We start from the raw sequence: 60,948 nt of genomic DNA on the forward strand, positions 1-60,948 counted from the left end.
AGCGATATGGAAACCTCAGGCATTACCCAAACAAAAGTCCAATCGAATCGTCGAATGTTATAGTTAATATTATGATGCATCGTATTAATCTAATTATGGTATTTGGTGGATGTGTCAGATTGACAAAGCGTTTGAAATGTAGATCAACATGTCACGGTGACAGTTGGTATCGTACATGTGTTGGGACAACAAAACAACTGCAAATGATTGAAACCCTCGGTGAGTTGATAAGCTCCTTGGTGCCTTTTGTTCCAATGTCGATGACCGAAGCCCTTCAGTTGGAAGAAGAAAGCCTAGAGGTTCATGGCAATAGCATATTCTTCTGCACGTCACCTGTTGACTTAATCAGTGATACCAGTCATTTGAACAACAAATGCAGGAAGCACATCTCGATTTCCACAACCACACATGTATTATGTATCATAGAGCCATTTCTAGCGAGTCTCTGGTCCCTCGACATCACAGTCGAAAGTACATAAAAGCATAGGGCCATAGTATCACACATCAAACATGCAATTTAGTAACTGATGATAGAACCATACGGCACCTATATACGAGGAATTCAGTTGTGAGTGGATGCTTGAAGCAGTCCATCACGGATCTGGTCTGCAACATCACGGACAGAGCCAGGCCCATGAGGTATGAAAACAGCCGAAGATTTGGACTGTGCACCGATCTCCTTCATGGTGTCGAAGTATTGTGTGATTAGGACCATGTCCATCACATCCTTTGCTGTGGTGCCTGGTACGTTGACCGAGAAGCCGAGCACACTGTCCCTCAGGCCGTCTACGATGGCTTGGCGTTGACGGGCAATACCTAGACCTGACAGATACTTGGCTTCTGCCTCGCCCTCTGCTCGCTTGATTTGGATGATCTTCTCAGCCTCAGCCTTCTCACTCGCTGCCACCCTTAACCTTGCAGCTGAAAAGAGAACACAAACTTGGTTTAGAATCACAAATCGAACATATGCATCTAAGCTTACTATGATCGCTCCTAAGAAACTGTGATCATCAAAAAGTAACGAGTGCACATTAGTCCTAGAGCTCCGTAGCACCATGAACAAAGGCAGTTATTTTGTGCTGACTGTAACCAGATGTAAAGAAGACTGCAACCTTATTAGTCATCGTTGCTGCATTTGTAATGTGATGATTCTCTTTTGCTTCCATATTTCACAAATACTTAACGATAACTGACCTGCATTGATTTCATTCATTGCTCGTTTGACATGTACGTCTGGTTCAATATCAACAATGAGTGTCTGCACGATTTCATAACCATAAGCTGACATAGCCTTCTCAAGTTCGTTTTCCACTGCCTTTGCAATGTCATTCTTCTGCTCAAAAGCATCATCCAGGTTCAGTTTTGGGACGCTCGCTCTGATTACTGAGAACATGGAAAAGATATTTTTGGTAAAATTGGGAGCCATAATTCTGAAGAGAAAAAAGAAATGAAGTACCATGTGTCAATGAAGATGACTAGTCCATGCAGTTGTTTAAATATTCACCTTTTAGCAAACAATACCAGCAAAATGTAGTTTAAATATTCATTATTTTAGTCACTAATACCAGCGAAAACAGGTATGCGGGAGTCACTGCATTGATAGGATCAATATGTTTGCAGCTTTTAAGAACATTTAGGAGGCTTGTTGCTAATGGTTGATTGTCACTCAAAATATTCAAGCCCACTAAAGTTCATTCTGCACTCTACCATTCTCACAAAATCATACTTGATATACAAATAAAAAGGAAAATGGTGTAACTTTTGCATTTTTTGAGACATCTACAGAAACAGAGCACTGCAACTACTAGTAGTTACCAAAACCTCCAATAACTGTTCTAATATAGATGACAAGTGGCAGTAGACCTAGCTTTGCTTTGGTCATTGCTTGTGAGTTTGTCAGCCCATTATATAGGAAATAATAAGCTACAGTTAAGCAGATAAACCTTCCTCGTCCCTCACTCTTCTCATATCCTATATGATTTTCTTCATTCACCATGCTTATTTTTTATTCCAAAAACTCGGAAGTAGATATCCTATATGATTTTCTTCACTCACAGTAATTTCTGTTTTGAAACATGGAAAATAGATATGATGTCAAAAGGGCACTGAAGGAAAATGATTCCATGCTTCAATCCATACTCGCATGTGACCAATCTTGTGCATTCATATCACTATGAGAAATTTATTTGTATGACTGACTTATGTATGAGCATTTGAAAGACCCGTTGCTAAAATAATATAGCTACACAAAAGGATGTCACAATGCTTCAAAAGATAACAGATCAATCAACATTTGGTTATTATCAATTTGTTATGCTTTGCATGTGAGAAACAAATACTTAGCATTGATTTCTTTATACCGTCAAACACATAGGCTTGTATTTGAGATCTTGTGTTGCTCAGCTTGTAAAATGCATCACTTGCTTTCTCAGCCAGAGCATGGTACTGTACAGATGCGACAACATTCACAAAAACATTATCCTGCATGTAGCAAACAAATGATGTTCATTTTCTGCATGGTTGCAGCAATAAAAGTGGCATAGTATTGAAGAGATTATTTCTAAAAACAATCATAAAAGTGCTGCTCCAACATACTCCATATCTAATTGTAAAGAACATAGAGATCAATGTTAAGCTCAGAAGGCACCCAATGCATTGAATATAGTGCAAAAGTTAAATAGAAAGATAAACAACTAAAGGTGGAAAAGGAAAGCAAAAGACTGTCATGATTATTGCAAATAAGTAAGTTACAGACCCACAAAACAATAAGGGGTGCAATGATGTGCAATTCATGTCAACAAAATAGTGGCTATAATCCAGAATTTCACTGTGAGCGAATTTGAGAGGAGTCTTAGTCTGGAAAAGCATTAGTTACTTTAACATCTAGACATGATCGGAGGAAAACCTTCATAAAATGTCTGACTGAAAAGGTGCACTGAGAAAAGGAAAGTTGCTACACTCACATACGAGTCATTGCAAAGGACCAAGAAGCCACATGCATGTATCTAAAATAACACACATAAACTACTTAATAAATTATATGGTAGCATGTATCTAGGTTGCAAATATTAAACCAAGTGTCACCAATAGTATGCATAGAATCCATGGAATCAAGGTTCATCGTACCACAATGTACTGCACGGTATGGGTGGAACATACCAGGCCGACAAAAGACCAATACATGCGGTACATCGATACACCCTCATATGTCATATGCCAGTACACTCGGTACGGCACAGTACATATTGTACCGACAGCTGATCGATACACCGGTACGGACCGGTAAGACAAACCATGCATGGAATAACCTATGCTCTCAAACTTTTCTATAACGATTTTGTTTTGTGGCCTTTCTTGAACAACAAGAATTATAAAGGCTAACAATAAATAATACATGCCTAGATGGCTGATTCGATGGGGATATACATTTCTTATCAAGCATGAAATTTTAGAAGACATTAGGGGACAACAAGCTTCACGAGAGACTTCACATGACATCAATATGCTAGACTAGCATTAATACAAGACAAATGATGGTAAATGATTTGTTTTAAATGACATGAACAACGATTGCACTTAAAACATAAAAATAGTAAGGAAAAAACCTTTGTTTTTGTTTCACATTTAACATCCAGCTGTTGCAACCTTAGTGAGAGCCGCCCAGAAACTTTTTTCCCAAGGAACCAAGGCATACAATGGCATCCTGGCAGAAGAACATCCTCAAACTTTCCGAATGATTCCTTAATTGCGACAGAAGATTGATCTACTTTCACACAACAAAGTGCTTGACCCATCGTTTATCGCCTAATATCCCAAATGATGTATTAGTTCAATCATGCAACATGAAATGTCAAAATACCTAATTCTTGTTGCTCATTAGCACCAAAAAAGATTCACAATTTCAATTAGCATAAAGGAGTAGATTCAACCTTCCTTACAGCAGAAAAAGGAGTATTAAAAACCAAATACTATTTTATGGTAATTTAGAAAGAAAGATACCTAATTCTTGTTGCTCATTAGCACCAAAAAAGATTCACAATTTCAATTAGCATAAAGGAGTAGATTCAACCTTCCTTACAGCAGAAAAAGGAATATTAAAAACAAATACTATTTTATGGTAATTTAGAAATAAAGATACAAAAACAAATACAGGACTGTACATACTGTCATGCATGGTAATTTAGAGAAATAGAGAAGACAATTTCAGCAAAAGTATACAGTGAGTAATATGGAGATCAATTATAGACTTAAGAGTTTGATAAAATAGCTTATATAGTATCAGGCTTCACCTTAGAGAAAAAACATATCCAAGAGCTTCCACAAGTAGTTGAGATGAAATAAGAATGCGTGAATTTATATATCACCATGGAGAACCAAAAAATATTTGAGGTTCTGAAATTGTATCTCAGGACACAGTAACATTTTGAGACAAACCATGACTGTATGACAAGCATAAATTTCATCTGCAATCATAATAGAAACTACATACAATTTGATTTGCGATCATAATAGGAGCTATTTCCTGTGCGAAAAATAAGTTTAGTTTTTCATCATACAAGGAATCAGGCAAAATGTTTCCCTAAAGGATTATGACCTTGTTCTCATCGAACACAATGATTGTATAAGTTGTTACAAATTTCTACTTGAAAGACTCCACAGCCAACATTCTGGCAAACAATTTATGAAATGAAAACCATAAATCATAAGGAGATCTTTTTTTTTCTTCGCCAAAATCAAAATCTATTTGGTACCCTGTGAGGACACCTGTGAAGGACAAAATAAAACCTGGAAATACGAGATAAATATGACACAAGATCAAATCGACATGCCAGAAGATGATGAGAGGTATGCTATCTATCTCCCAACACACATAATAAGATATCTAAAGAAGCAGACAATGGCAATTATTGCCAAGTGGATGCCGCTGTTGGCAACATTATCCTTCACAGTTTCGCTCACAAGGTGGAGCCACACAGTGACTGCATTCGCTTATGATAGAGACCAACTTTTCCTCAATGTCAATATTAGCCACAACAAATATCTCCTATGAGAGAGCATTCAAAATCGTGGCTTTAGACGAAAGGGAGATGCAGAGATAACGAACAGAGAACAATCAAAGTGGTCCCCGTTGCATTCAACTCATCGTACGGAAGCAGATTCATACAATTTAGTATATGTTGCTGTTTTGTCCAGATTTAGTTGGAAAGCTTCTGTATGAGCACTGTACAAACAAGGATGAGAAGGCCATAGCGTGGGTTCTGCTTCTCCAAATAATTATGATACTGATAATTGAAAAAGAAACAGTGTGATTTACTGCCTAAGCGAACAATAAATTCGATACTGGCCTTTGTGTTATTTTTTCGTGGAACTTGACAGAATTATGTAACAATTAACAAAGAGGATGATGGGTTGAGTGGCATTCGAACAAAGCTAAGAAGAAAGAGACAGGCATTAAAAACAGTAGCACAGATTCGAAGAGGAGGCAACCTTCATGACACTCTTCTTTCCACCACATTATCCACTAGAAAAGGGCAACAGAAACCTTTTCTAATTCAAAGTACTTTCACTTGCTTGACACGAAGCGTCGAATCACGAGAGCAAGGACGTGTCGGTGACTAACACTACCGCACCAATAAGCAACAGAGCGAGGAGGACATGGAAACCCTAAGAAACCACACAAGGAAAGAAAGGAGTAAAAGAAAGCCCAGAGCGACGGGGAGAATCGTCGTCGTCCGAGCACCGGATGGAACCCAAAACGAAGATCGCACGGAAAGGGCAGCAGAAAACTACGCGAAAATCGAAAAAGCATGCCAGCGGGCAGAAGCCTTTCTTTTACACACCTCCCTGTGCTTATGTCGAGAGAAGACGGAGCGTCGCCGCCGTGCGTCCGCGACTCCGTAAGAGACACAGTCAGCCCTCGAGAGACCTTCGCGAGGTTCCGTCTACGCCGAGGGGGTTTCGCAGGTACACTATAAAAGCCGCGGTGCGACGGTGACGGGAAACCGGAAGATCCTGGATCATCTGCTTAGATCAAACAGGAAATACCAAGGAAGTGGGCTCAGCGCCCACCAGTTTGTTGTGGCCGTTTTCTTTTGATCTTTTTGAGACCTGACGTGTCTCGGGGTTCACCGTGTCCGCTGTTTCAGCTGGAAGGCGGAGGCAACCGGGGCTCAATCGGGCAACGTTGGACGTCAGTGACGCGGAACATACTATGTACATCGTTTGTGGTTGTCAAAAACAAGGGGAGCATCGACGGATTCCAAGGGCGGTCTTCGTATGCTGCGGTGCGGGGCCTTCTCAGGCAAAGCGGAAAAACAAACTTCACATAAACTCCTCCGTCAGTCCTCGGTTTCATATCATGGTTTACTGTATCGTCAACCAGTGGATCGGAAATACACGTTCAAGTATAGCTTCCTTTAATTTCCATGCATAGGTTCGTCAAACTTCTGTTTTCTCTTCTTTTGTGGTGAGAGTTTTTCTCCTAGTGACACTCCGATCAATGATAAGTCTTTTTGCCAAATGCAAAAAAAAAAAAAAAAAAAAAAGTACCTACTATCGAAGAAACACAAACATATAATTTTATATTGAAAACAAGATAATAAAAGAATTATTCATCATTATCTTATATAGATACATTGTTACTAACGAATGTTAGCTTCCCGACGAGTGCGAACACATTAACTTTGTGTTGAGAAAAAAAGTCATTAATGTCTTGATCAATCCGACGTGGTGGAACTAATGTGTAGGGTTATTCGAGATATCTCCAATGTGAAAACATATAGCTCTCGATGTATCACTTACATAAAGATAAAGATCGAAAGAGATTTCTCGACCTAATCTCTTTGATGTCCAAATTAATAATCCGAGTTATATGAGTGTGGACGTGAATTGTCAAAAAATGTAACAACTTGTCATTGTGTTGAAAATAAGCTTTTATACTTGGTCGTAAAAAAGTAAAATATTTCATGAAATATTCTTAGAGGGATAGTCTCTAAATGCCTCGAACAATCTCACCATGATCTCTTATCCACGTTGACGACAAGGGGGGTAGCCCATAACCACCTGCCTTGGACCCTTGCCCACGTGGGTAGACGGGTGGAGATGACCTTCGTCTTCTTCTTTTACCCCGAATACTACATGACGATCACATATTGAATGAAGATTGACTAACGGAGTACTCTCTATCATTTGTCCCCTCCCAAGATATACTTTGGGACTCTTGCGATAGGGGTTCGAAGTGCGATGTCTAGTTTATCTAGCACGTGGTGCTTCAAGTTTCCTGACCTCCATGCCTCGGGCAAAGACGAGGATCAGGTTTCCTGACATCATTGCCTCAAGTGAAAGCAAAGGTTAGGTTTCCTGATCTCCCCATCTTTAATGAAGGCGAAACAAAATCTCCCTATCTTTAGTGAAGGCAGGGGTTGTGCTTCCTAACCTCCCCGCCTTAGTGAAGGCGAGATTCTCATCTATTTTCTTATTACGTAAAGGCCTCGTTTCTACTCAAGGTGCTCATATTTTTATTTATTTATCGATGAGCCTTTAGGACGATGGACTACATTGGGCAATGATCTACCCAGATCGAGTAAAAGAGGGGGTTGATACTCTACCTCTCTACTTTGAGCATTCTTTCTCTTATGTCTTCCGTCGTGACAAACTTACTCTTATGCAAGTCAACTTTTCCCAACTCATGCACATTGTGTACATTTTGTCTTATACCCCCTATTGTAATGACTTTATTCTTATATAGGTTGGATTTTTTCGGCTCATGCGTCTCAGACACATTTGATCTTGTGCCTCTCATCATGGCAAATTTCTTAATACACGAGTCGTGTTTTTGCAACTCATGCGCCTCAAGCACATTTCATCTTATACCTTCAACTATAGCAAATTTCTTATTACGTAGATTAGGTTTTCTTGACTCACACACTTTTAGCACTTTTTGTCTCATACCTTCCATTGTAGCGAATTTCTTATTATGCAGGTCGGGTTTTCCCGACTCACATGGCTCAGGCATATTTCATATTATGCCTCCTATCATAGTAGGTTTCTTATTATGTAGGTCGGGTTCTCTCGACTCATGTGCCTTTGAGACATTTTATCTTATATCTCCTATATGTGGTGGGTTTCTTTCATATGTTTCGAGGTGGTCTTCACACACCGATCACTTCTGCACTTTTTGAGGTGGTCTTCATATATTGGTCACTTTTACGCTTTCCGATGTGGCCTTCATATATTTATCACTTTTGCACTTTCCAATATGCCTCTTTGTCTTTGACTAATAGCATCACTATTACGTCATGGCCCTTTTTGACCGGTGCAAGATGTTAACTCCATCATTCATCAATACTCCTTCATGATGGATAATCTCCATAAAGATATAGAGGGGCTGAAGAAGAAAAGAAGAGACCTAGTGCTTATTGTTAAGGCAAAGGCTCAAGGAGTTGAGCTAGCAAGGCAATTAGAAGAGGTTGAGAGTCACCTCATCTAAGTCTAATAAGGGCCTACAACTCTAATTTCATTGAGTAAGTTGTGAGGTTTTGAGATGAGTTGATCCTTATCTTATGAGGTGCTAGTCTTTACTGTATTATTAAGCTTGCCTACTCGACTTAGTCCCTATGTCTTGTCATAGCTGTATTGTCGGGCTTGTCCACTCGACCAATCTCTGCCTCAATAAGTTAAGGTCTCATTTTGGATGTAAGGCCCTACTGAGTTGGTGTAGCCTTTTCAAGTAATGAAACTTTCTTTCCTCAAGTTGCAATACTTGTACTTTGAATATATACTTTTTTTTATAACTAGCGTGAAGACATTGTAAACCAAGGCTTAATACTTGAGGTATAGTCACCCCGATCTAACTTCGAGGGATGTCTTAGGGTTAAAACTCATTTAAGTTCATAATATATTATGTCCTTGGAGATATCACCCTTTCTATTGTCCTAAGATGATAAGTTTCATCTTGAATGATCTCGATGACTCAATATGGCTCTTCTTAGTTTGGCGTTAACCTATCCCAAGATTTAGTTAGGTTGCTGACTTCAACTTTCCAAAGCACTCTGTCTTGTCTAAGGGTGCTTCAATCAACAATTTTACTGACTTAGGATGTGGGATAGACTTAGTGAAGTCTTAGTGGTTCATAGGTGGTACATTAGGTTAGGCCCTCTTTGATAGGGAAACCACCATCAGGTAGCACTAATGCGATTCTCTTGAGTTACTTCTCAACTCTCTAATATCGGTCCCATCGAAAACTTCATCACTATATGGTAGGTAACCATCGCTTTAGTCTATTCAGTGTAGGTCGGCATATGATCGCATTGTATGCTAAGGGGATATCCACTACCATAAATTTAGTCAGCATTATTTTAGAGCTAGCCTCATCTCCGAATATAATGTGCAAGTTCACAGTCCCAAGATGCGAGATGGAATTGCTAGTGAACCCCATCAGCGAAGAATTTATAGGGTTGACAGCTCGAGTTTTTGTATAGCATCAAAGTAGAGGATATCAATAGAGCTACTTATATCAATTATGACACTCTTCACCAAGCATTAGTCATCTATATATAAACTATCAAGTCATTATCATGATTTGGTTGAGGTACTCCGTCTCTTTCTCCTTAAAGGTTATCTCCAAATCATCCTCTATCCTTGGGAGCTTTTCAATGATAGCTCTGGCATAAGCCTTATGACTTGAAGAGTTATCTCCCCCAGAGATGAGTCTACTAATGATAACGTTAATTTGCCCCTCCATTGGCCCTTGAGGTTAGGATGAGGGTTCTCAGTGCTTTTAAATGAATTGCTCGAGGTGTCCCTAATGTATGAGTTCTTCAATCTGCTCTTTCAAGTTGCATAATCCTTTGTGTCATAATCATAATCCTAGTTAAACCAATAGTATTTAGAATTATCTCTTTTTGCGAATGGGATTTTCAATGGTGAGGGTCTTTTAAGAGCCCCTTCTCTTTTACCTGTAGAAAATTTTCAATTCTAGTCATACCTAGGAGTCTTAGCCTGGACTTTGGGCGAGGTAACTCAAGATGTTTATTTCTCTTTTGCTATTGTGACCTTATGTAGGGGTTGATTATGGCTATTCCTGTTATAACCTCTTGCATTACTCCCCATGTTTGCCAGAGACATTGCCTCGATGGTGATGTGTTAATTGACCTTTTAAAGTGCTTCTAGCATAATTACTAGTGATCTCTTTATGAACAGCTAGAATTGGTTAGAGGGCTTTAGCCCCATCATAAAGTTTGTATTATTGATGATAGATGGGCATCTAGCACACCTTGGGACTCACTCGTGAATTGAGTGATGAAGTTTACGAGAATTTCTTCTTCCTCCTACCTAAGTCCAAGGAGCTTTGTTGTTAATGGCCATGGGCATACGTTTCTGAGGAAGTAAAGTTTGAACTCCTTTACGAGTTAGGTAAAAGAATTGATGAAAAATAATCTTAGGCGGGTATACTATTCTCGTGCTGGGACTCTTAATATGGTTGGAAAGGTGTGGCACATTAAGATATCTAAAGTATCATACAACAACACTAGGGCACAAAAGCTACAGTATGCTCTATCGAGTTAGCATTATCATCAAATATATCCAAGGATTGGAGGCGGAAGTTTGCTAGAATCAGTTCCTCTTGGATTTCTAGATGAATGGTTAACGACCTAAGGTAGGGTCGACCAGCTCTTCCCCTTTTGATTATTAGACCTCGCATTGCATCTCCTCTAAATGTCGGTCCGTAGTTGGATCCATAAGAAATCCTTCATCGACTCTGCTAACTAGGCCTCAGATTCAAGTAGAGAAAAGTGGTAGTGCAGTCCATTGAATTTGATGTTTAGGAACCAAAGTGCCCCCTCAATTGATGGTTTGAGGGGTCTCGGGCGCTCTTAGGATGTTAGCACCACGTTGGGTCGGGAAATGTTGGCGAGTGTTAGTGCTAGTTGCGGTGGGGCTAATGATAGCAGTTGAGCTAATGACACAATATGCTAGGTTAACTAGGGCAAAAGTAGAGTGATGACCTATATTATGTTTGTTAGCGTCTACACTTGCTAAGTGAAATTTAAAAACATATTGGTGGGAATGAGCAGGTGACTCGAGATCATCCCTAGGGATAAGAGACCCAAGTCATTGAATAGACACTGGTATCACATCGACATATGCGATAAGATGGATATACTTATATAAAGAAAGGGTGGTTGTTACCCCCCCTTAGGTGAAAGTACTATGGGTCGAGAGTAAGGGTTCTTCGCTTAAACATTTATCGAGAATGTCGGTGGGTGGTCGTTCTAGTGACATCGAGCCCTCCTTGTAACATAAAAAATATTAAGGAAAGAAGTCATTGACATCTTGGTAAGCTCGACGTAGTCTAGATCCTATGCGTAGGTTTGTCTTATATGCCTTTGAGATAAAAACGTTAAGCTCTCAAGGTGCCGAGGTTGAGAGAGGTCTCCCGACTCGATCCCTCAAACATACAAGTTAGTCGTCCGAAGTATATGAGTGTACACATAAGTGGTAAAAAAAGATACTCTCGTATTATTGTGTTGAATATGATCTTTTATATTTAGTTGTAAAGAGATAAGATATTTCATGAAATATTCTATGGAGATCAGCCTCTAATCACCTCCAACGGTTATACCTTAGTTTCTTATTCACATGAGCGATAATGGGAGACCACCTATAACCTCTTGTCTTAGACTCGTGTCATGTGGGTAGACAGGTGGACTGGCCTTTGTCTTCCCCTTCCACCTTAACACACCATATATTGGTCATATATCGAATAAAAATTGACTGGTGATGTACTCTTTATCAACTTAGGTTCTTTTTTTTTCTTTTACTCATAAGAAAAAATAGTTTTTATTAACAAAAATAGTGCAACTCCCAAGTCAAGTTTATTTTTATTTTTATTTATTAATTACTTAAGAAAACATGAGTATATGGTTTCTTTCTCTATTTTCTTTTTCTTTTTGCACAGTTGTAAACAGGGGTCAGCCAATACTTATACGCGTCTGAACGGAAGTCCGGGTAGAGCCGAACTTGTTTTTTTGGATCAAGACTCGGTGTCGGCGAAGAAATCTTTCGCCCATCCATCTTTGTTGACACTTGCGGCTAAAACATCCGGAAAAGAATCAAGGTGTGCTTGGGTATAATTCTCCGGTCACGAGAGAAACAACCCATGCATGCAGTCCAAGTCGAAGCGAATCTCACGGCAATAGGAGACGAGAGCTGGGAGAAGACTCGGCCGCAGGAGGAATGGCGACACCGGAAATTAATTGGCTCTGCCGGACTTTGCAGACCATCGGCCCTCCGGTTAGGAGGGATCGGGAAGTGAGTAGGGATTAACTGTTCGGTCTCGATCATAATCCAGGATCCAGGTCACCCTGTGGCTCCCACCCGTCTGATGTCAAGGCGACAGAGTGGGGAGTCCTGCTCGCTGGCTGACAGAAGACGGGGAACCCCCTGCCCCGAAGTTTAGTGGACGCGTGGAGTCTTCGCACTGAACGTGGCGAGGATATGGCTCCGGAGGAGCTCGCAAATTGCGACAGTCTCAAACGACTTCATCCCCGCTTCAGAAATTGCGTCCGGAACGAAATGAGCACATCGATCGAGGAGTGCCTTTCTTCCTTGAGATCTATCTGCGACGAGTGAGTTGCGATTGGCTATTGGTATGGTCCTTGTTATAGTTTCCCCTCTTTCACCAACAAATCGAGTCCTGATTATGATTGTGATAACAGTGCTTTTGTTCTCATTATGATTCCGATCAGGTTTGGTGAGAGATGGGTGTGTAGTTTTACTGCTGAAGAGGTCATTCCCGAACGAAGCTCGTCACAATTTGTATATTGCCTTCGTGGTATGATGCGTGTCACATGTTTGCTTTTATGCTTGCCGTACGCTTGTTAATTGGACTACCCAAATGCTTCATGGGATCACGAAATAAAGCTAGAATTTTTGCTTATATTAGGTGGATGGTGTCCTTTCTTGTTGCGTTCTTACTTTCTCAACTATCGACAAGTGTTGGTAACGGAGAGTCGGGATTCGCCATTGTGCATTTTTCAGTTCCTCTGTAATTTCATCTGGTGTATTTATTGATGTTCCTTCTTATGCCCAATTGATGGTACATGGTTCTGGCTAATCTTGGCAAGCACGATTTAGTCTGAAACATATATCTCCTTGATTTAATAGACAATCATTCATCATCAGGTTGACGCATGAAGAAATGATTAGTGAATTTACCCTTTGTTTATTTCTAAAGTAAAGCAAGACTTGAAATCATGTTCCAATAAGAAAGCTGAATACTCCTGGTATTTATCTCAAAATCATGACCTGTTCAGGTTTTCAGGACATGTCTTGATACAACTGTAAGGTTGCTCATTAACAATTAGCGATCTGGGTCCATGATTCAAGTCATAGAAATAGCATCTCTAAACATAGAATATAGCTTGTATACATTGACCCAGACCTTACCTTGGGGTTTCTGAGTCACGGTTCACGAAAGCAGTTATTGAGGAAGAGGATAGCGTGAGATACAGAAAGGTGCATTTTGGTTTCAATATGCCCTTTATCCTATTAACCATATTCAAATTGGTATTTCCCCTAGTAATGTGTTATGGTCAGTCACTATCTGAACTAACTCTCTTCTAGAGAAATAAGAGGAGGTACTGAAATAAATTAGACATTAATCTATGTTGAGGATTTTTTCTAAACATGATTAGTAGATGACAATCCACATTTTCTGGACTCATGCTTAGGATCTAGATGACTGGGCTGTTGACTTGCCTGTGGTGGCAGAGAACATTTATGTTGGAAACCCTTGAGGTTGCTTCTATGCAGAGGAGTTATGTTGCTAATTGTTTTTAAAGGTTAACATAATTGTGATGTTCCACATGTTGCGTCATGCTATTGTGTGCTGGATTACTTATTGTTACATAATTCTTTTTGTAAAAACTTTTGTCATTTATAAAATTGTTCTAGTTAGATTTGAGAGACACTGTAATTTCACTATGGATCACCTTTACTTGTCTTGAATAGGTTCATGGATAACTAATATATGTTGTTATGCAGTTGTATAGCTTTTCTGCATTGGAATTCTGAGTCAGTTCATGATATATATTATTATTCTTGGGAATGGCTCCTACTGAAAAGAGTTCCAGGCTTCCAAATTGTGATGCTTATTTTGAGGCAATCCAGTCGAAGAAAAAATTGCCATATGCTTTGCAGGAATGTCTGACTTCTGCATTTGCACAGATTCCAGTTTCATCATTCCCAGAAGTACCAGGAGGAAAAGGTAACTGCGATTGTGCATTGTTAGTTATGATATTGTCATATTTAACATGGGGATTCATGCTCTTCTTTCTGTTCTCTATTTCTTTCTTGAAATTGTTTTCTGGTTTATTTCCCTTATGCAAGATTGGATCTCATGTGATTTATTTAATATTTTTTACTTTTTAAATGCATGCCTGTCTGAGGTGTTTTGCATTCGTTACATTATTGAGTCCTTTGTCACATCTGGACTTCAGATTTTACACTTCTGGTGCAGTAATTGAGATACCAGGAGACATGCCAATTGTTGATGCAGTTCGAATTCTGTCAGAGCATAATATAATGACTGCTCCTGTAACACATTCAAATGGAGAGAATAGCATAGATTGGAGGGAGAGATATCTTGGAATTATTGATTATGCTGCAATCATTCTCTGGGTTCTAGAGAATGCAGAGCTTGCAGCTATCGCTCTATCAGCAAGTTCAGCAACAACTGCAGGGGTGGGAGCAGGAGCAGTTGGAGCTCTTGGAGCAGCAGTCCTGGGTGCAACTGGACCAGCTGCAGTTGCTGGGTTGACCATTGGTGCTGTTGGTGCAGCTATAGCCGGTGGAGTAGCTACAGAAAAAGGAATGGGGAAGGATGCTTCTTCAGCTGTTGATAATCTGGGAGAGGATTTCTACAAGACCCTTCTTGAAGAGGAACCTTTTAAATCAACAACAGTAAGCATTATATATATTTTTTTATTGCTTTAGTAGTCTAAAAAAGGAGTCCAAAATTTTTTTGTAGCTGTTTACTTCCCCTTTTTTTTTCTCTGCAATTTTTTTCTCATGGTTTCCCTATCATTTTGCTCAAAAGAAGAAGAACTATTTCTATTGTGTGTTTGGCAATTAGCTATTGTGAAGGTTTGGTTGGACCATGTGTTGTTGTCATTAACCTGTTGATGTTTTCAGATTGACTTGTCTTAATCTATTATGGTTCCAGGTTAAATCAATCATGGAATCATATCGCTGGGCACCATTTCTCCCTGTTGGGCTAGACAGTTCCATGCTCACCGTTTTGCTGTTGCTATCAAAATACAGACTAAGAAGTGTCCCAGTTGTTGAATCTGGCAAGCCACATGTAACAAATTTTATTACCCAGACAGCAGTTGTACAAGGTCTCCAGCAATGCGCAGGGAGGGACTGGTTTGACTGCATTGCTGCGTACCCTCTTTCAGACCTTGGACTTCCTTTTATGTCATCTGAAGAGGTTACTCCTGCAGCTCTTGTGAATTAGTGCTCTCATGCATAAAGTTTTAATTAGTGATTCTAGTAATGTTAAATCATTCTCAATTTTGCCTCTTTTTAATTGTTTAAGAAGATTATTGTACACAATTTTGGTTCCTATTCTAGGTATTTGATAGGTTTGTCTGCTAGATATGGACTTTTGTGTTGCTGACTCATTTATATTCTTTTTTATCTTTATTTTTTTCTTATTTTAAGGATGATAAAATATCTCTGGATGTGCTGAGCCATCACCAATGTACACTGGAAAAGTAATACTCTGTGTCGGAATTCTGTTTACATAAACATTATAACCCTCAAGCTTAACAAGATTTCTTATTTTATGCAATGTGGAATGGAGATTCAGTCTTTATCCACATGCTGATTCTCTATATATTGGATTCTCGTGCTATACCCATGTAACTGTCCATTCTCCTGCTGTGTCTCTAACATATGTCTTTAAACTAATTTCCCTCTAGTCTTATTAGTGGTATTTTTTTTCTTTGAATTTATTCTTTGAATTCTTTCCGTCAGCTAATAGGTATTTCTACTTCTTATCGTAAAGAAAGAATTGTTTGCTGTTGTCAAATTTTTTACTTTGCAGGGTCTAGTATAGCACAAGCTACAATGCATCAAGTGTTATATGGTTGTATGTGGAAGTAGAATATATTTTTGACATTTTGCATTCTATTTTAACAGTTCTGTTTAATAAGCATATAATTTTGATGTATATTCAGGTTGCATGACTTTGTATTGGATTCCTGATTATCTATTGCAAGCAACATTATATATAGAAAATGTTCATATGAAGTTATCCCAAAAGGTGCAAAATTCAACCTTATGAAAGAAATAAAGAAAACCTTGTGGTTTCAGTAACTTATCTCCTGATTGTAAATACAAATGAACCTTTATTATATACATATCTGAGATACTGTTGTGGTATTCTCTTATGAAAGATGAAATACTAAATTTCTGGATCACCTGTTCATGAAAGAAAAAATTTTAATAACATGGCAACTTGTTTATTCTTATCAAGCAGTTGCTAAGGCTACAAGAAAGGTAGTGTGCTGACTGACGTAATTTAGAACATTGATCTTTGACAATCTTGCAAAGGTCGGTGATTAATTTGTTTTTTGCTTTGGATTGTATGTTTAATAATACCCTGTGAATTGTTTCAATAGAGTACAAAAATGGAAGCTAACTTGACTACCATTTGAACATGAATGTGGCTGTTGATAGAGTTGAATGGCAAGAAAGCAATAAGTATAGCTAGCAACAAAGAGTAACCAGAAGTTCTTTAGCTTTCAATGTTTAATCTCAGTTCTCAGTTTAGTTAATGTCATCAGCTAAGGAGTTCTGGATGTAGCACAGGCTTTAGTTGACTTAGTTTTCTGTTGTTAAAAAATGTATTTGAGACCCATTAGATAGATGTGCTATTAGAGGCAAGATTAATTCTATCAATTTTTAATTTTATTAAAACCATGACATAGCCTCCTTCTCCAGCCTCTTCTTTTTCCCCCACATTGTTAGAAATAAAACCACAAGAGAAGTTTCTTAGTTGACAAGATGAGACAAGAAAAAAAAAGATCCATCAAACTTCAATAGATATAAATAAATTTGTTGGATATTGTGTATAAAATTTGCCTCCATAGACATCTCAAACTGCATGATCAAGCACTACACTAGTTGGAAACATGTGGACCATGAGAGACCATGCTGTGGTGAAGCCCCCTCAAGTGCAGGTCATGTGTTGCAGCCACGAGTGGTGACTAACAAGGGCTACTAGCAGCCTAGTACACGACACATATCATACCAACCTGAGACCAGCCTGGACACCTTACTTGGAAAAGTTGAATGGTGATTTGTATAACTTTTTATGCAGTATTGTAAAAATTTTAGGTCTTGTAGAGAGAGACAGACATTATCATCGACTCTGATCTTTATTTGAAGCAACAAAAAGAATCTCTGAACTATTCTCGTTTTCCTGTTTTTATGATGAACTTTGAACTGATGTCTTTCAGGTGATCAGTATTAAAAGTGACGACTTGATCCTAGAAGCCTTCAAGTGTATGAAAGACAACCGTATAGGTGGGCTTCCTGTTGTTGAGGGCCCCAACCATAAAATCGTTGGTAGTGTGAGCATTCGAGATATCAGGTTTTTGCTGCTAAAGCCTGGCCTGTTTTCCAATTTCAGGTATTAAATGCTGAAAGTGGTTTACTCTTAAAATTTTAGTTGTCATAACCTTGTTGCAGATTTATTTGCAAGGATTCTCTTTGTTGATTATCTTCCAATAACGACTAAATAATTGCATTTGTGGTTTCATACCATACCTAAGTCCATATTGAAGGAAGTTATATTGGATGAATCCTTCCATGCTTGATGCATGTTTGCACTAAATCAAGGGAAATGCCCTTAGATGTAGATGGGTTATTGGCAAAAAGATGCATACATTAAAGGTTCCTTGGCATCGGTTCTATGTCCGGTCATGCTTGACAAGGTCACCTGTCCAACATGGCTGAATACCGTACTTATTTTCCATCCAACTTATTTCTGCTTTTCCCTTTCGTTGACAGTAGTTCAGTTATCTGTTTCAGGCAGTTGACTGTCATGGATTTCCTGAGGACTTTAGATTTGGTCAGTCAAGATTCCAGGAATCATGCGGTGGCACCAGTAACTTGTGCACCTGATGCATGCCTCGGGAGCATCATAGATAGTCTGGCTTCCAAATCTGTTCACCGGATTTATGTAGTTGAAGGTGATGAAAAAGAAGTCGTCGGGGTTATCACACTGAGGGATGTCATCTCTTGTTTCATCTACGAGCCACCTTATCATTTTGACACATATTTTGGATGTGCCGTGAAGGAGTTGCAGAGCCGGTGAAAACATCTGCAGGAAGTAGTTAGATTACGGCTGGGAAGATCAATGTCAGAGAATTAGATGCCCATGCGCTCTTACTTTCTGATTCTATTGCCAATGGATATGTTATTGTTAATGTTGTCCTTGGGGTGGTTTTTTAGACATGTTCTATCTTAGCTTTTAGTGAAGCTGCAACATCAGCATGAACCGCATGTAATTGTTGGGGGTGGTTCTGAAATGTTAGTTTCATGTCAGCTTTTTGAAGATTCGACGTTCGAACTGCTCATGCTGGTGCCTATGGTCTTCAAACCGTGAACCGGTTCTTGTGATTCTTATTCAAATTTGGGTTGTAGTTGGGGACCTTGGCAGCGTGTCGCTTGAAGTGCTTTTCGAGGACGAGAAGCCTGAGGGTGAGTTCCAACCGCTCGTGCTTTATGCTTTTGTGTTTCTTTTCTCTTCGATCACCCATCTGTTCCGAGGCCAATCAGCTGACGTTGGAGAGTCTTTGTCCATTAGATGGTTTCTCTTGTTTTCTTCTAAATGTACTGTTATGTTTGAGGTTGAACTACTGGAGGTTGCAACCATGCTTGAGGTTGAACAACTGGAGAGAGGATAATACCGCCGAGACCTATTTTCACAATATCATATTAGAATTCGAAAGCCGATCGTTGTCGACGTCCTTTATGGTTAATTCGGGGGCAAAGCAAAATTTAAGAGTCGCGTGCATCTTGGGCAACGGCCCCTGACCTGGAGCTGTCCCCGTCACCGGCGCGAGTCAAACGACGGATCGGGAGGGGAAGATGGGTTGGCTGACTCGTGGGGACTATTAATAATATCAACATCATCCCAACCGTCCGAAAACCGACCCGAGCCACTCCATTATACGAACATTAAAAAATAAAAATAAAAAACACTCCGAATCGATCATCTGCCGTCGCGTTCATCGTGCACGGTCCTGATCGCCGCAACGTTGGCAACGTGAACGTTAGAGTGGCTTCCCGTAACGTATTTATTATGTTATGAAATAATAAAAAAAAACAAGAAAAGCCTTAGCTGTCTCGTATGCTACTTTGGGTCGGCGCAGCGTGGTCTCACGTTCGCCCACGCAACGCTTGAGAAATAGTTGTACAATGGCGGACCTCACCGCCCCCCTCCTCTTTATATTCGACCTTATTGATTTGGTAATGTGATCGAACCCTATTTCATTTCGGGCAACCATAATAGCCGTAGCAATCGCAGAGGCGCTTCTCCTTTTTTCTGTTCCGTTCGTTCGTGTTGGGCGGCTCGCTTTTGGGCCGGTTTACTCTTCCGCCATGGCCACCCGGAGGCGAACCTTGCTCAAGGTCATCGTCCTCGGCGACAGCGGGTAAAGGGTTCCTTCGCCTTCTTCCCTTCATCCTGATGTCCCTTCTTTTGTCCTTCGGGTTTTGCCTTGCTTTGGATCCCTTGGTCTTCTAGGGTTCGCCGTCGTTGCGCCTCGGATCTTACGTCGGATCATTTGGTTTTCTATTTGTGGTTCTCTAACTCTTTATTTCTTTTGTTTTGATCTGAAGCGTGGGCAAGACGTCGTTGATGAATCAGTATCCTTGATAGCTCCTTGCGCCTTGTCTGTCCTTCTAGACCAGAAGGTAGTTGCTAATTTGATGCGATTGCATGCGCAATGTGAATTCGCCTAAGACTTTTAAGAGTTTGAAATTCTGACAACTTTTTTAACCTATATCTCTAATGGATAAGATGTATCTTTGCGTTTTTATCTTTTTTTTTTAATTTTTGATATTGGCTATTTTTTTTCCCTCTCCAGTCGAGGCTCTGTTATTGTTCTTTTCTTTCGTAATTTCGTGATCTTTCTGAATCTTAGTTTTGTGGTGACAATTTATGGGCATCGGACATTCTTTACCCTGTTGTACTCAGCAGATGTTGGTTATACTGCAATCGTTTGCTTTAGGCATCTATACTTTTTCAATCAGCTGTATGGGAACAATGTTGTCTCTTAAACCTCACCATTAGATATGTACACAAGAAGTTCACCCAGCAGTACAAAGCTACCATTGGTGCTGATTTTGTTACCAAGGAAATTCTGGTAGATGACAGGCTTGTCACGTTGCAGGTGAGCTCCCTCTTGAATCACCCACTATTTTCTTCTTGTTCTTTTTCATTCACCCTTAATATTATTTTTCTATGGTTTTCTTCTTGAAATTTGCTCAAAAGTAAGCTATTTCCTTTTGTAGATTTGGGATACTGCAGGTCAGGAAAGGTTTCAAAGTCTTGGAGTTGCCTTCTACAGAGGGGCCGACTGCTGCGTCTTGGTCTATGATGTCAATGTTCGCAGATCATTTGACACTCTTGATAACTGGCATGATGAGTTTCTTAACCAGGTATCATGTGACAATGCTCTCGGAAGGACTACCTTGAATCCTCTCTGTGATCATTGAATAATCCTTTTTGCATTCCTAGTAACTCAAAACTCCCAAACTGTACTCTTTTGGCTGCTTTTTGTGAAGTTCAAGAAATTTTGAATTAAATTCAGTATAATTAGACACTCTTGAGGCATGCTATTTCTTGGTGGAGTCATCATTAGTTGAAGGGAACTGATTTCAACACGTGGATTTGCATAGTCGTCAATATTGTGGCCATGGCCTCAATATTCATCAATTTGAAGAAGTTACATCATCTCAAACATAGTTTGTATTGTTAGCTTATTTTGATATCATGATTCAATCTGTTATGGAATCAATCCAAGATTTATGTGATTAGTCTCATTTTCTGGGCCTTTGGTTTAGAAATCAGTCAAAATTGGCTAAACGATGAAACTCAACCAGAATTGCTGGCCAATTCTGGCAAATTTGATAGACTCAAAAAAGGAAAGGGGGAAGGAGGAGAAGAATAAATAAGAAACACATGTGACCATGAAATATAATAGGCGATGTCATTTGTATTTTATTTTCTATCTTACAGACACCATTATATTTTTTATCTGCCATTATTGTTGCAATTTGCTATCCATGTAAAAACTGAGAGTAAAAGAAATGTGGAGTTGAGAATGTTTTTCTTAATTTCATAAGGAAATAGAGATGCTTTTATAGAGAAGGGGGATGCCATGATATTTAAACCTAATCCCAAATCTTGTGTGTGGTATTTTCAAATTAAGTTTTTTTCTTTATCGCCTATTTTTAATCTGCATTATTATAAAAGCATTAGGCTCACATTAGAACAAATTATTTTCTTCAAAATTGCAAGAGGATGCGTTGAGTATTTTTTGTAAAGTATACACCATTGCTATTCACTGCGATAATACATTTATATGTTCAATATAATCTTTTAGTAAGCATGGTTATATTTATGAATTCTTCAACATTTTTTTCAGAATTTTTATCATAATATGTTGATTTCATTTTTTTTCTTTAGAAAAGATGTATAATTTATGAAATATAAAGGTAAATGAGATATTTTAGCATATGACAATTTTATGTTTTTCCTATTTTTCAGTTTTTATTTTTCTTATTTTAAGTTATTTTTCTTGTTCAATCTTAATCTCCCTGATCATCCCAACCTAGTTCTACTGATCCCAGTCGTGATTTTTATGACTGTTAGTGATTTTGGTAACTATGATCTCAAGTATATACTACTTGGTTGATTCATGTATAACCAAAAAAATGGACATAAACAAATCTGGAAAGCCTTGTCTGTTAATAAAGAATAAAAAGCCTAATTCAACCATTTCCTCCTTCCTCTTCTCCTTCTTTGTCTTTGTAACACTGGTACGGACCAGTATATGGTGTGTCGATACACCGTTACCGCCAGGCTTTGATATGGGTCCGATACGCTATACGGCAGTGGTTGGCAGAATGCCACTGTGAACATAAGTTGACGATAAATAATGTTGTCAGATGAAAATGGTTTACAGTCTAAAGTATCATCTCTCTGTTGCCTCTACATATTGCTATATTTTTAAAGATAGGGAAGCTATGTGTGATATGTTAGGATATGATTCTAACAATGTTGGTGCATTTATGTGCGACTTAATTGTTTGTTTTGTGGTAAAAATAAAAAAAAAAGATAAATTCTGATGAAGTTTAGGATCTTATTTCTCAGACCTCATAAAAAAATTGTGCTTCGTGCTTGCTTTAGTGTTTTTTTCTTCTAAGAAAATTTGATATCTTCAGTGTTCTGTTGAAGTCTCAGCCTCAAGGAATGAAATTATGCAAGGAGGGGAAAAATGCAAACTTGGTTTCTGAATCTCCACCTTGAAATGTGGATAATGCTACTTTCATTAGCTTATTTTCCTTCAGCTATTTTATTATTGTTTGAGAGCACAATGGGAGGTTGTACAAGATTAATTAAGACTGTGAAGCACATCCTCATCTGGAAAAGGATTAGTGTTACACCTTGATCTCCAAATTTCATGATGTTTTAATGTAATAGGTTAACCATTTGGTATATTCTGAAAAAGAAAAACAATGTGAAGCAGAGTCAGCTCCAAATTAGAGTCCAATGAAGTAAAAGATACATGGAGTAACCTTTCTGTTGTAAAAGAGTTGCTTGGAGTAGTGTTTGTGTCAATCAGGTCTATGACTTTACCTTTTCTTTTACATGTTTTCACCCCTTTTAGCAAGGATTTCAAAACTTGAACCAATACCAGACATCATGATCTATTAGATCAATATGGTACCTATATGTGGGTTGATATACGGATCTTTACCAGTTCATATCATTTGATACATTCATTAAATAATAAAAATGAATGGTTCTATACTGGTATTAAACGATAAGTTTTGACATCTGACCTTCATTGGATCAGTAAATACTGGTCCATACCGACCAGTACAATCAAGATTTGGACCTTACTTTTAAATATAAAATTACTTGAAATTTGGGTCTTCTCGTATTTGGAACCCCGGGGACTATAAAGTTTGAGTTTGTTCATCTGTTAAAGGCCTTATAAGAAACAAAAAATTCACACTTCCATTAGGCTTCCCCCCCTATCAAGTGAGCAAGTGGTGCTTATCAAGTGCATGGTCACCAAAAATATCAATATTGAAAAAGTTGAATCCTTATTAATTGGATATTTATCTTAGTCATGTTCTAGATTGTTTTGTACCTTCTTATATCACAACATGATGTAATTATAAATGGCCAGAGCGATCTCTTTTTTAATCTTTAGCTTGAGCACTCATATTATTTACTTTCGATAGTTGTGTTTCTTTGTTGTGTAGAAGTTTTCATTCTTCCTAACAGTTATGTCAGTTTTGTAGTTTGTATTCTTAATGTTGGTTCAGACGCGCTCTTATTTGTATCTGTACCATATAATTTCTGCAGGCTAGCCCATCTGATCCAACAACATTTCCATTCATTTTACTCGGAAACAAAATTGATGTGGATGGTGGAAACAGTAGAGTGGTATGGTGGAGGATACTATATTGACTTCGTCATGGATATTTTCTTTATCTTTTCCTTATTTCTTCCTACCCTTTTGTTTTCATTCAATATCATGCAGGTTTCAGAGAAAAAAGCCAAAGAATGGTGTGCTTCCAGAGGCAATATGCCTTACTTCGAAACCTCTGCAAAAGAGGATTACAATGTTGATGCTGCTTTTCTTCAGGTGGCTCAACTTGCTCTGCAGCATGATCGTGATCAGGACATGTAAGTATACTGGGCTAATCTGAAATTTACATAGTTCTTTCTCATCACTATGCTTGTTGTTCTTGTAGGTTGCCTTGTTTGACTTACTGCCAGTTGGTGTATTTTTTTTTAATACTTCTGTAACCTTTTCATGTTCATAAAGTATGCAATCAGTTTCCCATGTTGCAAAGTACAAACATAATGGATATGCAATAGGATTGTACATACTGCCAAAGATGCATATGAGTGTTGGATTTTTTCTCTGATAATAGAGGACAAGAAATATAGGAACAGAATAATAATAATGAAAATATAATATAAAAAAGATAACTATCAGAATCTCTTTCGCTTAAGGAGCAAACTTCCATTTGAAGGTCTCGGACCTTTGCATGTCTTGCACTTGGACAATGAAATTATTCCATCAGAAAAACAATTGTGGCTTCACACCGGTCACACACAATATGGGAATAGCATGTAATTTATTGATTCATATTCTCATCATGCATTACAATGTTCTAGTACTTTTTATAAGCTCAAATACAAGAGAAAAGGAAAAAAAATAAAAAATTATAATTACATCATATAAAATTTATGATCTCTTCTTTCTTCTAAAGAAAATAATATTATTGACTTGATTTGAATAATAATCTTCTTATAATTGATACCTTTTGATGTTATTATTGATTGATAGACTTCGTAGAGATGAACCTTAAGATTTTCAATCAAGATTGTAATCTTCAACAAAGATCGAATTTGATTTCTTCTTTTTTCTATATGTATTTATTTTTTCTTCTGTTTGGGTAGATATTGTCATGTGGCAATTTATGACATTTACAAAATACCTCTAAACTAATTAAATTTATTCCAGAAGAGATAAACTAAATTGATTCAGCATCATATACTCTCGCTGCCTAGGGGCTTGTCCCAACTTTGTATAATTGTTGCTGCGTAGGGGCTTGTCCCGACTTTGTATAAGTCAAGTATGAATCAACTTTGATGATAGAATATCTTGACCAAATGAAAAGTCTTGTACTAAATTTGATGTAGGATGAGTAATAGTTGATTTTTTATAATAGAGGACTAAAAAGATAGGATGTGAATGATAATAATGACAAGATAATAAAAAAATAATTACCAGGCTTGCTTGGGCTCAAGGAGTTCACTTCCAAGATGAATGAAGGTCTCGTGCCTCCATACGTATCACACCGTGTGGATAATGAAATCATTCTATCGGAAAAACACTTGGAGCCTTACAGGCTCACACCACTCACAGACAATGTGGAAAAAGAGTTCAATTTATTGATTCATATTCTCATCATGCATTTTAATGTTCTGGCCCTTATTATATGCTTAAGCATAAGAGAGAAAAAGGAAAATATTAAAATAAAAATAATTATAATTATTTCAAATCAAATATTTGATTTATTCTTTTCCTCGAAGAAGATAATATTCTTGACTTTATGAATGACAATTAATAGTTATTAATAGTTATCACATGGGGCTATGTTATTCTTCAATATGTTCAAAGTGTGTAATGTGAAAAATTATCGAAGGCAGTGTTTAATTTAAGATGAACTGGTAATTTAAGATGGGCCTTCATGCCAGTTTTGTCATTGTTTTTTGAGAAGTTTGTCTGGCTTGCAAAGATTGATACATCAACATACTAGCATCATTGTTATTTGAGAAGTTCTCAGGGGCCTGCAAAGATTGATACTTCAATGTGCTATCATCATTGTATTTTGAGAAGTTTCTCCGGCTTGCATAGATTACTTCAGCTTCTAAGCTAGATTGGCTGTCAACAAACCTAAGTATCTATGAACTACAAATGAAACTTTTCAACGCTAGGGAAATTAGAAGATTGTGTTGTTTGATACATGATGATGTAGGAAGAAAAATAGGCATCAAACAATAATTATACAGATGATTTCTGTGTTCCTGTTGTGATTTTGAAGTAGCAAATTCATAATAACTTTCTCGCCAGAGGATTATACAAGGAAATGCAAATATTGTCCTTTCATTCTTAGCTGGCGTTCAACTAGGATTCAGATTAGGACTTGAAAGAGGAAGCATCTGGTAACACAGGTGCAGGTTCTATTAGCTCCATTACTTGAAAACAAGTCTAGTGTTTGTTTCAGAAGATTGTCAGTCTGATAATTCTTCAAACGGCTCTATTAGTTTTACTTTTTTCTTCCGAAAATTATCATCTTCTAGCTTGATCATTTTCTGAGGCTCCTTGTTTTGTATTTAGAGAGAAGTATCTTTGGTTAGAAAAATGAAGCTTGAAGGTGTTATTGTTTCCAAAGGATGATATCCTACGGAATGTTGCCATGCTTTTGATTCTTTGTAGTCTCATTTTTTTAACCTGATTCTTGGGTTCCAGAGTACTGTTTCACACATCTTACTTTTTTGTCTGCAGATATTTCCAGGCCATCCCAGAACCTGCTTCACAAACAGAGCAAAGAGGTGGGTGTGCTTGTTAGGGTGAGCTGTGGCAGATTCACCTCTACCGTCTTGATCTGTTGATTGATTGATGTTTTGCATGTTTTGTTTATGATTTTGGCCATTTTTATTGGCTGATGTACCCCATCACATGTACACTATATTCTATACTTAGTTTGTGATGCATGTTTCTCTAGTTTTTGGTGTCCTCGCAAGTTCTGTTGTCAAACATATCTTTAAAAAAAACAAAGAGGTGAGAATAAGCCACATTTTAGGGTCACACCCATGCTTGGAGCAGTGTATCATATGACAAAGGCAGGATTATCTACTGGTCTGGTGCAGAATGGCCCCAGCTACTTTGTTTTTCGTTTCTGCTGGTCTAGTTTCTTTAATTCATCATCAGATACGCAATGGCTATAATAATGATTATGCGATTGAGTAGTACTCTTTTTTTTTTTTTTTCACATCTTCGATTTTGAATATCTGATGCTTTGGTTCAGTCAGGCACATTGAGTTAGCTACTTGGTTTTGGTGGTCGTCATTTAGTGGCCATCATTTGAATAGCTACGTGTTTATTCAATTGTGTTGGGTATAGTTTTTGATTGTTTGATGTGTGGATGTGTCTTGTTGAGCCAACTTGGTTTGGATCTGACTTTGTTGCAAGATTGGTATCAGGGCATCGAGTTGATTCAGTTGGATGCGCTGTTAGGTTGGGGGTTATGCTCTCGATCGTTAAGTTAGATATGTCAGGTTGTGTAACATTGATTTAGAAGGAATTGGAGACTGCCCCCTTCTTGAGGTCCTTTATAAATTTTCTTGTAATTGTTAGCAATTAATGGGTAGTTATTCCACAGGAACATGAGGGTGTCGAGCTTCTTATGATCTATTTTTCATTTTATATTTCATCGCATTTATCTAATCCAGCCTTATCATAGAATTGAGATGCTTCGCCATTCGATTTGGCTGTGACATGGATTAGGATGCTCTATGGATGTCGATTCGACTGTATTGAAGATTCGAACAGCCTCATGACCTACTTGATTCGACTGTATTGCCGCCTCTGATATAGATTAAGTTTCTGTGTCTTGATCAAGCGGGTAAGCTTTGATTGAAGCATTAAATGTTTTATAGGAACTTTCATGGTCATTTCGGTAATGAGTTCGTTGTCGGAGACCCCTATGAAGCTTTTGACTTGCCTGGTATTGAAGCCAGGCACAAGTCTTAATCGTCCGTTATTCTCCTCTGCTCATCCAAAATGGCCTTGTGAAATAGGAGCCATGCATCGATCGGATGTGTGCCGGGAGAACATGGCAGTAGCAAACTCAAATGTTGCGCCTCGTATATATCACAGGACAGTGAGTAGAGAGAAGAATTACGATCGCAAGAGAATGATGATGGTTTCTTGCTGAAAGAAGACTGGTACATGTGTTTTATTAGTGAAGAAGATTCGGATGTGGTTGTTGCTCGAGGCCGGAAGTGTGTTCTCAGCGTCGATCGGAAGGATGATGCCATATGGTTGGATGCACTGCACTGGAAAAATGTCAGGCGTGACGGCGTAGCCTCCCGCAGATCGATCAGATGTACGTACGTGTGAGCGGACCCAGACGACGAGATCTCCACACCGACACCTATTCAGGGAGCGTGGGTTCAGTCTTCTTACGTGACCGGCCGTACGTACGTGGAGCACGACAACTTGGCAGGCATATCCATGTCGCGCGCGCGGATCGGCGTGCCACTCTCGAAATCCACCCCCCACCTGACCGACGAATCACACACCTTGCAGGGCTTCGATGGAGCGCCACAAGAGTCGTCATCCTGGCTCTGGTGGACGAAGAAAGCGTAGTAGCTGCCGGAGATGGTGAGCCCGGACATGCACCACACTAGGATGGCGACCGGGAAGGGCATGATGGCGGCGACGCGATAGGAGAACATGGCGACGAGAGTGGTGGAGAGGGTCCACACGGCCAACTTAAGCGCTCCCCTCCTCTTAAGGGAGTCCGGGTGGGGGCTGTCGAAGAGGCGGAGGCAGAGGAAGAGGGCCAACAGAACGAGATAGGAGGCGAGAATGAAAGCTGCGTTCCAAGGGTCGTCCCTGGAGCGATAGAGGGCTGTGAGGGAATTGATGGAGAGGAAGGCCAACCCAAAGGCTTGCATCCACGAGCAGTTGGTGAGAGCATCGGCCTCACCGGAGGAGCCCACCACGGTGGATACATATCCATGACAGCCATCGGGAGCCAATTGCCTCCGGACCTTTCCTCTCTCCATCACAAGCCAAGTGCAAAGGCTTTATCAGGGAAGGTTCTGCTGTTCATCGCTTCCCACGTCGTCCTCCCTGTTATATAAAAGCGCCACGCCGTTGATACTGACCTTACAACGCCAATCAATTTTTTTTCTTTTTCTATTCACCTTTTCAAATTAATTTTAATTATCTTTTCTAAAAAAAACTCTAATGTGTTCGTATCACGTTGATATGTATGTGTAGAGTCATTCGAAAAAAGATAATGATTTCTCTAAACTCGTTACCTACGCAAATACCAAGACAGTAATTTTAGAGATAAAAAAACATATTTTTAAACTAACCTCGATAAGAAGAAATATTTCATAAAGATTATAGGGATGTTGTTCGTAACTGACTCAAGCTATCCCTAACTTTCAAGAATATTTCTACAAATATCTTACACAATTCATAATCGACCCGAGCTACTCCTATACTCTTAGAAATATTTTCACGAATATTTTACAGTAAAAACAACTCGATAACTAATCCGAACTGTTTGGAGAGTGTTAGGTTATTTGAGCATTTTTCCTCTCATGAACCTTATAGCATTAACGTGGTAGGTAGTGATCGATTGATTATTTATTTTGTATCGATCTTGAATATATTATAAGATGTTGTTGAAGATATCCTCCTGTACAATAATAATAATAATAATAATAATAATAATAACAACAACGCACTCTCATATCATAAAGCATTCGTTTGTGTTGAACCTGTCAAAAGTCAAATGTCTGCTCAAATCGGTGTTTGTGACTCGATCCTATTCATCATTCATCAGCTTTGGATCAATTCCAATAGTACATTCTAACCTTTTGTAACACGTGATGCGAGGGAAAATAAAATATTGTTCTTATTTAGAGGCACGTCATTGGGTGGATAAGCATTACATTATCGATTGATATCATGATGACGACTCCTTTTATATGCATCATAAATAAATCTTTTTTTTTTGTAATGGATAAATTTTAAAAAATTACATGAAAACTATTAAATTACACCTCATAGCTTCTAAGAACAAATAATAATAATTAAAACATAAAACGAAAAAAAAAAAGTCAAGGTGTGAATGGGTCTATGGAAATCAAAGAATGAAAAAATCTCATCGTGCTAGTTGGATAGATTTTACCATCCCAACTAACTCATCTACCGTATTAACAATAGGTATAATATGATAGAAGATAAATATTGAAAATCCTTTATTCTGTTGAGAAAAATCTTCCATCATAATATGTATAAATAGGAGAGGGACATGTTAATATATTCAAACTAAAACTTATTCAATAAAGCTTCTCCAATAATTGTTCTTATCTTCTATTCTTTCGATCATAAAGACTCGAAAAGTATCATACATTCGACATATGATATTTAATTAAAACTCAATAAATAGTTCAATTATTATTAATACATCATAAAGATATTATGACTCTCCAAGAGTAGAATTCTCATATTTTTTATTTTATTACTTAGCCACCGTAGTTGACACTTTAATTTATGAGTAATTAAGGTTATTTTCATTTTGATTTTATGTCTAATCGAAGTGATTTATATAAATTAATTTTGATTGAAAAGGAGCTTACCATTGAAGGAGTGAGATGTAGAATAGTGGCCAACTAAAGTATATGGTTTTCAAATGTGATAGCATTTGGAAACAATCTAAATCAGTCATATTTTATCATATCAAGTTGAATTGACCACGATTATATGGTTTTCAAATACGATAGCATTGGAAATCAATCTCAAGTCATATTTATGGCATCAAGTTGAGTTGTCCGTGATATGTATATATATATATATATATAAACAACCTGTTCTTCTCATTGCATAGTTCCCTCTGTGGTTGCGTCGGTAGATAGAAACATTGGAGCAAAATACAACGACGACATCGTCGTCAATATCATCATCATAACAAGCATAACTATTTCAGAACGACCGAGTGAGTCGTGCAAATCGAAGTCTATTTGCTGTCGGCATAAGTTCGAGAAACGTGGCCAGCACAGCATCATCCCGGGGAAGCTTCCTGGAAATTTCCTCGGATGGCATTTAGTCGCCGGAGTCGATGGTGTCTGACGGACAACCGAGAGTGGGCTCCAAGTCAGGACGGAGGATGTGGAGTTGGAAGGAAACTACCCTCTTTTTGTTTTGTTGACTTTTAGGTCCTTAATTTGGTATGAACTCATCGTCACAAAGTTGGTTTCCGTCAAAAAAAAAAAGCTCCAGTGACTATGGCATGGATGATGGAAATCTAACGCGTTTGTTTGATACTTTGCTCACTTTGCCAATCTGTTCTTCTAAAAGAGAAGCGAGATGGGGAACAGCTGCTTCAACACGGTGGATTGGAGTTCTCATTCTTTCAATCGAAGCTTCTTGGTAAATTGTTGTAATGGGAACATTACTCTTCTGAAACGTAGTCGAAAAATGTCTGTCTATGACATATGCATCATCATATTACGATGAACATGCGATGAAATCATGTTTCATCCCCTCCCCTCAAGAATGTGGAGTCATGTTTCGTCCACCACATGACAATCCCATTGTTAATGCGCCACTAGAGCCCAGACTTTATAAGACTCAAGTTCCTATGTTCTAAGATCCACGGTTTCGATTCCGTCAACTTGTGCTAATAGCGAAAAATGTCGGTGGTTAACTTAAAATGTCTGACCAACTTGTGCTAGGAGCCATCTGATTTGTTTGATATGCCTTCGGGTGTCTCATGCAAGGTCAACTTGCACCAAGATCAATGTTGATTACGGGGTCTAGAATCATGGTAATTTTATTGACTCGACACGTCAGCCACTAGTATCTCTATGGGGGTGGTCAAGTTTGGTCCGTCAAAAGGATTATTGGCCTTCAATACTTAGCCCAATAAGAATGTATTAGGCAACCCTCGATATTTAGCTCGATGAAGGTGTATCAGATTATCTTTGATACTCAGCCCAAGAAGAATGTATCATATTATTTTCGATGTTTGATCTTAGAAGGGTGCAACAAACATAGATCGATGCGTAACCCAATGAAAGCATATAAGATGGTCTTTGATGTTTAGCCCAATAAGAATGCATCGAACAACCTTTGATATTTAGTCCAAAAAGAATAAATTAAGTACCCTTCCATGCTTAGCCCAAAAAGGGAATAATGGAAGACTTTAGATGGATAGCTCGAGAAGGATGCATCGAGCAATCTTCGATGCTTAATTCGAAAATGATATACTAAGTAGCCTTGGATGTTTAGCCTATGAAGGGCACATCGAGCGATCTTCGATTCTTAGCCCAATAACGATGTATCGGTTAATCTTCATCTAAGCAGTTGACTTGACTATGAGATATGACTCGACAACAATCATGAGATATGTTTAGCCCATGAGATATGACTCGATGTGCTAGTCAACCTTTAAGGCATGAGTCAACATTCTAGATGAGATAAGAGCTTTTGGGTAGAAAGTCTCTTGAGTGAGAAGTCTACCAGAGAGAAGATAGAAAAGGTAAAAATATTTCTAATAGGCGAAGGGTTATTCATAGCTATAAAGGACTTCTCCGAGGTAAGGGAGGCTTAGTGCACTTTGAGCCCTCAAGTTCTTAGCCCTCCAAGTTTGTCCTTTAAGTCTTTCCTCCTTTAACACCTTGATATTATGAAATACTATCTCTTTCCCTAGCATAGATTAAGAGATGGTCGCCTTATCCAACAAATGGTTGAGCATGACAAGGTCCTCTCCTTGAATAGCCTAAGGTCAAAAGGAGTCTAGTTGCCTTCTTCTTCCAAGGGGATGGCAAGGGTGGATCTAAAGATTTTCAAAGAGCTTCAGACCATAAAGAGTTTTTATGATTGAGATTCTATCTTGACTCCTAAGTTTTTAGAGTGCTAATGTGTTAGGTACTCCATTCTAGCCGAGTGCTATATAGAGGTACCTTGGCTTGAGATCCACTTTTATAAGTCGATGTATAGATATCTTTGCCTATATATCGATGCATTGGAGGCTAGGCTTCATTCCCCCTTCCATTCACTCATCCTGGTGTGTTCACCAAAGGATAATATCACTCTCTCATATAATATCTAACTCATGGCACTATTTGATTACCTTTATTAGGATTGTCAGCATGCGACCATTATCCCAACCATGAACTTGTTACACACATATTTTTAGGTCTATAAGAGGGTCAAAGGGTACTGTCTTGCTAGTTCATTTATGATCTTAGCAAGTATAAATTACCTCTTTTCTTTGTATTGAGGATGTCGAATGCCCAACTCGACAAAAGGGGACACATTGCTAGTGAACCACAAGGCATCTAATATTGCATGTGAGTATGGGCATGTTGTAACTCGATATATGTATGGGTTATTTATCTCTCTTCTTTTCAAGCAGGTGTATAGATATCTCAGTGAAAAATATGGTGTTAATAAGTTTGCTAAGTAATGGTTCAGTTAATCTTATATCAATCTTCTGATTATGTCATCACTTTGTGACATATCACCATTATATCATGGGGCTAATAAATTAAGTTTGTGACTCAAGAAACTTCATCTTGCATAGCTCCAAGATGAGATGGAAGAGTTGAAGAAATAGTGAGTTGATTCGTAGGTCATCACCAACTTAGAGGTGAAATTAGCCAAGTCCAAAGCTAGAGTGGTGAATCAAAAAATAAAGTTAGCCAAGTTCTAACAACATATGAAGAACCTTATGTGAAATGACTCCAACCAAATTGACCACTTGAAGATGATTTGGGAGCATAACCATGAGATAGAAGATGAGCTTCTAAAGCATTATAATGAAATCAAAGCCTTGAACACTCAAATCACTAAGTTGATAGAGAGTTTAGAGGTCGAGGTAATGCTAGTTTTGAAACAAGCAATAAGATGATCCTAGCATACAAGGAGTCCCTAGAATTCAAGAAGGGGACCCTCAGATTGAGGGATGTCTTATTCAAATATAAAAATCTCTTAGCTTTTACTTGATTAAGGCAAGATGCCCCAAGCATGCAGAGGGTGCCACTATTCCAATGGATATGAAGATAGACTTCAATGATGATCAGGCCTCTCTATTAGATGTTGGTGCGTTTATTATTGTCAACCTATCTTTTATTGTTTAAGCCTCTATGTCTTGTTTTGTTCTTTTATTTTTGTCTATGATTCGATTCTATTAGAGTTCAAATTTTATAAAGACATGAATTGTATAATGTAAAAACTTATAATAACAATAAAGGAGCTTTTTTATTATATCATTATTTATTCAAAATATATATCATAGAATTTTTTGAGGTTAGCACCTTGAGGACTAGGCCAATGCCTCAACTACTCGAGGTCACTTGATTGGACACGAAGTGGCTTAACATCATAATACACCCTATCAGCCATTGGACTTCCTTCACCAACTTTGGGGCTACATCTCTTGTATAGCCTTTACCTTATTAGGATTTATATATATTTCTCTCTAATACACAATAAAGCTAAAGAACTTTTACTAAGTTGATTGTGAAGATGCAATTAGTCGGGTTGAGTCACATCTTGAACTTCTTCAGTATTTCAAATATTTCAATCAAATAAGTAATGTGTGTCAACTAATTTGCTCTTCATTATCAAGTTATGGATGTATGCTTCGACATTAGGGCTGATCTGAGACTTGAACATTCAGTTTACCATTTTTTGATACATGACTCCTGTATTTTTAAGTCTAAATGACATGACTCGATAGCAGTATATGCCTCAATCAGTGATAAATGAAGTACATTTTTAATCATCAAGGTCATTTAAATCTAATTGTACCCTAAGAAGATGTCTATAAACATTAATAACTCATAACCCAAATGGCATCAATCAATTGATCTATATGAGGTAGGTGATAAGAGTCCTTCATATATGCTTTATTCATATTAGTATAATCAATGTACATTCTCCAATTTTCATTAGCTTTCTTGATTACGTGAGCTAATGCATATATTGAACTCTAGAAACAAACCTAGATTCTAACAGTATATCAGTAGTTGATCCATGGTGAATTTTCATAGTCTTTGCTTCATTAGATGAGTATCAACCGAGATATTCAAGTAATATTATGTGACACAAATCGATTCCCAATATGTTAATTAAGGACCACACTATGACTTCAGCATTAGCCTTCATGAAGTCAATGAGTTCCACCCTCTTGGTACCTAGGATTGCCACTCTGGGCTTGATGGTATGATTTGGGTGAGCATTGTCCAAAGGAACTTTAATGAGTGGCTCAGTTGCTTTAAGATGTGAAGAGGGCTTTGATGGATCGGAAGGGTCCATCAACAACGCTAGAGTCTTCTTTGGGAGAGAAATTATTATCAAATGCCACTAGTGTGACTCTTTTAGGTTATCCTTCAATACTTTAACTCTAGGCCTCGTTGGAAACTTCATGAGTATTTGGTAAGTCAATACTATTGTTCGAAGTTGATTTAGCAGAAGTCTGAAGGTAATGGTGTTGTAGGCCAATTGGATATTGATGGCCATAAATTTCATCATCATTATTTTTGAATGGGGAACTAACCCAAATGTTACATAGAGGCAAATAATGTGGATGTGGGAGATTGAGTTGCCCATGAATTTCGTTAAGTATTAAGGACATCAAGGTAAAATCATTAGTAGTAGGCCCATCTTTTGGATGGTATCATAATAAAGTATGTCAGCAAAACTACTTATGCTAATTATGACCTTTTTGACTAATATATTCATTATTAGGTTAGAGATAATAGGAGTGTCATCGTGCTTGGGGTTGAGATACTCTATCTTTTCTTCCTTGAAAGTGATTTTCAGATTGCCCTTGAGTTATCTATGCTTCACGATTGCATACACTTTGTGAGCTGAGGTGTTATGACCTCCTAATACCATTCCCTCAATGATGGCTTCCTCTCAATAGAACTCTTCATGCATGGGGATGGTTCTTATGCTTATGCATAAAATGAACATTCAAGGTATCCTCAACAAATATGTTTTTTGATATGCTCCTTCGAGTTGAGTCAATCCTCAATTCAACCCTTATCCTTTTCATCCTTCATTTCACCTTTTTTCTAAGATGAGGACTTCCACAATGATATACTAGTTTGCTTGTTATAGTAACTTGGGAAAGAAGGCCAAATGGTTTCTACTAACAACTAAAAGAATTGAGACAATCTTAATCGAAACATGAAAGTTTTGATGAGGACTGAGAGATCTGTGTCGATAAGCCCTCTAGTTTCACTAGCGAACTTTGAGATGAAGTTTGCTAGTGTTTCTTCCCTTACCGAATCTCTATAAGGGCCGTTGTGGTGCACTTGGGCTTACAATAAAGTGTTATTCAAACTTGTTTATAAGCTAGGAAAAAGGTATAATTAAAAACTTTATAGATAAGAATATTTTTTGGTAATGATGAAGAGTATCGTTAGGAAGGAGTGGCACATTATAGCATCCAATGCACTGTAGATGGTCATTTGAGGCCACATGCTTAGTTTGGTTGGTGTTGTCATAAATGAGTCCAACGTTAAGGGGCGAAAACTCAGGGGAATTGATTTTTTTTTTATTTTAGATAAAGGGTAATCTCAATACGCCCTTTGCATACTCCTCTTAGTACTAAGGTCAAACTCCTTACGTATATCTTCCAAGCACTTGCCCATCTTTTGAATTTACGCTCTTATAGCATGATTGTCAAAGTTTATTGATTGGGCTTCCGAATAGAGCATGTCGATTTGGAATTGAGGGGTCCATTCACTTTGGCAATGGAGGACCGTGGGGCACCCTTTGTTAAGGGAGGGCACCCTTTGTTAAGGGTGCTATCGAACGTGAACATCCAATATTGGGATTGTTATAGTTGGTTGAGTGACATTCACCGGTGTTACGGCCAATAACTATTATTGTTGTCATAGAGTTCGTGTAGTTGAGAGCTGAGCTAACTATAGGATGAAGAGAATAATAAATTATATCATTCTCATTAGAGCTTTCACATATTGTGTTAGGTCGAGGAAGACTTTAACCATGTGGATTAGTGCATTTGAAGACAAAAAAACTAGGGTCATTGAACAATCTCGGATGCTAGAGCAAAGCAGATCCAAAAGTGTGACTATTATTATTGTCATAGAGTTTGTGTAGTCGAGAGTTGATCTAGCTATGGGATAAGAGAATAACAAATTATATCATTCTCATTAAGGCTTTCACATGTTGTGTTAGGTTTAGGAAGACTTTGACCATGTGTATTAGTGCATTTAAAGATAAAAAAAACTAGGGTCATGACTATTATTGTTGTCATAGAGTTTGTGTCGTCGTGAACTAATCTAGCTATGCGATAACAGAATAACAAATTATAACATTCCCATTAGGGTTTTCATATGTTGTGTTAGGTCAAGGAAGACTTCGACAAACAATCTCTCTCTGTATCTCTCCACCTTCATTCATGCATCCTCCTGTTTTTTTTCCCTCTCCTGATGCAAGGAACACAACCTTGTTCATTCCCCATCATGTGGCATGATGCATCGTCTCGTTCCGCACCTCCACTACCACCACCACTTCCTATAATAGGAACACAGAAACGAGACCATTTATTCAATAAAAGAAAAACTAACATGACTTACTTCTACATAAATTATATTCGTTTTTTCAAATACTATAATGACTATCCTATGAAATTTCGTTTTCTATACACATAAGATGGGAGATAAGGTCAGGATATAAAATGAATATCGTTTGTCAGACAAAATAGAAAACAAAAACAAAAACCCTATCATCCCTCTTATTGTTTTTATAGCAGTATTGTCCTTAAATATGATGAGATAGGAGAGGATAAAAGATCAATCAACTGGATAACTTGTAGTTGGACAGCTGAAGGCAGCCATCCGTACGAAACAAACAAGAAAATCTTGCTGCTTATTGCTGCTTCGGCATTGTCTTTCAGATACAACAGCACTGCACGCTGAAGGTTCCTTTCGAAGTCCTCAAGAAGTGGGCAGCATCAACAGTGTAACTCGGCACTCCAAACAAACAATTGGAACCGTGATGCTCTCCCCAACTACCAAAACTCATTTCGAGGACACATCTACATAACAAATGGTAAGGTGAATAAACATTGTTCTGAGTCAATCAAGGGTTATCAAGTCTACAAAAAGTAATCAGGAGTTTTGCGAGTCATATCGGGCTCAATTTGTCGTGGTGCTGGATCAAACTGAAGAAAGTTCTGATCCATGTTCTCCCCGATCTCTAATATTGCTGCCATGTTACCGCACCGGTAACAGTAGTTTGGTGCGCTAAACACTGTGACAACATTCTTGTCCTGCAGTCATGCCAACATATGAAAAATGTTTAAATCAAGTTGGTGATTTCTCACATGAAGAAACAAAATTTGGAGGAATACCATGAATCCCTGGAAGAAATTCACACACACTATATTATGATATACTGTAGACAATCTTTACAAAATATGATTATGAGCTGACTCGAGCAACCCACAAGTTATGGTAATGATCAACAGATTGAAGATGCCTATTCTAAAATCCTACTCTTTCTAATGATGCAATCTAATTGAATAGGTAGAACCAAACTTAACAGGCAGCACACTGAGAACTATCATACACAGAAAACATACAGCAGGAACTACTTTCTTTTGCTTGCCTGGCCTAAAAACCATGAACAATGCTACACATAAGTAATGAGGAAAAAATTGAACAAAATAACCACACAACATACCAGTGAATCATCATATGTAGTAAACATGCAAAGGGAAGAATTTGAACTGGCTAGCCTAACTTCAGAAGCATGAAGAATGCTTGCTTGAAAGAAAGAACAACACATTAAGCAACAAGGTAGAATACAAGAATTGCCATGCCAAACAGTATGTGTTGACACAGGTTTAGATGTACCATACCAGCAACGTAGCAGCAAATGCCATGTCGACTTGTGCCAAAGTGCCAACATGTGGCTACAGTTTTTGCCTTTGTTGGCAAGCACAAAGGCATGTTGACTGTACCGGCCCAGGAAAGTACCAGCAGGCCCTGTAGTGCCACAAGGTGGCAATCCTTGATAGTACATATATACACATGTGCATATATCTAGAGAAGTTCACAGAATAATAATGTTTTGAGTTGTTTCTGTTGCATTTATGTGAAACTCCAACTGATTCCAACATGCATTTCATGATCATTTCTATCTCATGCATTCAGTCATTTGCGTGTTATTTTTCACAATAATTTCTCAGCACAACAATCGATATGAAGTGCACCTTAAGAAACAAAACATTAATTTAAACCTACAAAATTATTTGATATATATAGCTAACATTTCAACCCACCTGGCACCAATTGAAACCTTCCATAACAAGTTGATGAGCTCTGGCAATAAGACTGAGACCATTTGTGTGATTAAAATGCTGTGCAATGTCCTGTCCAAATGTATATCCCGCTCCCCTTGGTGATATTCCCCATCCACACCGATCATCAGGATCAGACCAGAGAAGATCACACATAGGCCCTTCATGTGGAACCTATAAACCAAATAAGCATTTACGTTTTCTTTATGGAAACTATGTAACCCAATAAGATGGCAGAAACACCAAATAGCATGACGAACATTTATGAAAAAATAAAGAAAAATAAAACATCAGACTAAAAAAAAGGAACTAGTATGGTTGTCTTTACAGAGGTAAAAGCTACCTATTTAACCTGATCACGAAAAAAAGGTAAAACTAGTCAAACCAAAATTCTAAAATAAAGTAGGGGTACACTAGATTTTAAGAGTATTTCTGATGGACATTATTTATTATCATTATTCTGCATATTAAAGGAAAGTGTATAAACCATTCATTTCAAAACTTCTTATGTTAATATGTCAGATATGATCTTGGTACGATCTAATCCTCCAAATTGTTTGATATTAATATTACATGTTAGAGAATTACGCCAGAATTTAATATAACGAAAAACAAACCATTCCACGGCCATGTACCAGTTGGACGCATGATATATGGATCTCACATTGCTTAGTTCCAAATAATTCCAGTGGACTAGCCATCTCAGAACATTTTTTCTGGAATGTGGTTAGGAATGATTAGAAAATTAGGTTTCTCCATAATTTTGTCATACTGATCCAGCTCAGCAGTGGTCAAAGTGTACGTGGAGCCAGGCTGCAGTCAATTCACATGGTTGCATTAGTTAAAAAATTGTATTTTTGCAGAATCTAGAGTATCTAGCCAGTTGGATTTGTTAACAGCTATCAACAAAAACAAAACAACAACAAAGGCAATTATTTAAACAAAGTTTAACTGAATTTCTTGAAAATATGTTAATACCTTAAAACCTTGCATGAAGTTGAGTGCTCATAAAAATAAGTGACATTGACTGGATTAAAATACAAAGGAAAAAGAAGAGGAAAAACAAAAACCAAAACCAAGTTCTAGCTCACAAAGGTGTATGATGGAAAGTCAGAAACATCACAGTATTTAAAGGGAAGAAAGGACAACAAGATAAAACCACCACCTCTAAAGACTTGCTGTTGTATCATAAGGAAGAATCTATTAGTTCAAGAAAAATTATTTCGATGTTGATTACAGAAAAAGTTTGGTGATGAGCTTTGGTGCCATGAAGGTTGCTCTATTGTGACATGGGTGTCAAAGGGTCAGGTCATGGAGACCACCACTTCATCAAAATGGGTAAGATTGTCTGTTTGAGCTTTGGAAACCACACACTGGCGAAAGACTTGCACTGCACTGGACCATCCTCCTTTTTATCTATTAATCTATTAAGTATTAACCATGCTCACTGGTCATCATTGTTGCTAATGCTTTCTATTAATAATTCTAAATATTATGATTTTTGCATACCTCCTGTATACGGTTCAGATCACGGATGTTATCTAATGTATCCAAGGATGGGGACAGACCACCATGCAAACAGAATATCTACAACAGTAAACAAAGTCCACTTGTTAAGAAACTTAAAAATGGCCAAATTGGATATATAAATGTTAGGTAAACAAGAGAACAAGGCAAACCTGACTCTCAATGAGTGCTGTAAGAGGCAGATAATCAAATAGATCAGTAAAATACTTCCACACATTTGCATTCCCATACTTTCTCAAGCATTCATCATAAAAACCATACCTGAAACCAAAATTCCATGACACATGAACATGTAATAGTTGTTTAGATTCCATGGAAGACCAAGGAATTCATCCAATTAGAAACTATTACGATGAGTGAACTCCCATTATATGCAGAGTAGAAGGTTCACTTCTTTTTTAATTTGCATCAGATGTTTATATTTACTGAGATACAATAGAAGGATTTGATAAAAGAGGTTTTCAAAGGCATAAAAAGCACAAGCACAAACAATGTGTTTTACATGTCTGTACTTGAGAAATCGAGGTTTTATCTTTTTATAAACAATGCTGTTTATATGCTGTTTATATGACTAACACCTTAGTACATATTTTCAGCAAAGTTTACTCCTCAACACTCATTGAGCCATCGTTTGTTGACTTGTGGCTGTCATTTTTTCTTTCAAAGTCCTTGTTTTCTCTCTCGCTAAGTATTTGTTGAATTGCTTGTCTGTTGTGCCTTTCCATGAGACTTTAGGACTTGTCCGCCACTCATTTTATGAAATCTAATCAACTTTCTCTTTTGCAGGTCCTTCGAGATCAGTACGAAATTACTTCTAACCTAACCCTTTATGAACAAATATTACAAGGATGTCTCATAGCTTAGGTAATTCCAGCTAAGTCCATGATACTATGCCAAATTAAATAAAGATCTTCAAATCTTTTGTAATTACATGCACATTCGGTGATTCGGTGACCTCCAACTTCTCATTTACAAGGATGTGACTTTCTTATGGCTTTTAGTTATTAACAACTATAATTTACTGTATTCCATATAGCAAGGTAACAAACTCCAAAGACTATCAAGGATACTTTGAAGAATTAAAGTTAGCTGCAGTAATAGAAGACAAAAGGAGGAGAGGAGTACTAGAGAAAAGTATGACAAGTTATATGCAACAAGAAATTTTCAGTGTATCTATGAGACATATATGTATAACTTAAATTTACATCAACCAGCTAACTCCGGTAGTCATATAAAACAATTATCCATGATATCCAATTAAAGTAGGATTTTTATTAAAATTAAATAAGGAAATAAATTCACTGCCTGACTCTCGTTCCAAGACCTGTACCAACTGCTTTCAGATCAAGAATTTAAATTCAATTAAAACTCTGCATTGATAGTATCTAAATTGCTAATTAATAAATAACAAAGAAAAGATAGCATCCTCTCTATTTGGGATCAACTACATGGATATTTTGCCATCATTGAGCTCTATAATATCCCTAGTTAAACTTATAGAAATCAGATCTCATCTGTAAAAGAGAAAATAGACACTTACACTTGAGTTATTTGCCGGCTCTCGTGATTGCCCCTAAGGATTGTAATTCTATCTCTGTAACGAACTTTCAAGGCCACTAAAAGTGTGACTGTTTCAACAGAGTAATAACCACGATCTGCATTAAACATAGTAGTTGACATAAAGAGAAGATACTTGGAATATCTAATGACAGCTCATAAGGAATACAGCAAGTGCAATCCCAGCATTGCAATTTTAACATATGGGAAAATACATATGTGAGTGACAGTATGTGAGGAAAAATATGAACCATGTAAGTGACAGTATAGAAACTTACATTACATTTTATCATAAAAAAATAGTTTATTGCATGCAGAAACAGAACATAAATATACATAAGGCTAGGAAGCTAGTATATAACGTTATAATATTTCAAATGGGATATAAGAAAATCACAGGAGTTCTCTATAAAACAGAAAAGGATCCAAATGCATTTGCACATTACTAATGTTCACAATTCATTATCTGTAACATCAGGCACACAAAAAAATTTAAAATTTGGACCCAAGCATCCGTTCAATTTTTCAACAGTCATGTTTTCCATATCCACGGATTATTTTGGGCCTTTGGCAGGGTGCTTGTGGTTGATTGCAATCTTTGTTCCGAATAAGGATCTCTTTGTTCTCGATTTTTACTAACACTTGCAACAATTATTGTTCAGAATATGCTATTCACCATTTGCCTATGATATTGCCCAAGATAGTATAATATCACACATCGGACCAACATTGAATATCATACATTATCTAAGACAGGAGATCTGTTCACCTTTCGCCTTTGGTGTTGCCAAATATGATGTTTTTGGCATCCTTGTGGAAAGTTCAGCTAAACAGAAGATGAAAATTATAATACTTCCGATGAAGCATGTTAGATATCAAGCGATGTGCCTCTGTCCTCTATAAGTGTTTCAATATGACATTCTGACCAACTAAGTGCATGCAATTACAATAAAAAAGAAAAAAAGGGCAGCATACAAGAACTAATAAAGTTCTCACTCAACAAGCTACAATTTCAATCCTCATGTTGCAGAACCAGAACACGAGGTTGTATTACTTGCATATCAAATAATCATCTAACCGTAAGCAGAAGAGTACTAAAAACTAAAGAAAAAGTGAACTGACTGAACATAGAAGTAATCAGTATTCACTAAGCAAGTAAAATCAAAATTAGATAACAATAATACACCCATCAGGTAACACCAATGAAACAAATTATCCCTTCTTCTGACCTACGTAGTCCCCCATAAAGAGGTAATTGGTGTCGGGCGCCTCCCCTCCGATCCGGAAGAGTTCGACGAGATCATAGAACTGCCCGTGGATGTCGCCGCAGACGGTGACGGGACACCTCACTGGCTGGACGTTCCACTCCTCAACCAGGATTGCCCGGGCTTGGTCGCAGAGGACCTTCACTTCCGCCTCCGCCAAGAACTTGCATTCCCTAAGCTGCTCGATCTGGCGGTCCAGATCCGCGTAGGACGGCATCTTCCACCCCCGACCTCGAACCCGTCCGATCTGCGTGCGAGGGAAGCCGATCTGGGCGGCCGAAGTTCGGAGGACGGCGAACCGTCGAGACGTACACCACCGGGGAGGAGGGGATTAAGCGGATCGAAGCTTCAAGGGAAAGAGATTCAAGATAAGGGAGAAGGGGAGAGGAGGAAGGGGCGGGGAAGAGAGAGAGAGAGCGTGAGGGGGTTGATCCGTAGTCGCCTTGGTGTGTGCATTTCTCGCAGTCTCCGTTCTCTTCTTTTGCTTTCTTATTTTTAATTGGTTCCCGATGGCGAGCGGAGACTGGGTCGTGGGAGATGAGATGAGATGAGATGCGAAGGGGAGGATGCTCCATGCCACGAGATGAGTTACACGTCGAGGCACGAAAGCGGGTGTAGCCGTGAATCCGGGCATGCCAGAGTGCGATTCGTGACGGAGAAATCGTGGTGGCAGTTCTCTCGACAAAATTGATGCGTCCCACATACTGCAGGCGCATGCACCCGAAACGAGTTGACGATCGGGTGCAGCTATGAGAAACTCGCATAAGTATTCTTCTCTTTTTTCTTTATTTTTTATTTTAAGAAAATGGCGGCCACGAAAGGGTGCGCCACTGAAATGATCTTTTGACCATATCTTTCTTTAAGAATATTTTTATTTTTCTCAAATGATGTATTTATTTTAAACAATACCGAAAATAATCTTACTATCCATCCCCATTGATATTTTTCTTTTCGTCAGTTTTAGAGATATCTTAGCGTAGATCATTTGAATAATTTTATTTGACTCATTTATAATATTTTTAATAATATTAAAATATTATTTATTGAGATATTAAAAATATTATATTTATGATATTATATATTTTTAAAAAAATATATAATTAATTTTTAATTAAGATTAAAATTTTATTTAAATTATTTATAATATTTTTAAGTAAATATTACGTAATCAAGATATTATAATATATTATTTTTTATTTTTATTTAGGTGGTATGATTTCAAAATCAAATAATTTCTAATGTATTTTGATTTTATTTGGTTCTCTTATTGTATTGTTTAATACTATTATAATATCTTTGTTTAGGTATTGAAAATAATAAAAATTATTATAAGTCATATGATATTTTATTTTTTTATTGTCATTGCCATACACCATTATAATAATAAATTTTCAGATTTAAAGTTGATTGGACCAAATTAGTTTTATAGTATTCTAATTATAATGATCAAAATATTATACTAAATTAATTTTTTTTATTTTATTAATTTGATGAGAGATATTTTTTATATTATTCAAAACAGGAATATCATTTTAAAAAACAGAAAACAGATGACATTGGGACTTTTCCAAAAATATGAAATATATTGTTAAGAGAAAAATAGAAAGATATTTTTTTCAAAAAAAAAAACCTAAGATGTTTCCAAATATACAAAATTATGTATGCCAAATATCTTATTAATTCAATGCAAAGTGAAAAAAAACAGCATCCAAAAAATTGCAATAAAAAAGACAAGACAATATATATATATATATATATATATATATATATATATATATATATATATATATATATATATATATATATATATATATATATATATATCACAATAAACCCGCGTTAGCATCGACAAAAGCGAACCACAGGAGACACGAAACAAGCACAAGCAGAGAAACAGTCGACCGGCGGCAGGCGCATTAAGACAGCATCACGCAACTTTGACCTCGATGGTCTTCGTCTTCTTCGGCTCAGGCGGCGGCAACTTCTCGACGGTGATGGTGAGCACCCCGTCCTTGTACGTGGCGCTGACAACGTCGACGTTGGCGTTGTCCGGCAGCGAGAACCTGCGCATGAACTTGCCCATCCGCCGTTCCATCCTCAGGTACTTCACCTCCTTCTCCTCCTCCTCCTCCTCCTTCCGGCGCCGCTCTCCGCTGACGACGAGCACGCAGTCGTCCTCCACCTGGACCTTGATCTCGTTGGGCTTGAGCTCAGGCATGTCCACGACAAAGACGTAGACGCCTGGGAGCTCCTTCACGTCGGCGGGCGTCGCCGCCATGGCCCTGGCGTCGCGGACGTAGGTCCGAGTAGGGGCTTTGAGTGCCTTCTCCACCTCGTCCGGGAGGTCCACTAGGTGGTGTAGCGTCGACATCAGAGGGCCGTCGAGCCCCATCAGCCTCGCGTCCATCGCTCGCCGCCGAGCCAGGAATCACCAAAGCATTAATTCAAGGCTTCCGATGAGAGGATCGGTCCATTCTCTCTCTCTCTCTCTCTCTCTCTCTCTCTCTCTCTCTATATATATATATATATATATATATATATAGAGAGAGAGAGAGAGAGAGAGAGAGAGAGAGAAAGAATCGGGCTAGAGTCATTCAAGGCTCCAGAGAAGGCGAGTACCGGCACCATTCTGGAAAAGGGAAGAAAGCCTGGACGCGACCGAGAGGGAGTAAGTCATCTGTTGCGGCCCGTCGGTACGTGCGCTGTACGTTGACGTACGGACGACGACATCTCAGGTCTGATGGGTTGCTGATAAGAAGAAACGTCAGTGGTCGTATGTGGTTACAGCTCACAGACTTTGATGGACAAGACTATTTTACACCGGATGGATTCTCGTCGACGGAGTAGAAGACAGAAGACAGATTGTCGAGTTGTCACGGTGTGTGAAACATAATTTGTAATAATGCACGTGGATTGACTTTGGAAGATGAGATGCGCGGTGTCATCCTTGTTTTTGACATCCATTTTCTGAAATAAAAATCGTTTTTAAATTAATAAAAATAATAATAATCTTGGTGGATAGCTTTTTCCTACGCTTCGAGGAGGTCTCAAAACTCTTTAGTGCCAACTTTAGATTGTTATCATCAGTATAACCTGGCTGTTATAATCTTCCATGGCATCAACACCTCTGATTTGCTGCTGCCACCAGGCATCCATGTATCATCATATTAGCTACTTCCAACCACAAAACACTGTGACAAAGATGCATAGATTTGTATTAATCGTAGACTGCCAACACCACCAAGTCTGTGTTGCTACATCTTTTCTATTCACGATTCCTAGATCAACAAATTACGCTAAATTTTGTATAATAACTTCTTCTCAGTATCAGCGACTTGAGTTTGCATGCAATGTGCCTCCTTCCAACTTTGCGTGGGAGCGACCTCTCTTTCCATGGATTCGTGACAAGTATCTCTGCCTGGTTTTACTCAGCGAGAAAAGCTGCGTGGATGAGGTCTTCCGATCGTTGGATGCGGTGCGGGTGTCGCAGGCAAGGGGGCGCGATGGTTATGAATGCCTTCGTATGTCGTTATCACGAACCTCGAGTCTTCGCTTTCTCTCTCGACTCTCTTCTTGACATTGCATCCTTCGCTCGAACAGCGGTAATAGTTCCTGTCATGATTTCATTTGCTTGCCTTTCTTAGTTTGCTGCAGAACCTGAACATCCCAAATGTTTTTGTCTTGTGTTTGTGTGCCAGAAAGAGTGGTGGCAAATCTGAGTGCAGGATAAGAAAATAGTAGTCATTCATTGGCCATTTTGGATGAGGCGAGGTTTTTGTTTCTTTAGTTCAAGACAACGGGGTGTTCATAGGTACTTGCATCCCCACACTTTGGCTTCAGATGCTACCGTGCATGAGAAAGAGGGAGCACGCAACGCATGGCTAGCTTGTGGCCTTTCTTGCAGTTGCAGTCCCTACATGCATCGATCGGTACCCCAAAAAAGAAACTTCAAATTCTAGATGGAGCTAATCTAATTACCTTGGATTCGGGCTGTTCTTCATCATCTTCTTTCCGTACTTTCTCCAGCTATATCCATCATCCAATTTCTCAATCTCTGATTTCGTTCTGAATGCAACTCTGGTACGCATACTGCTGCTGCTCCCCGTCACCGAGCCCTTCGCTTTATTCCCATTTCTGCACACCAGCAGAGGGACGCACACACGTACGGTAAGGATGAATCGTGATACCGAAGAGCAAAAGCTCAGGTCACCTCGGTACTTACTTGTGATCGAGGGGCTTGTTTTGGTTGACATCATCGTCATTTGCCTCAGCAATCTGATGCTCAAGAGGAGACAGCATGACATATTCTTCCTGTTGATCTCCAAAAAGAAACAGATGGTCGTCGATCTCCGACAACATGTTGATCTGCAACGAGACGTAGGAAAGACGCCGAGCCCCTCAACCGGAGCAATCCTATTTATAATACTGCAGCCACCCGCAACCAGTCCGATGAACACCCTCGAGAGATATTCCTAGCTGGCTAGCCAGCAGATGAAGTGAACAACAGTCGACCACGTACGCGCTCTGTCTTTGCATGATACTTATCACCCCTCCTTCCCTTTCGTCCTCATGTGAACGAAGAGATTGTAAGTCAACCAACGTGGTCTATAGACTGTTGAGGTCTGTAAGTTAAGCAAAGTTACTGCTCGCCGGTGGCCGCTATGCGCGCGCAGTAGTCTATCACTGATGTGTGAACTCCTTAACGATGAATTCAACGCGCGTGTATTCTCTCTCCTTGCGCTTCCTCGTAGATTCGCTTAAGGAACGAACACAAACACCCTTTCAGAGGGTTCAGTAGTTGCATCGAAGCCACCGCAACGAATGCCTATCAACAAAACATGCGAGTAAAAGTCAACAACCCACTGACAAAAAAGAACCACACCCTCTTGTCTAACGTTTTCCAACCTTCTTGGAAGTGGGCATGCAATTAATGATAACCAACCGGCAGATACAAATGTATAATCTATCAAGTGGCCGTCCATTTACTTGCAACTAAGAGCGAGAAAATGGCAAATCATCATCCGCCAGCTTCGGAGAATCAGAATCGATGCTAATATTCTCCCTGCCTGCACTTCATTTGCTGGCAGCAACAAAGGACACTGTCGTGAACAAAGTGAGTAGACACCCAAATTTCCTCCTGCTGTTTGGCACTGTGGACACAGTCGTGGGTATACTGTTCCGCTAAGACTCCGGCAAGGTTGTGCACCTCTCTCTCTCTTGGCAAAACCTCTTGGTCAGGGCAAATATAAGTAAGGGGGGGTGCATTGGGTTCTCTCGAACAGAGTAACTCCGGTGAAGAGCACACATACACAGTATTGTTAATTTACTTGCTACATGGTCGAGTTTTGGAAGACAAAACATCCAGATAACTGGCAAAATATTGTGGTAAGCACAGAGTCCAAATGGGTTCATCATCTCTGCTTCTCCAGCTCGTAATGTTCTCCGTCGGGAACCTTCTGATTTGGGAGACCCAACCGGTCAATCGGTTGTCTAAATAGGTTGGCTCTCCTGGACGCGAATTCTGGTTCGGGTGGTCGTCCTGCTTTCGCCGTGAACTCGTTTCGTTGTTGGCGTTCCCAAGTTTCGAACTTTGTCTACGCCAGAAAGGCGAGGTCACATCTTGCACAGCACATCTTTACAAAGCTTGAAGCCCAAGTCACAACGACTTGTGCACATCCAAGTGATATTATGATTCACAATGAAGCAGAAGAAACCATCGTCAGTTGACAATGAAGACGATGAAATTAATGCACGAACCAACTCGATCATTACAGCTGCTGCAGACTCCGTTCCTCGCGACGCCTGTGTCTTGAAACATTGATTTGTCTCCCTCATATTTCAGATCACAGCTGGAAGCTTACCAAAATTTTCTGGGTTCAGGTATGTCTCGGAACTTATCAGGAAGCTGCGCAAGGTCAAAGGACAATGTGATAGTCGCTAAAATCCTGCTCCTCCATGAATGACAGAGCAAGAAGAATAAACACATTTAACGCGTTTTATTTAATTGTAGCTAATCGCAACTTTTTTTCTTGGTTTCTTCCAGAAATAGAACGTCCATTCTTATCGAGTGCAGCATGACCAAATCTCATAAAGTAAATCTTTGCCTTCCGTTATCCTCTATACTCAAACATCAATAAGCAGCATCGTCCTCTGTTGTTCAATCAGTGGTTTTCCATTTTGATTTTGATATTTGTCCAGATTGTTGAATTATAGTTTTGAGGATGGAGTCAACTGTCCAAATGACTATTCCAAATTAAACTTAAACACACAACTTACTGCTGGTTACCTTTTCCTTTTATTTTTCCCTTCTTATTGTCTTTGTGAGAAGAGGATGACTTGTTGTTAGCTACATTAAAAAGATAAAGAAACTTAGTGATATATATCTTCACCAATATAATAGTGATTTGGTGAACTGAACTCCTGTGCAACAAAATGGCCCTCCCAGATAGTCTGGATTTTATGGCTTAGTATTATTTTGTTATGCAATCAAAACATCTGTATAATCTACTGTGGGATTCATTTTTCATTGGTAGGGTAAGTCCTAATTTCTCTCTTAATTTATGCCTACCTTATAAGATTGGAGTCCAGCGTAATGTAGCTTCATAAAACCATATTTCTATCCGAGTTTGAGAACAGAGTCTTCAGAATAATAGGATCTACAGCCCAATTTTTTATGAATATGTTTGACAACCAAATCTCGATGACTCATTTTTTGTAGCAGGTTTTGGTTCTCAGCTCCAGAAAGCCTTCGTAATGCTTCGACTTCGATGGTTACCATCTTTTTGTCTCGAATAGTTGTGACGCAAAAGCTTAGCCTCGCAACTGTACGTTGCGATAGCAGATAAGATTTTCTTTTGAATTTTTTTAATGACTTGAGTTGTGATGATTGGTCCACGTAACTTATCCTCATGTTTTAAATACATCTCATAATCAGTCAATTTATCATAGTCTTTCGAATGATATAGGTGAGTCGCATGCTCGAATTGCTGCTGTCTGTTCCTTGTACTCGTCTTCTCGACCATTCGGGATATGAACTATGACTTCTTCATCACTGAGCGCATGACCTATCAAAGTCAAATCATCGATGATAACTTTGATATGTTGTAGATAATCAACAATAGTACTTTTCTCTTGTTTTGTTTTTGGATAGTAGGCCGAGCATGCAAGTGCGTGAGCGATTTGCCAAAATGATTTGTAACTTGTGCCAGGCTTCTGCAACAATCTTATACGAAAATATCAGTGGGGCAACAGACTTAGTGACGGAGGTTTGAATAGCTTAGAGGATGAGATGATCTTGACGTAGCCATAATTAGTGAGCTAGATTTAGTATCGGACTGGGGTCTCCTGAGATGTTGATCATTGATGGTGGACAACTAAGAAAGTCATCGATGTAGCCCAATAAATCATAGCCAAATAAAAGATTAGAAAATTGTACACACCAAGATGCATAGTTGTCATCCTTAAATCATAGCCAAATAAAAGATTAGAAAATTGTACACACCAAGATGCATAGTTGTCATCCTTGGATAGTTTGAAAGGGATGAGTGTTATAGCATTGATGGTGACAAGACCTGTATATTGAGAAGTGTTTTGATGTCATGCGGAAACAATGATCGGAGCATCATAAGTAGAGTCGAAGATGGCTGCAACGAGGTGCAGTGGACCGTGCTTCTTCTTGAGCACGGTTGCTGCAGCGATTGGGAGGAACTTAATCATCTGCTATCAGGTTGAGAAAATCTTATATGCTATCACGTTGTTGTTGGGTTGAGCTTAATCATCTTCAAGTCAATGGTTTGGATAGTAAACTAGTACCGAGTACTGGGAACCAAAACCTGCAATGAATCTCCCGTGCGTGCTTGTGGTCTGAGATTACTTGCGACGGTGAAGTGTTCTATTTAGAAATAGGAGAGCATCTTATGATCACCACAGTTTGCAGTTTGAATTTGCTCCTCCAACTCGATAATGATTATGAGGTCCATTGTTTAGATCAATAGGTCTGCCTAACCTTCCCCTTTTGCACCTACCCTTCTCATTTGCAATGCCAGGGGGTACCCAGTGATTTCTCAGAGCTGCTACTTGTATTTTCTCCACGAACGTCGATGATCCATAACAAGTTGAAACAGCCAGCAGCCATTTGTGTCTAGTTGACTTGAAATTGTAGCCAAAGGTTCTTTGTCAATGCATGAGAAGTTGGAACTGCTGTAACTCTCAGCAAAGGAGAGAAATTTACGAGAAGATTAAAACCAAGCAGCGGCAACAAAGCAGCTAATAAAGCATTTAACAGCTCAATTTCGATGGTAGTGGTGGCGGCAGCAGATGCCGCTGAGAGATGGCGAAGCTTATCTTTAGATGAGATCGTCACCGAAGAGGCTGCCGATCATCATGATCTCCTCTTCTTGTTGCTGCTGCTGCCTCTGCCGCTGCTTTTCTCGGATCGAGTTCAGCTTCTCGAGCTTCAGACGCGCGCGGAATCGAGCAATGAAGAGCTCTGACTTGTTGTCAACGTCGGGGCTGGGGCAGAACACCGCCACCCCCTCATCCGTTCCGTTCTCCCCCGTGTTTGCGGCAGTTCCCCCGAATCTTTCACTGTCAGTGTTCCCCGCCTCCTCATCGTCGGAGAACAGCTCTTGCGAACTGGATGCTTGAGGCGGTGGCGGTGGAAGTAGGGGAGACGACGGAGGTAGTGGGAAGTCGGAAAGATTGAGCTTTTCTTTCCTCTTGTCGAGCTTACCCTGTGGTGGAGCCGGAGGGGGTGGCGGAGGCAGTGGCGCTTGCCTCTTATATTGGCGGGTTGGCGGAGGAGGTGGTGGTGAGGGAGGAGGAGAGGATTGCTTACCATAACGCCAGGTCGAAGGAAGGGATGGCGGCAACGGAGGGGAATGCGGAGGAGACGTTGATGATGAGTGAAACCCTCGGTTCTTACTCTTCTTGTGAGAGAACAGGTGGTGCAAGACAGAGGAAGACCGGGGTCGCGGCGGCGAAGAAGAAGATGCCCCCATGTAAAGCGATATATCGTCGTGGCTCCTCTTCGTCTTGCTCCCTCTCTTTCTCTTCTTGTAGAATAAAGCGATGGCGGCGGCGATATCCTTGGCACCTCCTCCTCTCCTCTTCTTATTGTTCGTCTTCACCTCATGAGGCTGCGACGGCGGCGATGGAGAGGGTGGCCGACTCGTTGGATGTGGCGTGTGTGGCTTCTGTGCTCCCGTGTTCCAATGTTGCTCCACCTTCCAATCTGGGAGATCCTCGACGGTCCTACTCCTCCTATGTCTTGTTCCAGGATTCGCGTCTCCCTCCACCTCCCTCTCCGGAAACTTCTCGAGGCTCCTCCCTCTGCCGTGTCGCCGCCGAGGCTGCGCCGTTGGCGGGGATGATGGCGGTTGGGAATTCCGCGTTTCAAAGATGGCATCTTTTTCTACCACATTATGCGGAAGCTTTTCTAAGTTCCTCTTGGGCAGCCGCTGCGCCGTGGTCGGAGGAGTAGGCGGCGGCTGACTCGGCGGAGATCTCGATACTGGAGAACGGCTCCGCCGGATAACAAACGAAGCCACCGGAATGGCCTTGCCCGACGACCCCCCAAACCTCTGGCTTTCCCAGCTACCTGAATCCGACCTCCGACGATACAGATGGGTGTCGTCGAAGAACTGCCACCCTTCAGCGACGGAGGCGCCGCCCCACGCGGCCTCCTGCCTCAGGTCCGGATAGGAGCTGCTGCTCCTCATCCTCGTCGAATGGCCCACCGCAGCGTGATCAAGGTAGCTGCTAAGCTGCGCCGAGTGATCGTTGTACCAGACGTCCTTGGGGGATGAAGCGGAGGGGGACTTGCCGGTGTCGTCGCCGGAGTTCCGGCGGCCGAGGACGCCGCAGAGGACGGCGAAAAGGACGAGGACGAAGTTGAGAGTGTCCCATCCGTTCTTGACGAACACCGCGCGAAAGCCACGAAAGGAAGCAGAGAAGAGGGAGGGGAGGCAGAACAGGATAAAGATGGCAAACAGTACTAGCAACCCCCGCGGCTGAATGCCAGAGGAAGAAGAGGAAGCCGAAGAATCATCTCTATCTTCCTCCATCGAAACTGGTAAAATCCTCTCGCTTCAAGCAAATCTTTGTGTTGGGGTTTCACGGCCACCACTGCTGCAATCGTCGGAGTGATGCATACAAAAGGGTTAGAGGAGGGGAGGGAGCTATGAAATCGATAATTGTGCCATGGAAGTCCGATTCAAACAGCGACGATCGGTGTCAGTCCCATCTTTTCTCTTTGGCTATCCAACAAAAAGAAATGAAGCAACGAAGAAGCATCGGCAGCAATGATGAGCGATTGGACCCCTCAAGCAAACAGTAAACCTGTCAGTGTAACTGAAGAATGCTTGATTAGGAGGCAATCGTAAAAACATGGTGGAGTAGTTAAAATAATGATGCGTATTTATCCGTAGTATGGTTTTAATTACTGATGGATGGAATCAGAAAGGGTGGATCGGCAACATTGACACACACATGGATGGGGTGCACACTCCGTAAATTATGGAACCTTTACATGAATGCTGCAGTCGGCCCCACCTCGAGCGATATTTTTGGCAGACACGCGGTAGAAAGCGTGGGAAGTTTTTCTCTTTTTATTGGTACGCACATGAGAGCATCACTTTTAGGTACTACGCCGACACAGAATGAATGAAACCTTTCAATAGTTTATGAGTGGGGGAAGAGACGCAGGTGAAAGATCATAATTTAATATGTTATTTTTTTAAATAAAATTAGATAAAATTTTAAGGATTAAAAAATTTTAGTTTAAAAAATTTAAATATATTTTTTTTAAAAAAAATAATTTTTTATTTTTATTTTTTTAAAAAAATAAGATTAGATAGAGTTACAGCGATTATGGACTACTCTTGTATTTCACATCTATAAATAGATTATATTTATAATTATACATTAATTCGAATCTCAAGTCAATACGATTTAAAGTTAAAAAGTTATTTTTGTAAAAGGTTTAATAAATTTTTTTTATTTGATTTTAAACTAGTATTATCTTGTTATTATTATTTGAGAAATGATTATATTTACATATATTTCTTTGTCATAGACGAGACGAGGGATAATACACGACTCTTAATCATAACTCAGCTCAGCTCATCTCAAAAAAAAAAAAAAAAGTAAGAGCTCAGTTCTTCGTGGGTGAAAAATTTAATGTTACGATAATTTATTTATCCATTAGTGTCAACCCTTAAACTCGTGCATAGGACCACATAACTATTTGTTCATATACTAAAGTTTCAAGGTGTTCGAGTAAACACTAGCAATTGGTTGATTTCATCATACAAACATCCAAGTTATGACTGAATAATTTTTTTTCCTTATCAAACGTGTTTTCTCATCAAAACATATATTTATTATTAAAAATAAATATTAATGAAAAACTCAATACAAGAATGAGTATTAGTAGTAAACAGAATATCGTCAATTAATTATCATCTCATTGTCCGTATCCTGAGTGTTAGTCGTAAACAGAACATCGTCAGGTCAACGCGATATCGGAAGTCTTACGTAGCCCACCCACGAAGTTTCTTCTCTCTGGCTAGGATGCTGGCTTTCAACAATAATCGCTTTAAACTTTGCGTATTTTATATTATTGTTCTTTGGTAAGAAAAAGAAAGAGAAGGGTTGCTTAGGCTCCTACGAACGAACTTATTCCTGATGATCCCACTAATCCTGTCGCATGATATGACACGTACTTAACCCCGAATGCCGCCGAGCCCTCTATTCGATGAGCACGAAGTAGCCTCAAGGAAGGAATGGTGGTGAGGCAAGGCTGTGCGTTTGTCTCTGTATGCAGCTGGCGATCCCTGCATGGTGGATTGGTGGCCATTCAATGATAGTAATACGAATGACATCAGCATTGCTAACGTAATGACAGCCAATTTGAAACCCACTAAGTTGACTTTGACTAGCCAAATAACTCTCACACCCTTTCTTTATACACCCACGTCGGAAGCATGACTCAACAGTTTGTTTATTTATTTCTCTCCTGTCAATGTGGGGCCCCTCCCTTAAGATGTATGATGAGACGCGTATGAAAGAGCGTGGAATGTCCGATTAGATTTGAAGTATTTAGGTCACTTCAGCATTGGGATTCTAAATATTAAATATGAAGGAAGGTTCAATTGATTGGATAACGTGTGAGAAAGTGATTTTGAAACTTTAGAGATTATGATAATGAATCTTCATAATAATGAGATCGATTTATCTTTAAATATAAATTAAAATATTTAAACGAAAATTAATGTAATATACTCATCAGGTTCATATAAGTCAATCATACTCATTGATGTGGGACTAATGGGATATTACAGTTGGTCTCATAGCTGCTCGTGTGGGGACACTAGGGCTATAATGTAGGTGCTAATTGGATAATAAGTTCATTGATTGATCCGCTCATAGAATGCTGGATGGTTAATGATATCTCATTGTCAGACAATGATTCTGTTGTCCCAACGATGTACTTGGTCCTTAGACTTGAGACACTAAGATGTCCTGTATTAGTACTTTATTCTTTGATACCAAACTTATAGGCCTGGAAGTCCATATCTAGCATAGTCGACTATCATGAGTGACAGCAAACCTTATGAGGACTATTGAGTATCGATAGAGGATCATCCACTCTCGGTGTTATTAGAAAAATATCTCATGTGTTCTTGCTCAGACAAATTCTTATCTAAGGTCATTCGGATTGAGAGAGAAATAGTTCTTTAGGAGACTTCGATTAGAGTGAGACTCGAGTAGAAACGGTATAAGCCTGACAGTACCATGCTCGGTATATAGTCTCTAGGGTATTAGATAAATGAGGGACTATAGATACATGGTAATTGAGGACAGACATGTCCAATGGATTGGATTCTCCTGTATCGTCTAGGGATTGCGACGTAGTGGCTTAGTACGTCTACAGTCGATAAGTCAAGTAAATTATTATGAATATAATAATTCATTGAGCCAGATAGAGTTTTGATAGGTAAGACTCACGGTCAGCTCGATATTGAGCCTAAAAAGTCATACACATATGGTAGGCATTACGACGAGTAGAGGTTCGGGTATAAGATATTCGTTGGAGCCCCTACCTTATTGGATATCCAATAAGCTCTTGAATTATTGGATTCTATGGATGTGATCCAATAAAAGTCAATGAGAGATTATTAGATAGAGATCCACTAATTTAATAGGCTTGGGTGGTTAGATGGAGATCCAATACCCAATAGGGCAGGATCCATTACGATTAAGTTGACAGAGGACTTCTATATGTAGGAGGGAACCAAACACCCATGGGTCATAGGCTTCTTGGTTGCCACCTCCTATTCTCCTCTCTCCTTCTTCTCATCAGATAGCAAGTGTGGAGATTTGGATAGTGATTCGAGGAGCGTTGTCACAACCTTGCTATGTGGATTACCGCTAGAGAGGAGGACATTTGACCTCATTCATAATCTCCTATAGATCTGTAGGGATTTAGGGATATACAATCTCTCTAGGTAAAATACAATATTTCATATACATAATTTTTTGTTTTATAGATTTTACACATAAATCTTTGAACGACGATAAATATATTTTTGAGAAATTTAAAAATTTTGTTTTCTATTCTTCTGCTTCTGCTGTATATATGATATCGTCCCTAGATTTTTCAAATATATAAGGTCAAAATTATAATTTTTTAAATTCTTAACGGTTCAAGATACGTGGAGCTTCCTAAGAGTGTCACATATAAGGAAAGGCATATTATCACTACGAGATGCTAGTAATAAAATTTGAGTAGATGACGCTTGTAGGAAGATAGCGATGATGACGCTTCGCATGTGCTGATAGATGTGCCAAATGATTCATCATGTGGTCCAACTACTTTGATAACAAAGAGAATCCTCAAGTGACGTTGCTACCACTGTATAAACTATCATCCCGAATTTCATATCACATCCAAAGTGGGCTTGAAGTGCTCATTTCGATAACATAATCAAAATGGCATAAACTATTTCTTTTAATGATAATATGATCGAAATAACTCAAAATGCTCCCTTCAATAATAATTGAAACGACTTCCATCAATAATAACACGATCAAAATAACCTAAAGTATTTATTTCAATGACAACATAAGATTTAAAACCTTCTAGCACAATATTTGAGAAAGGAACGCAATTGTACTCGACACTAGAAGACTGTGTGGTGCATTCCGTAGCACTTTGAGATTCTCAAATTCCAATGCATTTAATGCTTAAAGACTCGACATTTTAACCAACACTGACTCGAGGGATTTTATCAAGTATGTTTCAATATAATTTTTATATTTTCGTAAAATTTTGACACATTTTGAATCGCACGGGTTTGATACTCGTCGACATCAAACCGAGACAAATAAATAGAATCTCCATTACTCCGAATCAGCGTCCCAATCAAACAACCACTATCTATTTAAACACCACAACATTGTCGGAACAAACTTGCACTGCCGCCGACACCTCCTTGCAGCGTCTCGTTAGCCGCCAACTGAGGGAGTTCTCTTCTTCCACAAAATAAATAGATAGTTTAACCCACACAATTCGCCATCTTCCTTTTGCTATCCTACAAGTCAAAAAGTAATATAAATCAAGTTGTATTCGGATATCCTACAAGTCAAAAGTGCCAAAACATCTTCTGTATCACAGGTACTGCCAAGGAGTTCAATTTCCCACTTCGCTCTCCCAACAAACGACCCAAGCAATGTCATCTAAATTTCACCTTGTCAAGTTTGAAATGCTGCAGAATAGCTGACCTATAGCAGATATACAATCACAAAGTTCACCAAACACAGCAGTTACCTAGCTAATTTTGTTTTCGGATGAATTACCATGAATCTGAGAAGCCCAAAAAGGATGATCACCTCTCTGCAAGGTGAAACCACAACAATCAAACAGATTAGTACTTTCCTCGGATATCATCAGCATAGCAGACCTCTACTTAGATGGAATCTATAGATCTCATTCGAGAAAACTCTTTACAAGAGATGAAGACTGATATGGACAAAAATGGCAGTGTGACACGCCATCCCCCTGAGCAACACACTGCCCGAGGCTCGCCATACCCTGCAGCAGCTCGGCCTCCCACGCAACCAAAGGTACAGTCCTGCCCTGCAGACAGCTACATCAGGTAACATCAAACCTCCTCTATAAATACCCCCGAGCCCTTGGCAAAGAGAGAGAGGACACACTCAACACACCACACGGAGGTTTCTTCTCCTCCTAAACCCCCCCCTCCACATCTTTCGCTAACTTGATCGTCGGAGGGGTCGGGCCGAACTCCCGGCCCGACCTGTGTGCAGGTGCGAGACGGTGTCGCCTCTTCCCGACGCTGCGGCGGAGCTTCTTCCCGACCCGACCTACCGACCCGATCCACCGACCCGACCTCCCGACCCGAACCACCGAGCTCGGCCGCCGGGAGACCCCGAGGAGCGTCCCCAGGAAGATCCCCGTCATCCGGATCTGAACCAAGCCGCGACGGCCCCCGAGGCCACGGCTAAAAAAGTTACTTACCATAACAGAATGGCGCTAGAAGGAGGGCCCGAAATGACGGTACGTTAGCTTTCTCCTTGGTTGCTCCACTGCAGCCGACCTGCACCAGCAGCAGCGACTTTTGGGATCGGTCTCGGCTTCTCGGCCCCGCGCGCCTCGGCCCCTCGGCCCCACGCGCGCGGCCAGCCCGCGCGTCTCGGCCACTCGGCCCCACGCGCGCGGCCAGCCCGCGCGCCTCGACCTCTCGTGGGCCCCTCGGTCCCACGCGCGCGACCAGCCAGCGCGCCTGGGCCCCTCGGTCCCACGCGCGGCCAACCCGCGCGCCTCACGCGCGGCCAAACCGCCCGTGTCCCACGCGCGGCCAAACCGCCCGTGTCCCACGCGCGCGGCCAAACCGCCCGCGTCTCATGCGCGCGGCCAGCCCGACCGCGCCGAGCGTCTCGACCACTCGGCCCCACGCGCGCGGCCATCCCGCGCGCCTCGGCTCCTCGGTCCCACGCGCGCGACCAGCCTGCCCGCGCCGAACACCTCGGCCACAACCTACCCGAGACCTCCTCGGCCATGGCATGCCCGAGAGCTCCTCGGCCACAGCCTACCCGAGACCTCCTCGGCCACAGCTTGCCCGAGACTTCCTCTACGCGGCCTAAGTAGCTCCTCGGCCATAGCATGCCCGAGAGCTCCTCGGCCACAGCCTACCCGAGACCTCCTCGGCCATGGCTTGCCCGAGACTTCCTCTATGCATGCACAAGTAGCTCCTCGGCCACAGCATGCATAAGGAGAGATATGGCGTCGCTTGAGAGACTTGGCCCATGCGCAGCCAGCACGCAGCCTCGCTGCCTCGGCCACTCGGCCTCATGCAACATGCTGTCACGCTGCCTTGCTGCCTCGGCCACTCGGCCTCGTACGCAGCCAGCACGTAGCCTTGCTGCCTCGCTGCCTCGGCTACTCGGCCTCGTGCGCAGCCAGCAAGCAGCCTCGTTGCCTCGGCCACTCGGCCTCATGCAAACACGCTGCCTCGCTGCCTCGGCCACGCGGCCTCATGCGCAGCCAACACGCAGCCTCGCTGGCTCGGCCACTCGGCCTCATGCGCGGCAAACACGCTGCCTTGCTGCTTCGCTGCCTCGGCCACTCGGCCTCATGCGCAGCCAACATGCTGCCTCGCTGCCTCGGCCACAAGCGCCTCGACCCCTCGGTCCCACGCGCGCGACCAGCCTGCCCGCGCCGAACACCTCGGCCACAGCCTACCCGAGACCTCCTTGGCCATGGCATGCCCGAGAGCTCCTCGGCCACAGCCTACCCGAGACCTCCTCGGCCACGGCTTGCCCGAGACTTCCTCTACGCGGCCTAAGTAGCTCCTCGGCCATAGCATGCCCGAGAGCTCCTCGGCCACAGCCTACCCGAGACCTCCTCGGCCATGGCTTGCCCGAGACTTCCTCTATGCATGCACAAGTAGCTCCTCGGCCACAGCATGCATAAGGAGAGATATGGCGTCGCCTGAGAGACTTGGCTCATGCGCTGCCAGCACGCTGCCTCGGCCACTCGGCCTCATGCGCAGCCAACACGCTGCCTTGCTGCCTCGGCCACTCGGCCTCGTGCGCAGCCAGCACGCAGCCTCGCTGCCTCGGCCACTCAGCCTCCTGTGCAGCCAACACGCTGCCTCGCAGCCTCGGCCACTCGGCCTCATGCGCAGCCAACACGCTGCCTCGGCCCCTCGGCCTCGTTCGCAGCCAGCAAGCAGCCTCGCTGCCTCGGCCACTCGGCCTCGTGCGCGGCTAGCACGCAGCCTCGCTGCCTCGGCCACTCGGCCTCATGCGCAGCCAACACGCTGCCTCGCTGCCTCGGCCACTCGGCCTCATGCGCAGCCAGCACGCAGCCTCGCTGCCTCGGCCACTCGGCCTCATGTGCAGCCAACACACTGCCTCGCTGCCTCGGCCACTCGGCCCCGTGCGCAGCCAGCACGTAGCCTCACTGCCTCGGCCCCTCGGCCTCGTTCGCAGCCAGCGAGCAGCCTCGCAGCCTCGGCCACTCGGCCTCATGCGCAACAAACACGCTGCCTCGCTGCCTCGGCCACTCGGCCTCATGCGCAGCCAGCACGCT

At 40.1% G+C, this 60,948-nt stretch overlaps 7 protein-coding genes and 1 long non-coding RNA gene across 14 annotated transcripts; 2 read left to right on the forward strand and 6 right to left on the reverse strand.

Moving 5' to 3' along the window:
• Positions 1–393: 393 nt before the first annotated feature.
• Positions 394–5,998, reverse strand: LOC135585283 (hypersensitive-induced response protein-like protein 1). 3 transcript variants are annotated; one of them, XM_065118531.1, is made up of 5 exons: positions 5,841–5,998; positions 3,606–3,804; positions 2,361–2,481; positions 1,195–1,383; positions 394–921 (listed from the first exon to the last, which is right to left on the reverse strand). In XM_065118531.1, the coding sequence occupies exons 2-5, from the start codon at positions 3,792–3,794 to the stop codon at positions 563–565; spliced, it is 858 nt and encodes a 285-aa protein (XP_064974603.1). In that variant the 5' UTR covers positions 3,795–3,804; positions 5,841–5,998; the 3' UTR covers positions 394–562. The 3 variants fall into 3 exon arrangements, with proteins under 3 accessions (XP_064974603.1, XP_064974604.1, XP_064974605.1); XM_065118532.1 differs by lacking the exon at positions 5,841–5,998 and adding an exon at positions 4,786–4,937; XM_065118533.1 differs by lacking the exon at positions 5,841–5,998 and adding an exon at positions 4,752–4,774.
• Positions 5,999–12,129: 6,131 nt separating this feature from the next.
• Positions 12,130–18,628, forward strand: LOC135585293 (SNF1-related protein kinase regulatory subunit gamma-1-like). Of its 4 annotated transcripts, none has more exons than XM_065118536.1 (7): positions 12,130–12,650; positions 12,750–12,835; positions 14,047–14,269; positions 14,502–14,964; positions 15,227–15,493; positions 17,529–17,701; positions 18,103–18,628. In XM_065118536.1, exons 3-7 carry the CDS (start codon positions 14,205–14,207, stop codon positions 18,386–18,388), a joined length of 1,254 nt encoding a protein of 417 aa, XP_064974608.1. In that variant the 5' UTR covers positions 12,130–12,650; positions 12,750–12,835; positions 14,047–14,204; the 3' UTR covers positions 18,389–18,628. The 4 variants fall into 4 exon arrangements, with proteins under 4 accessions (XP_064974608.1, XP_064974607.1, XP_064974609.1 ...); XM_065118535.1 differs by having other exon boundaries at positions 12,245–12,650; positions 14,522–14,964; XM_065118537.1 differs by lacking the exon at positions 12,750–12,835 and having other exon boundaries at positions 12,247–12,650; positions 14,522–14,964; positions 18,090–18,628.
• Positions 18,629–19,475: 847 nt separating this feature from the next.
• LOC103992683 (ras-related protein Rab7) lies at positions 19,476–26,618 on the forward strand. Its single transcript, XM_009412491.3, has 7 exons — positions 19,476–19,730; positions 19,918–19,944; positions 20,372–20,471; positions 20,593–20,739; positions 23,681–23,761; positions 23,859–24,004; positions 26,400–26,618. Exons 1-7 carry the CDS (start codon positions 19,678–19,680, stop codon positions 26,461–26,463), a joined length of 618 nt encoding a protein of 205 aa, XP_009410766.1. The 5' UTR covers positions 19,476–19,677; the 3' UTR covers positions 26,464–26,618.
• A 1,176-nt stretch (positions 26,619–27,794) lies between these two features.
• Positions 27,795–28,739, reverse strand: LOC135616245 (uncharacterized). Its single transcript, XM_065115438.1, has one exon. The coding sequence runs from the start codon at positions 28,685–28,687 to the stop codon at positions 28,079–28,081; it is 609 nt and encodes a 202-aa protein (XP_064971510.1). The 5' UTR covers positions 28,688–28,739; the 3' UTR covers positions 27,795–28,078.
• An 8,643-nt stretch (positions 28,740–37,382) lies between these two features.
• LOC103992686 (serine/threonine-protein phosphatase PP2A-1 catalytic subunit) lies at positions 37,383–43,841 on the reverse strand. Of its 2 annotated transcripts, none has more exons than XM_065118538.1 (6): positions 43,296–43,841; positions 42,050–42,164; positions 40,662–40,770; positions 40,492–40,569; positions 38,965–39,143; positions 37,383–37,950 (listed from the first exon to the last, which is right to left on the reverse strand). In XM_065118538.1, exons 1-6 carry the CDS (start codon positions 43,546–43,548, stop codon positions 37,878–37,880), a joined length of 807 nt encoding a protein of 268 aa, XP_064974610.1. In that variant the 5' UTR covers positions 43,549–43,841; the 3' UTR covers positions 37,383–37,877. The 2 variants fall into 2 exon arrangements, with proteins under 2 accessions (XP_064974610.1, XP_009410768.2); XM_009412493.3 differs by having other exon boundaries at positions 38,965–39,156; positions 43,296–43,837.
• A 1,332-nt stretch (positions 43,842–45,173) lies between these two features.
• LOC135616322 (17.0 kDa class II heat shock protein-like) lies at positions 45,174–45,794 on the reverse strand. Its single transcript, XM_065115517.1, has one exon. The coding sequence runs from the start codon at positions 45,736–45,738 to the stop codon at positions 45,259–45,261; it is 480 nt and encodes a 159-aa protein (XP_064971589.1). The 5' UTR covers positions 45,739–45,794; the 3' UTR covers positions 45,174–45,258.
• A 795-nt stretch (positions 45,795–46,589) lies between these two features.
• LOC135616330 (uncharacterized) lies at positions 46,590–47,711 on the reverse strand. The gene is made up of 3 exons (XR_010488323.1): positions 47,554–47,711; positions 47,310–47,465; positions 46,590–46,943 (listed from the first exon to the last, which is right to left on the reverse strand). It is a non-coding gene; the product is annotated as an uncharacterized LOC135616330 (long non-coding RNA).
• A 3,769-nt stretch (positions 47,712–51,480) lies between these two features.
• On the reverse strand, positions 51,481–53,717 carry LOC103992688 (uncharacterized). Its single transcript, XM_009412497.3, has one exon. The coding sequence runs from the start codon at positions 53,393–53,395 to the stop codon at positions 51,677–51,679; it is 1,719 nt and encodes a 572-aa protein (XP_009410772.2). The 5' UTR covers positions 53,396–53,717; the 3' UTR covers positions 51,481–51,676.
• Between the last annotated feature and the right edge of the window lie 7,231 nt (positions 53,718–60,948).

Source organism: Musa acuminata, chromosome BXJ2-7, assembly GCF_036884655.1.
Source record: "Musa acuminata AAA Group cultivar baxijiao chromosome BXJ2-7, Cavendish_Baxijiao_AAA, whole genome shotgun sequence".
NCBI lineage: Eukaryota > Viridiplantae > Streptophyta > Magnoliopsida > Zingiberales > Musaceae > Musa > Musa acuminata.

Coding starts and splice junctions, on each gene's coding strand:
- LOC135585283 (XM_065118531.1), bottom strand. CDS start 3,794: ATGGGTCAAGCACTTTGTTGTGTGAAAGTAGATCAATCTTCTGTCGCA. Junction 1,384..2,360: donor ACAAGCCTATGTGTTTGACG/GTATAAAGAAAT, acceptor CCATGTTCTCAG/TAATCAGAGCGAGCGTCCCA. Junction 922..1,194: donor AATGAATGAAATCAATGCAG/GTCAGTTATCGT, acceptor TTCTCTTTTCAG/CTGCAAGGTTAAGGGTGGCA.
- LOC135585293 (XM_065118535.1), top strand. CDS start 14,110: ATGGCTCCTACTGAAAAGAGTTCCAGGCTTCCAAATTGTGATGCTTAT. Junction 14,270..14,521: donor AGAAGTACCAGGAGGAAAAG/GTAACTGCGATT, acceptor CTTCTGGTGCAG/TAATTGAGATACCAGGAGAC. Junction 17,702..18,102: donor GGCCTGTTTTCCAATTTCAG/GTATTAAATGCT, acceptor TATCTGTTTCAG/GCAGTTGACTGTCATGGATT.
- LOC103992683 (XM_009412491.3), top strand. CDS start 19,678: ATGGCCACCCGGAGGCGAACCTTGCTCAAGGTCATCGTCCTCGGCGAC. Junction 19,731..19,917: donor ATCGTCCTCGGCGACAGCGG/GTAAAGGGTTCC, acceptor TTTGATCTGAAG/CGTGGGCAAGACGTCGTTGA. Junction 19,945..20,371: donor AAGACGTCGTTGATGAATCA/GTATCCTTGATA, acceptor CCTCACCATTAG/ATATGTACACAAGAAGTTCA.
- LOC135616245 (XM_065115438.1), bottom strand. CDS start 28,687: ATGGAGAGAGGAAAGGTCCGGAGGCAATTGGCTCCCGATGGCTGTCAT.
- LOC103992686 (XM_009412493.3), bottom strand. CDS start 43,548: ATGCCGTCCTACGCGGATCTGGACCGCCAGATCGAGCAGCTTAGGGAA. Junction 42,165..43,295: donor CTTTATGGGGGACTACGTAG/GTCAGAAGAAGG, acceptor TGTTTAATGCAG/ATCGTGGTTATTACTCTGTT. Junction 40,771..42,049: donor AGCCGGCAAATAACTCAAGT/GTAAGTGTCTAT, acceptor TTTTGGTTTCAG/GTATGGTTTTTATGATGAAT.
- LOC135616322 (XM_065115517.1), bottom strand. CDS start 45,738: ATGGACGCGAGGCTGATGGGGCTCGACGGCCCTCTGATGTCGACGCTA.
- LOC103992688 (XM_009412497.3), bottom strand. CDS start 53,395: ATGGAGGAAGATAGAGATGATTCTTCGGCTTCCTCTTCTTCCTCTGGC.